This window comes from Chiloscyllium punctatum, chromosome 28, assembly GCF_047496795.1.
Source record: "Chiloscyllium punctatum isolate Juve2018m chromosome 28, sChiPun1.3, whole genome shotgun sequence".
NCBI classification, from domain to species: domain Eukaryota; kingdom Metazoa; phylum Chordata; class Chondrichthyes; order Orectolobiformes; family Hemiscylliidae; genus Chiloscyllium; species Chiloscyllium punctatum.
Genome location: NC_092766.1, coordinates 44,924,149 through 44,996,237, shown reverse-complemented (window position 1 = coordinate 44,996,237; position 72,089 = coordinate 44,924,149). Strand labels below are relative to the sequence as shown.

Sequence of the window (72,089 nt, the reverse complement as noted above, 5' to 3'; positions counted from 1 at the left end):
TCCTGGAGCTCCGTGACCAGTGGATTTCTGCAGGGAGTGGTTACAGGGCCTCTGTTCTTTGTGATTTGATGAATAAGTTGGATGTGTGAGTTGAAGAGTGGGTTAGTAAGTTTGCCAATGACACGAAGGTTGGTGGAGTGGTTGACAGTGTGGAGGGCTGTTGTAGGTTGCAATGGGACATTGACAAGATGTTGAGAAGTAGCAGATGGAGTTCAATCTTGAAAAGTGTGAAGTCATTCATTTTGGAAGATTGATTTTGAATGCAGAATTCAGGGTTCAAGGCAGGATCTTTAGCAGTGTGGAGGAACAGAGAGATCTTGTGTTCCAAGTCCCTAGATCCCTCAAAGTAGCCACCCAAGCTGATCGGCTTGTTAAGAAGGAATATATTGTGTGGGATTTCATCAGTTTGGAGATTGAGTTTTAAGCTGTGAGGTAATGCGCCAGCTCTATAGAGCCCTGGTTAGACCCCACTTGGAATATTGTGTTCAGTTCGGGTCCGTTCATTGCAGGAAGGATGTGGAAACTTTAGAGACGGTAAAGAGGAGATTTACCAGGTTGCTGCCTTTAATGGAGAGCATGTCTTACGATGAAAGGTTGAGGGAGCGAAGGCTTTTCTCATTGGAGTGAAGAAGGGTGAGGGGTGACATGGCAGAGGTGAACAAGGTGATGACAGGCATAGATAGAGTGAATAGAGATTTTTTTACCCTGACACAGACAGCTATTTCAAGGTGTTATAATTTTCGGGTGATTAGCGGATGGTTCAGGGGAGATTTCAGAAGTAGGTTCGTTACATACAGAGTGGTAGCTGAGTGGAATGCACTGCCAAGCGTGGGGGTAATATTAGATGTATTAGGGACATTTAGTAAACTTCTGGATAGGCACATGGATGATAATAAATTGAAGGGTATAGAGGTTAAAGACATAGAGATGTACAACATGGAAACATACACTTCTTTCCAACCCGTTCATGCCGACAAGATATTCAACCCAATCTAGCACCCAGTCCATATACCTCCAAACCCTTCCTATTCATATACCCATCCAAATACCTCTTAAATGTTGCAATTTTCCCAGCCTCCACCACTTCCGCTGGCAGCTCATTCCATACACGTACCACCCTCTGTGTGAACAAGTTGACCCTTAGGTCTCTTTTATATCTTTTACCCCTCTCATCCTAAACATATACCCTCTAGTCCCTGACTTCCCAACCCCATGGAAAAGACTTTGTCTATTTACCCTCTTCATGCCCCTCATAATTTTGTAAACTTCTATAAAGTCACCCCTCAACCTCCGATTTTCCGAGGAAAACAGCCCCAGCCTGTTCAGCCTCTCCCCATAGCTCAAATCCTCCAGCACTGGCAACATCCTTGTAAATCTTTTCTGAACCCTTTCAAGTTTCCCAACCTCCTTCCGATAGTAAGGAGAACAAAATTGCCTGCAATATTCCAACAGTAGCCGAACCAATGTGCTATACAGCCGCAACATGACCTCCCAACTCATGTACTCAATACTCTGACCAATAAACAAAAGCAAACCAAACGCCGCCTTCACTATCCTATCTACCTGCGACTCCACTTTCAAGGTGCTATGAACCTGCACCCCAAGGTCTCTTGGTTCAGCAACACTCTCTAGAACCTTACCATTAAGTGTGTAAGCCCTGCTAAGATTTGCTTTCCCAAAATGCAGCACCTCGCATTTATATGAATTAAACTCTAATTGCCACTTTTTTTTATTTTAGCGGTTGGATAAAAGATTGGCATATTATCACAGCCGTGTTTGTCATTTGGATAAATTGTTTGGATGGGAATATTGTTATATATGTTAAGTATTTTGAATAACATTGAAATTGGTGGTAAACTGGACAGTGATGAAGGTTATCTGTGATGCAACAGGATGAACAGTAATGCTGGGATAGTGGGCTGAAGAATAGGGGATGGAGTTTCATGAGATAAATGTGAAATGTTCCATTTTGGTGAAACAAACCAGGGTGGGACTTGTACAGTTAATGTTTGGGCCCTGGGGAGTGTTGTAAGTCAGTGATCCAGTGACCCGGGTACACCGTTCTTTGAAAGTGGTGTCACAGGTAGACAGGCTGGTGAAGCAGGCGTTTGGGATGGTTACCTTCATTGGGGAGAGCATTGAGAGTAGGAGTTGGGACGTCATGTTGTATCTGTACAAGAGATTGGTCAGGTCACCATAAAAGCATTGTTGATTTGTGGGAAGAAATCATCTGGTTCACTGACCTCCTTTTGTGTAGACCATCTGACACTCTAACCTGGCCTGGCTAACATGTGACTCCAGAGCCATTGCAATATGGCTAACTCTGAGCTGTCCTCTGGGTAATGAGCAGTGACACCCACATCCCATGAATGATTAAATAAAAGTGCATATGTCCCTCCCTACCTCTGCAAACCCCTCCAGCTGTAGCAATTCATACTGGCTTTGTAACATCGTTCATGCCCTGACCACACTCTGGAACACTCTTACCACCTCCAGCACCTTCACCCCTCCCTGTTCCTATTGTGACATTAAACCCTGACACTGATTCCCCTTCCCACTTCCCAACTCCTGCTAGCAGACCCTTTGAAATCCCTTTGACACTCACTCCTAAAACGCTCTCTCACTTCAGGATTTTAAGTACTTTTTGGTGATCTTCTAAGCCTCATAATCTAATATGATACATTTTGTCCTGAGTGAGGGACAGGTGGGAGTTTTTTGTTGAGGTTTTTTCTGTTTCAATGGAATGTTCTTTTGTTGTGTGATTTACACTGTTCCTTCAAATGTTTTCCACTGTTCATTTACAAACACATATTTAAGTCTGTTTCGGCTCTTTACCTTGGTCAGTTCTCATTCAAACCCATGTAATTGGCTGTTTTGTTTCTAGTTGTAGCATGTCTTTTCTGTGATTCACTTTAAAACTTTATATTTCTTTAAACTGCACTTTATCACAATTTCCCAGAGGACCTCTCCAGGTGACATTACTCAGTTACTAAGTTTCATCACACAACGGTCGCTCTGAGCTAGTTATGTCCCTAGCCAGTTGCACAATTTGTTATTTAAAGAAATCTGTAACAAACCGATTCCCTGATGTACAATAATACTTAAACTCTGTCCCATCCTGTTCCTTTCGGCTTGTCTTCAGTCACATTCCCACGCTGCTCCCATACTTCACCTTTTCTCTTTGCATTTGGAAAGCTCGTTTCACCTGAACCATGTCCCTGCATCCTCTCTTGTCAGTTTAAAGCCCTGTCCCTGTCCATGATTGGCCAGGACACTGGTTCCAGCACGGTTCCAGTGGGACCATCCTAATAGGTTATTTTTAAAATCGGGTATGGGATGTGGATGTCTCTGGCTGACCAGCCTTTTCTGCACTGGTGCACAAGCCATGCCATAGATACAGTGTTGCAGAGTAGTAAGTCTTATTAGAGTGTTGGAGGAGAGCACAGAACAGAAAGACCCCAGGCAGCATTCCCAACATCTTGTTAGAGGCCTGCTCTCCCCTCTGTTGTCCTGATGCTCACTAAGACAGCACAGGCCTGGATTGATAACTATGAATTCCCCATGCTGTCTCAGTGCAAATGTAAATTAAAGTAGAGGTGGTGATTGAGCCTGGGGTGTGTCTGTACTGTACTATGCTCCCCCTCCAGCACTGTATCTATGCCATGTCTTGTTAGCGATGTTTGGAGCCCTCTCATTGCTCTCTGCTCGATGCACTGTGAGTGATCTAACCTCACTGCAGGATTTATTGAAGGCTCCAGATCTCCCTGCCCTTTGTCTCTCTGGCTGACCAATCATCTTCAATGGGGTGTTGGACGAGACCCCCAGCAATTGGGAAGTCTATTGAGTCAGCACCTCCCCGAGTACCTACAGGAGACAGAAATAGACAGAATGGGAAATTAGACTGATGCAGAGAGGGTTACACATGGAGAATGGAAATGAGCACCTCAGAGATCTGTAAAATCCCACTCCATCCCTGGCCTGTGCTGTTCAATCTCTCTGGAGTGGAGAATTCTGTTGGCTCAGGATCTGGAGTAACTGCAAGAGTGAGAGACACTGACAGAGGCAGCAATTAGACCTACACAGTGAGGGATACCACATGGAGAGAGAATTAGTGATATCACTAGAGTGCTGGAAGACCTCAGGATCACACAGTCATGTTGGAAGAATGGGTTTATCTTCATGATGCCCTGGTATCAGTGCTCAGGGATGAGCAACCAGTGAGCAGGCGGAATTATGGCCTAGTGGTATTACTGCTAGAGCATGTATCCAAGACCTCAGCGAATGTTCAGCGGAAGAGGGTTTGAATCCCACCTTCAGAAATGGTGGAATTTGAAATCAATAATTTTAAAAATAGTAATTAGCAATCCATAAATAAATATGACACCCTTGCAGATGTACATAAAACCCAAACACTTGTCCTTTAGATAAGGACATCTGCTCATCCTCATGTGGTCTGCACGACATCCCCACAGCAAAGTGTTTGCCTTTCAATTGCCCTCTGAAATGGCCAAGCAAATTACTTAGCTCGAGGGCAGCTCGGGCTGGGCAGGAAAGGCTGGTCCGCCAGAGAAATCCACATCCCATACCCGATTTTAAAAATAACCCATTAGGATGGTCCCACTGGAACTGTACTGGAACCAGTGTCCTGGCCAATCATGTCGGTAGGTTTATGGACAGGGCTTTAAATTGACAAGAGAGGATACAGGGACAGGGTTCAGGTGAAACGAGCTTTCCAAATGTAAAGAGAAAAGGTGAAGTATGGGAGCAGCGTGGGAATGTGACTGAAGACAAGCCGAAAGGAACAGGATGGGACAGAGTTTAAGTATTATTGTACATCAGGGAATCGGTTTGTTACAGAAAATTGTGGGGACGAGTAAATTATGTTTTTTTTTTGGAATGGATAATGTCTCTTCAATAAGGTAGATTGATTTTGACACAGAGATAAAATGAATTTAGACACCAGAGAGACCTGGTTACAGGGCCAACAAAACGTGGACATAAATATTCAATGGATCACAACTTTGCGGAAACTCAGGCAAAATGGGCAACGCGAACAATAATGGATAACAAAAGTCATTACAGAGAAAGCATTTGACCTCAGATCATGAGGTAGAGTCAGTCTGAATGTAAATTCTGGCTACTACTTGCCAAGTACACAAGCAGCAGAAAAGTTTAAGCCACCGAACAGCATTCCATTGCTCATCACTGTATTACACAGAAACTCATTGGAATTTTTTAACAAACACTTTGTGATAATTTTGGTAAATTCCAAGATTCACATAATCTGGGACAGTCACACTGACAACAGTGATATCGGAAGAGGAGTTCAGAGATTTTTTTTCAGGGATTCATTGAATAACAAATTGTGCAACTGGCTAGGGACATAACTATCTCAGCACGAACGTTATGTGATGAAACTTAGTGACTGAATAATATCACCTGGAGAGATCCTCTGGGAAAATGTGATAAAGTGCAGTTTAAAGAAATATAAAGTTTCAAAGTGAATCACAGAAAGGACACGCTACAACTAGAAACAAAAAACATTGAAACATCGATTCTCCTGTTCCTTGGATGCTGCCTGACCTGCTGCGCTTTTCCAGCAACACATTTTCAGCTCTGATCCAAAGCATCTGCAGTCCTCACTTTCTCTTAGAAAAAAAAACAGCCAATTACATGGGTTTGAATGAGAACGGACCAAGGTAAAGAGCCGAAACAGACTTAAATGTGTGTCTGTAAATGAACAGTGGAAAACATTTGAAGGAACAGTGTGAATCACACAACAAAAGAACATTCCATTGAAACAGACAAAACCTCAACAAAAAACTCCCACCTGTCCCTCACTCAGGTCAAAATGTATCATATGAGATTATGGGGCTTAGAAGATCACCAAAACATACTTAAAATCCTGAAGTGAAAGAGTGTTTTAGGAGTAAGTGTCAAAGGGATTTCAAAGGGTCTGCTAGCAGGAGTTGGGCAGTGGGAAGGGGAATCATTGTCAGGGTTTAATGTCACAAAAGGAACAGGGAGAGGAGAAGGTGCTGGAGGTGGTAAGAGTGTTACAGAGAGTGGTCAGGTCCTGAACGGTGTTACAAAGCCAGTCTAAATTGCTGCAGCTGGATGGGGTTTGCAGAGGTAGGGAGGGACATATGTATTTTTATTTAATCATTCATGGGATGTGGGTGTCACTGCTAATTACCCAGAGGACAGCTCAGAGTTAGCCATATTGCAATGGCTCTGGAGTCACATGTTAGCCAGGCCAGGTTAGAGTGTCAGATGTTCTACACAAAAGGAGGTCAGTGAACCAGATGAGTTCTTCCCACAAATCAACAATGCTTTTATGGTGACCTGACCAATCTCTTGTACAGATACAACATGACGTCCCAACTCCTACTCTCAATGCTCTCCCCAATGAAGGTAACCACCCCAAACGCCTGCTTCACCAGCCTGTCTACTGTGACCCCACTTTCAACTGTGGTGTCGGTGTACCTGTGCAACTGTGTACCTGGGTCACTGGGTCACTGACTGACAACACTCCCCAGGGCCCAAACATTAATTGTACAAGTCCCACCCTGGTTTGTTTCACCAAAATGGAACATTTCACATTTATCTCATGAAACTCCATCCCCTATTCTTCAGCCCACTATTCCAGCATTACTGTTCATCCTGTTGCATCACAGATAACCTTCATCACGGTTCAGTTTACCACCAATTTCAGTGTCACCCAAAAAACTTACTTAACTTACATAACAATATTCCTATCCAAACCATTTATCCAAATGACAAACACGGACGTGATAATATGCCAACCATTTATCCAACTGCTAAGATAAAAAAAAAGTGGCAACTAGAGTTTAATTCATATAAATGCGAGGTGCTGCATTTTGGGAAAGCAAATCTTAGCAGGACTCATACACTTAATGGTAAGGTTCCAGGGAGTGTTGCTGAACCAAGAGACCTTGGGGTGCAGGTTCATAGCACCTTGAAAGTGGAGTCGCAGGTAAATAGGATAGTGAAAGCGGCGTTTGGTTTGCTTTTGCTTATTGGTCAGAGTATTGAGTACATGAGTTGGGAGGTCATGTTGCGGCTGTATAGCACATTGGTTAGGCTACTGTTGGAATATTGCGTGCAATTTTGTTCGGAAGGAGGTTGGGAAACTTGAAAGGGTTCAGAAAAGATTTACAAGGATGTTGCCAGTGCTGGAGGATTTGAGCTATAGGGAGAGGCTGAACAGGCTGGGGCTGTTTTCCTCGGAAAATCGGAAGTTGAGGGGTGACTTTATAGAAGTTTACAAAATTATGAGGGGCATGAAGAGGGTAAATAGATAAAGTCTTTTCCATGGTTTTGGGAAGTCAGGGACTAGAGGGTATATGTTTAGGATGAGAGGGGAAATGATATAAAAGAGACCTAAGGGACAACTTGTTAACACAGAGGGTGGTACGTGTATGGAATGAGCTGCCAGTGGAAGTGGTGGAGGCTGGTATAATTGCAACATTTAAGAGGTATTTGGATGGGTATATGAATAGGAAGGGTTTGGAGGTATATGGACTGGGTGCTAGATTGGGTTGGAATATCTGGTCGGCATGAACGGGTTGGAAAGAAGTGTATGTTTCCATGTTGTACATCTCTATGTCTTTAACCTCTATACCCTTCGATTTATTATCATCCATGTGCCTATCCAGAAGTTTACTAAATGTCCCTAATACATCTAATATTACCCCCACGCTTGGCAGTGCATTCCACTCAGCTACCACTCTGTATGTAACGAACCTACTTCTGAAATCTCCCCTGAACCATCCGCTAATCACCCGAAAATTATAACACCTTGAAATAGCTGTGTATGTCAGGGTAAAAAAATCTCTCTTCACTCTATCTATGCCTGTCATCACCTTGTTCACCTCTGCCATGTCACCCCTCACCCTTCTTCACTCCAATGAGAAAAGCCTTCGCTCCATCAACCTAAGACATGTTCTCCAGTACAGATACCATGCTGGTAAATCTCCTCTTTACCCTCTCTAAAACCTCCACCTCCTTCCTGTAATGAATGGACCAGTATTGAACACAATATTCCAAGTCGGGTTTAACCAGGGCTCTATAGAGCTGGCGCATAACCTCACAGCTTTAAAACTCAATCTCCAAACTGATGAAATCCCACACAATATATTCCTTCTTAACAAGCCGATCAGCTTGGGTGGCTACTTTGAGGGATCTAGGGATTTGGAACCAAAGATCCCTCTGTTCCTCCACACTGCAAACGATCCTGCCTTTCACCCTGAAATCTGCATTCAAAATCAATCTTCCAAAATGAATGACTTCACACTTTTCAAGATTGAACTCCATCTGCTACTTCTCAGCATCCTGTCAATGTCCCATTGCAAACTACAGCAGCCCTCCACACTGTCAACCACTCCACCAACCTTTGTGTCATTGGCAAACTTACTAACCCACTCTTCAACTCACACATCCAAATTATTCATCAAATCACAAAGAACAGAGGCCCTGTAACCACTCCCTGCAGAAAACCACTGGTCACGGAGCTCCAGGATGAATGATTTCTATCATCACCCTCTGTGTTCTGTGGGCCAGTAATCCCATATCCAGACAGACAGGTTTCCCTGTATCCCATGCCTCCGGACTTTCTGAATGAGCCATAAAAGATGTTTCGCCACATTCTCAAAAGATTCAATAAGATTTGTAAGGCATGATCTGCCCCTTACAAAACCATGTTGACTCTGTAATCAAACTATGGTTTTCCATGAATAATAAATCCTGTCTCCCAGAGTCGTCTCCAATAACCTGCACACCACAGACATGAGACTGACAGATGTGCAATTCCCAGGATTATCCCCATTCCCTTTCCTGAACAAGAGAATAATATTTTTCTGCCTCCAATCATCTGGTCCAACTCCAGTGGACAGTGAGGGGGCAAACGTCATTACCAGGTGTGCAACAATCCATTCCCTCGCTTCGTGTAGTAACTTTGGACGCATCCAGTCTGGTTCAGTGACTTATCTATCCTTATCTTTTACAGACTTCTCAGCACATCTTCCTTCTTAACACCCACCTGTTCACATGCATCAGCCTGTTTCATGCTGTCCTCACAAACGACAAGGTCCCTCTCAGCAGTGAATACTGAGACATAGCATTCATTAAGAACCTCCCTTACCTCCTGTGACTCCAGGCTCAATTTCCTTCCTCTATCCCAGATTGGCCTTATCCTCACTCTGGCCATGCTCTTCTTCCTCGCGTAAGTGGCGAATGCCTTACGGTTTTCCCTAATTTTCCCAACAATGATTTTTCATGCCCCCTTCTAGTTGCCCTAAGCCAGTTCCTCAGTTCCTTCCTGGTACCTTCAGAGAATCCCTACAATGTGGAAACAGGCCATTTGACCCAACACCTCCATTTAAACCCTCCAAACAGTATCCAACCCAGCCCCATTCCCCCACCCTATTACTCTCCATTTGCCCTGACTAATGCGCCAAACCGACCCATCCGTGAACACTATGGGTAATTTAGCATGGCTGAGTCAACTAAGATGCACATCTTTGGGCCGTGGGAGGTAACCGGAGCACCTGGAGGAAACCCACGTAGACACAGAGAGAATGTATAAGCTCCACACAGACTGTTGCCTGAGGCTGGAATCGAAATGGAGTCCGTGGTGCTATGAGGTCGCAGTGCTAACCACTGAGACACCGTGCCATCCAATGTAACTCTCTGGAGCCCTGTCTGATCCCTGCTTCCTCAACCTTAAGTTAGCTTCCTTCTTCCACTTGACTAGATGCTAAAGTCCATGTGGACAACGTCGACTGCTCTGCCTTCACGTATCTTGGGCCACCTCCTCAAAGAGTCAATCCGGTTTGTGAAACATGGTTTCCCACTCAAAAAGCCATGCTGACTATCTTGGATCAGCCCTCGTCTTTGTGAATATAAGGAGCTCCTTTCTCTCAGAATCTCCACCAACAACTTCCCCATCACTGGGCTCACTGGGCTGTAATGCCTTGGCTTTTCCCTGCAGCCCTTGAGTGATGGAACAGTATTAGCCAACCTCTAACCTTCCAACATCTCACTGTGTCTGTTGATAATATAAATATCTCTGTTAGGGACACTGTAATCTCTTCCCTCGTTTCCATTAATATTTTAGGATTGACCTAATGAGCTACTGAGGATTGATCTACCTTTATTTGTTTTAAGATTCCAGCACTTTCTGTTCTCTGATGAGGATTCTTTCCAACACATCATTATGTATTTCCTCAAGTCCCCGAGTTTCCATCTCTTTCTCCACAGTAAACACTGACAAGATTATTTTGTCTAATACCTCACCCATCTCCTCTGGTTCCTCACATGGGTGACCTTATTGATCTTTAAGGGGCCCTATTCTCTACCAGGTTACTCTTTAGCCCTATATGAAACTTGCATAAATGCATCCGATAAGTCAAATACACCATATCCCCGATACCACTCCACCCCCTCTACACCCTTACAATTCTGCCATTTATATTCACACCAACAAATTAAATCCAACAGACTCAAAAACAAATTCTCTTTTATCAAATGTGTTTCTGAGTGGCTAGTTACTTTATATTGACATACCCTTACTAACAATTTCAGTATGCTCCCGATGTACTGTCAGGCTAACACTGTTTGGTTTCAGACCGACACCAGAAAGGGTTGAGGGAGTTCTTGTTTCTCAGTCTGAAAAGGGTAGCTTACAGAGTCAGCAGGTAATAGAGAAGGCCAATCCAATGCTGGAAGTGCTTATTCTCAGCTCCACCCAATGTCTCATTAATGCATTATCCTCATCCTTTCTTCACAACTTGTTGATTTTATTTCCCGAAATGTCGATTCTCCTGCTCCTTGGATGCTGCCTGACCTGCTGCGCTTTTCCAGCAACACATTTTCAGCTCTGATCTCCAGCATCTGCAGTCCTCACTTTCTCCTCGAAGATTTTTTTTCCCTAGTCTGCCTCTTGTGACTAGATTGGATGGGCATATCTGGTCAGCATGGATGGGTTGGACAGAAGGATCTGTTTCCATCCTGTACATCTCATTGACTCTATGACTGTATCCCAACAGCCCTTCAGTATTCACTTCCCAGCGATGGTCATTCTGCAGTTACATCTCCGGAATGACAGTCCCATCATATCTGTTCATTGTCATTCCATCTGCCTTATGGCGAATACAGGGAGTCATTCCTCAGTAGTGGGGGGTTGAACGGATGGGTAGAGGTTACAGAGATAGGGAGGCTTACAGGGGCTCGAGGATGTTCGAGTAAAACAGAGTTACATCTGGTAAAGAATGTCAGTGGGACAAAGGGGTTTGGGGATTGGAGGAATTTACAGAGACAGGGAGCTGGATTAGATTCTGGAGATCGGGAAAGGGATGAATGTAGGGAGAGGCAGACAGAGTGAGAGGCAGTGACAGGGGGTGTTTCAGGTAGGAGAGAATTGTATATACTGACAGAGGTATGGAAGGTTGTCGTGACGGAAGACATCTACAGATGTAAGGCAGTTTCTAGGTTCTGGAGACTACATTGTTAGGAAGGCAATGGAGAATGCCAGGTCGCTGGGTTGGAGACAGTTACACAGATGGGGAGGGTTGCACAATCTGAAAGAAATTCCTGTGGTCGGGAGGGGTGTGGGAGGCGGGAACGAGTGTGAAATTTGAAACAATTCAGGTAAAAGAATTGGAGAAGGGTAAGGAGATTACAAATGTTTCACAGCTCAGGAAGGGCTGTAGGAGTTGGAGAAGATTACCTAGATGGGGACCGGTGGAAAGGTTAAAGATAAATACATTGACATGGGGAGGGGGTGGTATTGGTAGGAGGAGCTTATAGGGATGACGGCACTGTCAGGGTTTACAGGAATGAAGTAATTTAGTATCCACTGGAGAAGTTTAGGGATGAGGGTGTTAGGGGTTAGAGAACCTGACAGAGACAGAGAGCATTGTGTGGACTAGAGGAGATTCCAAACAGAGGAAGGATTATCGGAACTGGAGGATAGTACAGAGATCACTAACACTGCATGGGCCAGGATTGATGCTTGGGACCTCCTGTACTGTCTCAGGGAGGACCAATAGAGCAGAGGTGAGAGCAGGACCCTCACAGATGGTGGGAATGAAGCCTAGGATGTTGCTGTTCCTTGCCCAGCACTATATCTGCATCCTGTCTTCCAGGTCTGAATACAGAAGGCTACTAGCCCCACCCTATGCTGTTTACTGTGAGTGATCTTACTGGCTGCAGGATATACTGAAGGCTCCAGATCTCCCTCTCCCTCTCTCTCTGGCTGACCAAGTGTCTTCAATGAGCTGATGGATGAGACAGGATTTCGGAATATCCTGATTTCCTCCATGAGACAGAGAAGTAGACAGAACGGGAAATTAGACTGATGCAGTGAGGATAACTCATGCAGAGTGGCACAGAGTCCAGCAGAGATCACAAAAATCTCAGTCTCCAACTCTGACCTGTGCTGATGCATCTCTCTGGAGTGGACAATTCTGTTGACTTAGGATCTCAGACCAGCAGTAAAATAAGAAACGCTGACAGAGGTAGCAAATAGACCCACGCAGCGACGGATACCACATGGAGATATACTGAGTGATATCACCAGAGTGCAGGAAGGTGTCTGAAGACGTGGTTCTGATGCAGTGGGGACTGCTACCAGTAATCAGGGAGGAGTCAGCCATTATACTGGAATGGGCTCCACTGGTACGGTGCTGGGGCCAATGTCCTTGTCAATCATATGACCAGGATTATGCAGAGTGCTTTAAACTGACACAGATGAGGAGGAACTGAGCTTAGGTGAAAAGAAATTCCCAAGTCCAAAGAGAAAGGTTGAAATATTGGAACACCATGGAGATGTGGCTAAAGACAAACAGAAAGAAACAAGAAGGGACTGAGTTTAACTGAAATTGTACATCAGCAAATAGTTTTGTGACAGGAAATTGTGATAAAAAAGTAAATTACTGTTTCTTATTTTGAACGCATGAAGTATTTGCAATATGGAATATGCACGTGTGACTGGTGATTTCTATCTAATCACCATCAGGGAGACGTGGTCACCGGGTAAACAAAAAGGTGAGTCATTAATATTAGAGGTCACACAACACTGTGGAAAGCCAGGCAGAATGGGAAGCAGGATGGGAAACTCCCATAGTTAGGGAAAACAATGGGATTACCAAGCAATAGGAAACCATTTCTGGATAATAAGGGTCAGAGCACAGAAGTGGAAGGGCAGTGTTAAGGCCACTTTACAACATTACATTATTAGACACTTCATTAACAGGGAATTATTTCAATTTGTAACGAAGGCACTGGGATAATTGTGAGGGAATTTAATCTTCCTCTCATCGTCTTGTTGGCGGTGGGTCACAGACAAGGCTGACTCTTTCCCACTCTCAGGGGGAGCTGAAACTGTGTTGCTGGAAAAGCGTAGTAGGTCAGGCAGCATCCAAGGAGCAGGAGAATTGACATTTCAGGCATGAGCCCTTCTTCAGGAATGCCCGAAATGTCGATTTTCCTGCTCCTTGGATGCTGCCTGTCCTGCTGCGCTTTTCCAGCAACACATTTTCAGCTCTGATCTCCAGCATCTGCAGTCCTCACTTTTTCACACTCAGGGGGAGTCTGTACAGACCGATGTGTCCTTGCACAGACTTTGTTACACTTGGGACAGAAGGTGGCCATGGGAAGGGTGTGGGTGGGGCGTCGGTGTGACAGCGAGCTCCTTGTGCTGTTTTCTCCTGGTTTACCATTTTCCCCACAGCAAGTCGCGAGGTGCTCGACACCTTCCCAGTGCTCCTCCCCAACTTTGGAAGGTCTTGGCCCAGTAACTCCCAGGAGTTACCAGATTTGATTCAGAGATGAAAAAAAAAACGATCAATTCTGAAGAAGCCAAAGTTTAGAAATGTGGACACATTTGTTAAAGAGATCGCTAGGGAGTCTCCGAGCAGGAGTGCAGTAGGAATAGGAAACGTTGCCAGCGTTTAATCAGATGATAGGAACAGGGAGAGGTGAAGGTACTGGAGTGGTGAGAGTGTTACAGAGAGGGGCAAAGGCCTGAACAATGTTCAAAAGCCAGTACGAATTGCTGCAGCTAGAGCTGTTGCAAAGGTAGGGATGGACATCTGTATTCTCATTGATTCATTCATGGCCTGAGGACGTCACTGGATGGACCAACATACATTGCCCTCCTGCTAATTGCCTTGAGTCAGCTCAGAGTCAGTCTCATTGCTGTGGGACTGGAGTCACATGTGAGCCAGACCAGGTAAGAATGTCGGATGTCCATCCCTAAAGGACATACGTGAACAAGTTGAGTTTATCCAGATAATCAACAATGCTTATATGGTGACCTCACTAATGTCCTTTACAGATACAATCTGACATCCCAACTTCTACTCTCAATGCTGTGACCAATGAAGGTAAGTATCCCAAACGCCTGCTCCACCAGCCTGTCTACCTGCAATGCTACTTTCAAAGAACTGTGTACCTGCATCCCTGGGTCACTGATTGGCAACACTACCCAGGGTCCTAACATTAACTGTCCAAGTCCAGCCAGGTCTGCTTTACCAGAATGCAACATATTGCCTTTCTCCACCTGCTATTCCTCAACTCATTGCCCCAGCATTACTGTTGATCCCATTGTACTCTTGGATAACCCTCTTCACTGTCCACATTATCACCAATTTCATTGTCACTCACAAACTTGCTAACCATGACTCCTGTATTATCATCCAAACCATTTAAATAAATGATTCACAGCAGTGACCCACCACCGAACCCCATGACACACTATTGGTCACAGGTTTACAGTTGAACTGCAACCCTCTATGAACACACTCTGTCTCCTACCGTCAATCCAATTTTGTATCCAATTGGTGAGTGCACCCTGGTTATGTGTGATCTAAACTTATGAACCAGTCTGCCATGCAGAACTTTGTGAAGGGCCTTGCTAAAGTTAATGTGGACATCATGTACTGCTCTGCTTTGATCTCTCACTTGTCTATCTCTACACTCAGGTTTGAGGCATGATTTCCCGTGCACAAAGCCATGCTGACTATCGTTAATATGTCCTTGCCTTTCCAAATGCACAACGAGCCTTTTTATCAGAATCAACTCCAAAAACTTACCGACCGCTGCCATCAGTCTCACTTGTTCTGTAGTGGCTGTCGATGACACAAACATCTCTGCGAGGGACTCGGTAGTTTTTTCGCTAGCTTCCCACTAGGCACTGGGATACATCTGATCATTTCCCAAGGTTTTATCTGACATTTTTTGCATTTTAAGCCATCCAGCACCTCCTGTTCTCCAATGTGAACTCTGTTCAAGACATCACTATGTATTTTCCCAAGTTCCCGAACTTCCATGTCTTTATCCCAAGTAAATACTAACGCAAAATATTTGTTCCGTATCTCACCCATCAGCAGTGATTCCACACAGACAGCCTCATTGACCTTTCAGGGGCCCTATTCTCTCACGAGTTAATTTTTAGACCTGGTTGAATATTGTCAAAATGTTTCTGAAATTTCAAATATCCCTCTCCCGCAACTCGCCTCCTCCAGCATTAACTATTCTGCCATTTATGGTCACACCAAAGTACAGAATCCATCAGATTTAAAAATATTCCCCTTTTATAAAATCATGCGTCTCCCCTTGTTTCTAAGCATCCAGTAATCATTTATTGTCATATCCTTTATAATACACTCCAACACGTTCCCAACTTACTGTCAGGTTAACACCATTTGGTTTCAGACTGACTGCACAAAGGGTTTAGGGAATCCTTGTGGATCAATCTGTAAAAGGTAGTTTACAGGGTCAGCAGGTAATACAGAAGGTAAATCAAATGTTGACATTTATTACAAAGGGAATGGAGTCTAACAATTGGGAGGTCTTGCTAAAAACATGTAAGGTACAAGTCAGGCCACACCTAGATTATAATGAACAGTATGCTTGCCCTAAGGAAAGACATTCTTGTGTTGGAGGCAGGCCAGGGAAAGTTCTTTCGGCTGATCCTGGAGTTGGCGGGATTTTCCAATGAGAAGAGGTGGAGTAGGTTGACCTTGAACCTATTGGGGTTTTTGAAGAATGGAAGAGAAATTGAATGAAACATCCAGGATTCGGAGGGGCTTTCACAGGGTAGATGCCATTAAGTTAGAAAATGGAACAGTACAGCACAGTAATAGGCCCTTCGGCCCACCATGGCTGTGCTGACCATTGTGCTATTCTAAACTAATCCCATCTGACTGCACATGGGCGATATCTCTCTATTCTCTGCCTGTTCATGTTTCTGTCGAAATGCCCTTCAAATGTTTGCTCTTGTTGCCACCTCTCCCAACTCCTGAGCAGCTTCTACCCTCTCGGTAAAGACAACTGGCCTCATTTATCTCACTTAAAACTTCTCACTCTCACCTTAAACCGGGGCACCCTAGTATTTGATATCTCTACATTGGAAAAAGGATTCCAACTATCCACACTATTCACGCCTTTCCTAATGCTATATACCTGTACCCAGTCACTTCTCAGTCTCTGATATTCTCACAAAACAATCCAACTGCGTTCAACCTCCTTACAGTAAACACATTTTCATTCAGGCAACATTCTGCCAACCCTCTGTTACACCCTCCCCAAAACCTTCACATCCTTCCTGTGGTGTGTCGATGTGAACGACACGCAACATTCCAGACATGGCCGAATGAAGTTTCATTCAGTCACGACATGACATGCAAAGGTCTGTACTCAATACTGTGACCAATAAAGGTAAGCATACCATACGTCTCCTTTACCACCACATTCTGCTGTGTTGTTATTTTCAGGGAGCTACGGATTTGCAAACAAGGTCATGTTTATCAATGTTTCCAACTAGTCAATTAGTGTACTTCTCTCTTCCATTTGACTTCATAAATGCATCACTTCACACTTGTCCCGATGAAATTCAATTTGCGGTTTCTCTGCCCAGCGTTCCAGCTGATCTACATAGTGCTGCAACCTTGAACACTCTTCGCCACTATCCACAATTCCCCAAACTATCCCTAATCATTACATGCCTTTCCAAATGTCGTCTGCAAAATTACTACTCAAACTGCTGACCTTTTCATCTGAATCATAGATATAAATTACACACAGGCATCGCAGCACTGATCCTTGTGAAACACCATTGGCCACAGACGTCCAATCAGAAATTGACCACTCCACATACCTCTGTCTGCTATCACCAACAAAATATTGTATCCAACTTACCAATGAGCATGGATTGTGATTTGATCTTCCAGATCCCTCTTGCTATTTGGAAGCTGTCCATTCAAAATGACTCTATATTTTGATTCCCAGATTAAATTGGCTGTCTCACTAATGCACTGACTGCGTCCTTTCTTCACAACAAAACGGGACCTTATTTGGTTTTTTGCTGATCCTGCCTAAATCCCTACAACCCCTCAATAATCACATTGCTGTCATGATCATTCTGCAGCCACACCTCCACAATAACAGTTTGATCATATCTGTTCCCTTCAGTTAATGCTGTCATTCCATCTGCCTTGTTGCAAATGCATGGCGGGTGTCACCAAGAGAGGGCCTTTGAGGGATGGTTAGAGGTCACAGAGTGGGAGAGATGTTTGGGGGCGCGACAATGTTGCAGGGTTGAACATAGTTACAGTTGCTACAGAATGTTCGCAGGACAAAACATTTTATTGTTTGGAGGAAATTAGAGAGATAACGTGTCTTTGATTAGACTTCAGCAATAGGGATGTGCATAGGGTTGTGGATCGTTACATGGACTATGTTGATCAGGGTGTAGAAACATTCACAGGATTCCAGGATGTCGTACATTTAACAACAGTTGTGGGATCTGGAGAATATCACAGTGATAGAGAGGATGGTATGGACTGGAGAATATTACAGGGAAAGGGAGGGTGGTATGGACTGGAGAATATTACAGGGAAAGGGTGGGTGGTATGGACTGGAGAATATTACAGGGAAAGGGTGGGTGGTATGGACTGGAGAATGTTGCAAGCACATGGAAGATGATATAAGCTGGAGAATGCTGCAGCAATAGAGAGGAGTATATGGACTGGAGGATGTTGCAGGGACAGGGATGAAGTTGTAGACTGGATAAAGTTAGAAGGAGAGATGAATTTATACATTGGAAGGTATGTCAGAGAGAGTGAGTAGTGTGCATGCTGCAAGATACGACAGGGATAGGGAAGCTTGTAGAGACTGGAGGAGAGAGTCATAAAGAGGGTTGTGAGAGACCAGATTCACTTATGAGCATAGGATGTGCTACAGTGAGCAGAGTCTTTTGCAGATAGAAACGAGGATACAATGGCCACAAAGCAGTCACACCTATACATAGGTATATTGGAACTGAAGGAATTGAAGAGACTACACAGACTGGGAGGGTAGTATGCAGTGGAGTAGATAGGGATGGTTTTAGAGACTCAACAACATGAGGAAATAATGGGGGTTGCAATGCAGAGAGGGGATTTCAGCAAGGTGGAGGATATGGACCTGAAGGAGCTTTCACAGATAGCGATGACTTTCGGGTCTGGTGGGGGCTGCACAGTACAGGGAATCGTAGTGGCCTGGGGCATTTACACAGATAGGGAGAGTATTAGTCATCGGCAGAATTCACAAAAACGGGTCTGCAGGACACGACAGAAATCAGAAGGGTTGTATCAACTTGATGGTGTACACAGGCAGGAAAGCTTGTGGGGTTTGGAGCTGCTCACCATGACAGAGAGATGTATGGAGGCTGGAGATGTTGCAGAAAGATTACTATGTTTAATTGGATAGAACTCCACATAAGTCTGTCCTGGTTCTTTATGGAGCTGAACCACTGTCGATAAGCTTCTGGGACTAATCCAAAAGCACTGAAAATAGTCTGTTCGACATGTGTGTAATCTCTTGGCCACTCAGGAGACAGCGCTGCAAATACCTCACTGGCTCTACCTAACAGCTTAGACCGAACTAACTTCACCCACAAGACCTCAGGCCACTGCATCAGTCTATCCAATTTTTCAAATGAACTACAGAGGTCCTTGAAAGTAGAGTCACAGGTAGATAGGATAGCAAATAAGGCACTTGGTATGCATTCCTTTATTGTTCAGATTATTGAGTACAAGAGTTGGGAGGTCATGTTGCGGCTGTACAGGACATTGGTTCGGCCACTTTTGGAATACCGTGTGCAATTCTGGTCTCCTTCCTATCGGAAGGATGTCGTGAAACTTGAAGGGTTCAGAAATGATTTACAAGTATGTTGCCAAGGTTGGAGGATTTGAGCTATAGGGAGAGGCTGCACTGGCTGGGGCGTCGGAGGCTGAGGGGAGACGTTATAGAGGTTTACAAAATTATGAGGGGCATGGATAGGATAAATAGACAAAGTCTTTTCCCTGAGGTTGGTGAGTCCAGAACTATAGTGCATAGGTTTAGGGTGAGAGGGGAAATATATGAAAGAGAGCTAAGGGACAAATATTTCACACAGAGGGTGGCACACGTTTGGAATGAGCTTCCAGAGGAATTGGAGGAGGCTGGGACAATTGCAACAGTTGAAAGGCATCTGGATGGGTATATGAATAGGAGGGGTTGAGAGGGAGATGGGCCAGGTGCTGATTGGTGCGACTGGATTGGCATGGACAAGTTGGACCGAAGGGTCTGTTTCCATGCTTTACATCCCTATGATTCTCTGACTCGAATTGCCGAAGTTTCAAATCACTGCAGGCAGTCAATGATCGAGATAGAATTGTAAGGTCTTTTGGGATTTACACCGTTCTGGAGGATTGTAGGGACTTGATGATGTTATATATGGAAGTAGGGTTGTCGGTACCGATGGTGGGAACAGAAATAGAGAGAACTGCATGGGATTGCAGAGATCTGGAGGCTCGTGATCTCTGGTGGAAGTTCCATGTAGAGGGATGTGTTGTGGAACTGCAGGACCTTGGAGAGATAGGCAAATGTGAAGGGGCTGGAGGGGTTTACAGATGCATGGAGAAACTTAGTGACTGGAGCATACAGAGGTGGTGAGGGTTGTAGGAGATGCAATAGTTTGGAAGGACTGTAGAAGCTGGAGGGGTTCACATGACAAGGAGGATTGTAGGAGTGTGAAGAGTTTACAGAGGTTGGTGCATTCTCAGTAATTGGTGGTTTGGAACACTGTCCAGGCTGGGGAAGGTTTCAGAATGAGGGAGGGGTCCAGCAGAAGGAAGCAGTTACAGAAAATCGAGGAACATAAACATGTCACTTCGGTGCACTGCCACTGACGGTCATCAGGAGGACAGTTGTCCTCATTAAGATGTACAGATCCTCATGGGAATGGACAGGGTGGATGCTGAAAGGATGGTTCCTTACACTTATGGGATAGAGACAAAAAAGCACACTTTGCTTGACAAAGGTGGAGAAGGGGGAGTTGTCTTTTTCTTCCAATGGCCCAAACCTACTTCAGGTTTGTTCCCACACAGCTCAAAGGAAAGCAATGCGATAATATTGGTCATTTAGGATTGCAGGAGATACAAAACCAAGGCCAGGTTGGAAGGGCTGGTGGGAGTGAGAGAGAAGGGAGATGTTCAACAGCTGGAAAGGTTTACAGGGAGTGGACACTGTCAGGACTAGAGAACATGACATGCTCACTCATGAGAAGGAGATAACGATATGGCACTCGGTCAAACACAGCCGGAGGAACCCAAGCTCCATACCTGTCATTTGCTCAGGGAGCTGCTCTCACCCAGTCTGTGCCAAGCACCACATACAAACAGAGTCTAGATTAGAGTGGTGCTGGAAGAGCACAGCAGGTCAGGCAGCATCCGAGGAGCGGGAACATCGACATCAGGCAAAACGTCGATTTTCCCGCTCCTCGGATGCTGCCTGACCTGCTGTGCTTTTCCAACACCACTCTAATCGCGACTCTGATCTCCAGTATCAACAATTCTCACTTTTGCCACAGACAATCGGCATGAGGTTTCCCAGCTGCTTGTGCTCAGGGCCCAGTGCACTCACCCCTGAACCTGTCGGTGAGGTATTTACATAGTTATACATTCTCCAGAAACACTGTGTCTGAGCCGAAATAAACTGGTAAATTCAAACTCTACCAAGCAAAGACCATCTGCACTCAGATTCCCCGGTGAGACAACCTTCTGAGTGACAGTCTGCAGAGAACAACAGAATCCACAAATCCCCATTGCATGGGTCAGGGTCAATGACAAAAGTTTCATTCTTTTAAAAATGACAACTCCTCAATTCCTGCATCTCATAAAACTGACATTTAAAATAAAGAACATTCAAAATGAAGGCTTTGATGACGTTACCTCTGGTCAGTCCTGTAGATCTGTTTGGTACAAGATGCACGGAGAGTGCTTTTTACCAGAGCATCACCAGGTCAGTGTCAGGCACACAGAGAGAACGGGCAAATAGATTCACACCTGAATTCACATCTTCCAGCCTGGCAATCTTAAGCTGTGCTCACCATTCCGGTAAAGATCTCTAGAAACAGGACATCAGAGCCAGATGACTGGAGGTTGGCTATCGTGTTGCTACTATTTAACAAAGGCAGTAAGGAAAAGCCATGGAACTATAGACTGGTGAGCCTGACATCGGTGTGTACATTGTTGGAGGGAATCGTGAGGGACAGAATGTACATGCATTTGGAAAGGTAAGGACTGATTAGGGATAGTCAACATTTCTTTTTGAGTCAGAAATCCTGTCTCACAAACTTGATTGAGTTTTTTGAAGAAGTAACAGAGAAGATTGATGAGGTCAGAGCAGTGGATGTGATCTATATGGACTTCAGTAAGACGTTCAACAAGGTTCCCCATTGGAGGCTGGTTAGCAAGGTTAGATCTCACGGAATACAGGGAGAACTAGCCAATTGGTAAAGAACTGGATCACAGGTAGAAGACAAAGAGTGGTGGTGGAGGGTTGGTTTGCAAACTGGAGGTCTGTGACCAGTGGAGTGCCACAAGGATCGGTGCTGGGTCCAATATTTTGCATTGTTTCCATAAATGATCTGGATGTGAGCATAAGAGGTATAGTTAGTAAGTTTGCAGATGACAACAAAATTGGATAGTGAAGTGGCCAGCGAAAGAGGTTACTTCCAATTACAATGGAATCTTGATCAGATGGGCCAAGGCGCTGAGAAGTGACAGATGGATATTAATTCAGATAAATGCGAGGTGCTGTATTTTGTGAAAGCAAATCTTTGCTGGACTTATACACTTAATGGTAAGTTTTGACAGAGTGTTGCTGAACATAGAGATATTGGAGTGCAGGTTCATTACTCTTGAAAGCAGAGTCGCAGGTAGGTAGGATAGTGAAGAAAGCATTTGGTATGCTTTCTTTTATTGGTCAGAGTATTGAGTACAAGAGTTGTGAGGCCATGTTGTGGCTGTACAGGACATTGCTTAGGTCACTTTTGGAATACTGTGTGCAATTCTGGTCACCTTCCTATCAGAAGGATGTTGTGAAATTTGAAATGGTTCAGAAAAGATTTACAAGGATGTTGTCAGGATTGGAGGGTTTGTGTTATAGAGAGGTTGAATAGGCTGGGGCTGTTTTCCCTGGAGCATGGAAGGCTGAGGGGTGATCTTATACAGGTTTATAAAATCATTAGGGGCGACCATATAGAGCTTTATAAAACCATATAGAGCTTTATAAAAGAGGGGCATGGAGAGGCTAAAGAGACAAAGTCTTCACCCTCGGGAACGTGAGTCCAGAACTGGAGGACACAGGTTTACGGTTAGAGGAGAGAGATATAAAAGAGACTTAAGGGGCTTTTTTCACGCAGAGGGTAGTACGTATATGGAATGAGCTGCCAGAGTAAGTGGTGGAAGCTGATACAAAGATATCTGGATGAGTATATGAATAGGAAGTGTTTGCAAAAATATGGGCCAGATGCTGGTAGGTGGGACTGGATTGGGTTGGGATATATGTTCGACATAGACAGTTTAGACCGAAGGGTCTGCTGAACATCTCTTTGACTCTAAGATCGGCTGAATGGTCTAATCAAAGATGATCTGTGGTTCAAATCTTAACATCCTTCACGGTCCACGACCCATTCTTGGTCCCATCCTGCAGGCTCTATGAATTCCACACTGTCTAACCTCCTGCAGGATCCACGTTCCTTCCTACATTAGTACCTTCCTCCAGGTTCTGCAGCCCTTCCTACCTCCGTAACATGGCCCAGTCTCTACAAATCTTCCTTCATCTGCAATGTTCCCCAGAAAGGCACTGGAGGATGGTGGCATTTACAGAGTTAGGGAGGGATATCGGGATTGGAGGATTTTGCAGGCATTAGGAATATAGGGACTTGAGGAGGTTTCACAGTTTATGAGTGTTATATGGACTGTAGGGTTTACAAAGATAGGCATGGTTTCAGATTGGAAGATTCTGCAGAAAAGGTTTACATGGTTAAAGGCAGGAACCTTAGCAGTGTGCACGAACAGAGTGATCCTGTGTCCCTGAAGTTACCACCCAAGTTGAGAGGGTGTTAAGAATGCATATGGTGTGTTGGCTTTCATTAGCAGTTATGGCTAAGACCCTAAACATTTGTTTTCCCTCCAGAACTTACTGTGACAAAGACTGGAGAGAACAAGAGTAATACGTTAGACCACAATTGGAGTTCTCTGCAATTCCAACCTCCCTGCTACAGGAAGGATGTTGTGAAACTTGAAAGTGTTCATAAAAGATTAACAAGATGTTGCAAGGATTGTTGCTGAATAAGCTGGGGTTATTTTCCCTGGAAAATCAGAGACTGAGGGGTGACCTGACAGAGGTTTATATAAACATGAGGGGTATGGATTGGATAAACAGTCAAGTTCTTTTCCCGGGGTTCGAGAGTCCAAACCTAGAGAGCATAGGTTTAAGGTTGAAGGGGAAAGGTTTAAAAAAGGGACTGAAGGGACAACTTTTTCATGCACATGGTGATGTGTGTATGGAATAAGCTAAGAGAGAATGTAATGGAGACGGATACAATTACAACATTTAAAAGGTATCTGGATGGATATATGGATAGTCAGAGTTTAGCAGTACATGGGCCAAATGCTGGTAAATGGGATGAATTTATTTACATCTTCTAGTCAGCATGGATGAGTTGGACTGAAGGCTCTGTTTCCATGCTGTACACCTCTATTACTTGAAAAGAGTGTATGTTATAGAAGAGGTGGTGCTGGAGGTTTTAAAACACAAAGGAATGGAAAGCCCCAGGCCCTGATTAAGTGTATCACAGGACATTGTGGGATGCTAGGGAAGAAATTGTGGAGCTACTAGCAAGGGTATTTGTACCATTGACAGCCATGTGTTATCAGCTGGAAGGCTGGAGGGTGGCATAGTAAATTTCTAAGATTCCAAAGGGATCTTGATGAAATGGGTGAATGGGCTGAAAAACCGCAGATGGAATTCAATCTGAATAAATGCAAGGTAATGCATTTGGTAAAACAAACAAGGGTAGAGCTTATACAATTAATGTTCAGGCCTCGGTTAGTGTTTTAGAGCAGAGGGACTTCCGGGTTCAGGTACATAATTCTTGAAGCTTGCATGCACCGACAGTGCTTAGCATGCCTGACTATTGCTCAGTCCATTGAATATAGGATTTGGGACATCATGTTGAGATTGCACATACATTTGTGAGGCCTGTTCTGTAATACTCCATCCAGTTCTGGTTGCCCAGCTATAGGGAGGATATTATTAACCTGAAGGGTGTTCAGAAGAGATTTACCAAGACGTTGTTGGGTATGAAAGGCTTGAGTTCTGAAAAATGGCTGGATATGCAGAGTTTTTTTTCACTGGAGCCGGGAGGTTGAGAGGTGACCTTATAGAAGTTTAAGAAAAAAAGTTGGGATATAGATAGAGTCAGTGGTAGCTGCCTTTTCCTTCGGATGACGGAGTCTCAAGTGGAGGGGCCACATTTTTCAGGTTAGAGGAGAGATATGTTCAAAAAAAGGATATAAGGGGCAAAGTGTTACACAGAGGGTGGTTTGGGTGTGGAATGAACTTCCTGAGGTGGATGTCGGTACAATTACAACGTTTAGTTAAGGACATGAATAGGAAAGGGTTGGAGGGGTACAGGCCAGCAACAGGCAGCTGGGACGAGTTTAGTTTGAGATTATGGTTGGTATCAACTGAAGGGTCAGTTTCCATGCTGTACAGCTCTGACAACACTATGGTTTTGATCCATTATTTAAGAAAGGCTGCAAGAGAAAGCCAGGGAACTGAAAACCAATTAGCCCTACATCAGTGGTGGGTTAGTTGTGAAAGTGATTCTGCCAGACTGGAGTTACATTCATTTGTAAAGGCAAGGATTGATGAAAGATAGTCAGCAGGGCATTGTGCGTACAAAGTCAAGTCTCACTAACTTGACGGCCTTTGTTGAATTGGTGACCAGACATTGTCAACACCAATGTCAGCAGGGCCTTTGACGGGATTTAGCATGATGTAGGGTGTAGGTTTGCTCGCTGAGCTGTAGGTTTGATATCCAGATGTTTCGCTACCTGGCTAGGTAACATCATCAGTGGCGAACTCCAAGTCAAGCGAAGCTGTTGTCTCCTGCTTTCTATTTATATCTTTCTCCAGGATAGGGTTCCTGGGGTTTGTGGTGAACCCCAGGAACCCCATCCAGGAGAAAGATATAAATAGAAAGCAGGAGACAACAGCTTCGCTTCACTTGGAGGTTGCCACTGATGATGTTACCGTGCCCAGGCAATGAAATATCTGGATATCAAATCTCCATCCTAAACCTCAATCTGAGCAAGAAACCTTCATAAACCTTGCATTTAGCATGATATACTGGTTCGTAAGATTAGATCACATATGATCAGGGAGAGCTAGTCAACTGGACACAAAATTGGCTTGACAGTAGGAGACAGGGGGTGGTAGGAGAGGGTTGTTGTTCAGACTGGAGGTCTGTGACCAGTGGTGTGCTACAAGGATCAGGGCTGGGTCCACTGATGTGCATCATCTACATAAACAATTTGGTTGAGAATATCAGAGTCATTGTTAGTAATTTTGTGGATGATCAAATGAATGGTGTAGTGGGCAGTCAATACAGTTATCAAAGGGGATCTCGACCAACTGGGCCAGTGGACCAAGGCATGAAAAATGGATATTAATTCAGTTTTGGACTAACACAGTTAATGGTACACTCCTGGGTAGTGTTGTCGAACAGAGAGATACCAAGAGGTGCAGTTACATTGGTCTTTGGAAGTAGCATCACAGGTGGACAGGGTGGGGAAAGCGGCATTTGGCACACTTGCTGTCATTGACCAGCACTTTGATACATGAGTTGGAGATATTTATAACATTGTCTTCAATATTTCCCTTGGACAGAGGAGGCTTATATGGGGTGACGTTATAAAGGTTTATAAAACCATACGGAGAGTAAGAATGGTGAAGAGACAAGGGTAAGTGAGTCCAAAACTAGAGGGTATAAACATGAGGTGAGAGAACAAAGATTTAAAGAGGGAGCTGAGGGGCAACATCCACAGAGGATGGTGGATAGACAGAACGAACTGCCAGGGGCACATGGGAGAAACAAGAACAATTACAACATGGAAAAGACATTTAGGCAGGCACATGGAGAGGGGAAGGTTTGAAGGGATATGGGTCAAACACAGGCAAATGCGACTCGTTCAGGTTTGGGGAAAATAGTTAGCATTGATGACTTGGACTGAAGGTTCTGTTTTCATGCAGCATGACCCTGTACCCAGTTAAAGAGGAGGAGAATCCGGAGATAAGGCATGTTGGAGACACTGAAGCAAGGTATAGTGATAGGGATGGTAGTCTGCAATGCTGTACATTTCAAATATGCAGAGGGCCTATATGGAAAGAAGGAGGTTACAGAGATAGGAAATGTTATAGGAGTCAAAAATTATTGAAGACACTGATCCATAAGACATACCATAGGTACAGTGTTGGAGAAGGTACATAGAACAGAAAGATCTCAGGCAGCATTCCCACGCTCTCGTCGGAGGCCTGCTTTCCCCTTTGTTGTACTGATGCTCACTAAGACAGCACAGGCCTGGATTGATAACTGTGAACTCTCTATGTTGTCTCAGTACAACGTACGTTAAAGTAGACGTGGTGATTGACCCAGATTTGGTCTCTACTGTGCTTCCCCTCCAGCACTGTATCTATGTCATGTCCTGTTAGCTGATGTTTGGTCCCTCACATTGCTGTCTGCTCTGTGCATTGTGAGTGATCTTACCTCACTGCAGGATTTATTGAAGGCTCTAGATCTCCCTGCACTTTGTCTCTCTGGCTGACCAACCATCTTCAATGGGGTGATGGATGGAACACCCAGCAGCTGGGAAGTCTATTGAATCTCCCTGAGTACCTACAGGAGACAGACAAATAGACAGAATGGAAAATTACACTGATGTAGTGAAGGTTACACATGTAAAATGGCACTGAGTCCCACAGAGATCTGTAAAATCCCAGTCTCCACCCCTGGCCTGTGCTGTTGCATCTCTTTGGAGTGGGGAATTCTGTTGGCTCAGGATCTGGAGTAGCTGCAAGAGTGAGAGACACTGACAGAGGCAGCAATTAGACCCACACAGTGAGGGATACCACATGGAGAGATACTGAGTGATATCACCAGAGTTCAGGAAGGTGTCAGGATCAAACAATTGTGACAGAAGAAGATGTTTAGCTTCATGATGCACTGATTTCAGTGCTCAGGCATGAGCAACGTGCAAGCAGTTGAAGTGATGGCCGAGTGGTATTATTGCTAGAGCATGTATCCAAAACCTCAGCTAATGTTCAGGGGAGACAGGTTTGAATCCTACCATCTGAAGTGGTGGAATTTGAAATCAATAAGTTCAAATATTATAATTAACCATCCATAAATATGTATGAAACCATTGCTGATGTACAAAAACCCAAAGACTTGTCCTTTCAAGAATGACATCTGCCCATCCTCACATGGTCTGCACGACATACCCACAGCAAAGTGTTTTCCAAATCCAAATATCGGAACAACATGGGGATGTGGCTGAAGACAAGCAGAAAGGAACAGAATGGGCCAGAGTTTAACTAAAACCCTACATTAACGAACTGGTTTGTGATAGGAAATTGTGGAAAAGAGTACAGAAACTTTTTTTTCCGCATAGACAAAGTATCTTCAATAAGTTAGCGAGATTTGTGACACAGCTGAAAGAGATTTAGATACCAGAGAGATGTGGTTACAGGGTAAACAAAATGTGGAACATAAATATTCAATGGTTTACAACCTTGTGGAAACTCAGGCAAAATGGACAACGCTAACAATAATGGGTAACAAAGGCGTTAGATAGAAAGCGCGGGGGGTGGGGGTGGGGGTGTCCTTAAAAATCAACGGGCAAACAATGGTCACACAATATCCTTAGCAGATAATGTTAAGGATAAGCCACTAGATATTTAATAAGTACAGTTAGAGTAAGAGGATCCCCAACTATGCAGTGGGGCCTGTTAGAAACCAAAGGGACAATCTGTGCATGGAGCCAGAGGAAGCAGGTGAGGTCTTCAATGAATACTTCCCATCTGTATTCACACAGGAGAAAGATATTGTAGCCGAGGATTTCAGTTGGGATGGTGAGGTTCTGGAAAATCTTATGATCAATGAGAAGGAGGCATTAAATGTATTCACAGGCAAAAAGGTGGAGAAATTGCCAATAACAATAAAATATATCCCAGGCAGTTATGGGAAGTAAGGGAGGAGATTGCTGGGGCCCTGGCAGATTTTTTTAATACTTTGCTGGCCACAGGTGAAGTGCTGAATGACAGGAGGATCGCTGATGTGATTCCTTTGTTCAAGAATGGCAGCAGGGATAGGTCAGGTAATTACAGAGCAGATAGTCTGCCAGCAGGGGGAGGGAAATTATTGGAAACAATTCTGAGGGACACGATGAATCAGCATTCGAAAGGATAGGAATGCATTAGGGATTGTCTGTATGGATTTGGTAGAGGACTGTCCTCTGATATTGATGAGGGCAGTGCAGATGATGTGGTAACATGGTGTTTATTAATGTCTTTGACAAGGTCTCACGTGGAAGGCCGGTCCAAAAGGAAAGAGCCCATGGGATCCAAGGCAAGTTGGAAAATTGGATCCATAATTGGTGGAGCAGGTTTTTCACGACTGGAAAACTTTGCCCAGCGGATGTACTACAGGGTTCTGTACAGGAACCATTGCTGGTTATTATGGACATTAATATCTCGGATGTGAAAGCAGAAGGTATCATTGGTAGGTTTGCAGATGACATGAAAGGTGAGGGTGTTGTCCACAGTGAGGAGCATGGTCTCAGGCTGTAGTCTGATATCGATCAGATGATAAACTGAGCAGAGTAATGGAAGATGGAGTTCACTTCTGATCACTGTGAGGTAATGCACTGTGGGAAGTCTAATCAGCAAATGGTATACATCATGAATGGTAGGTCCTCTTGGAGTACTGAGGAATACAGGGACCTTGGTGGGTAAGTCCCTGGATGTCTGAAGGTGTCAGCACAGGTAGACAGGGTGGGGAACACACCTGAACTGGGAGCAGGAGGGGAACCCATATCATGGTGGGGAACGTTGCTGGAGCTGCTCGAGAGGATTTAAAATCGTCTGGCAGGGATGTGGGACCGCAAACAGTCGTACAGCCAGAAAGAAGTTTGAGGCTGGTATAGATGTTCAAGAGAGCAATTTAAATAGACAAGGCAGGCAAGAACATAGCAGGCAATGAGGGAAAATTGATTAATTAAACTGCATTATTTCAATGCAAGGGGCCGCACAGGTAAGGCAGATGAACCCAGAACATGGAAGGGAACATGGGACTGGGATACCATAGATATTACAGAAACACAGATAAGGGAGGGACAGGACTGGCAGCTCAATGTTCCACGGGACAGAGGCTACAGGAAGGATAGAACAGGAGGCAAAACAGGAGGAGAGCTGGTGGTTTTGATTGGAGGAAAACATCACAGCAGTACCTAGAGAGAATATTCATTCAGGATCGCCCAGATAAATGATATTAGTGGAACCGAGAAATAAAAATTGGTCATTAGTTTGCTACGATGGTACTACAGCGATAGGCAATGGGAGATGAAGGAACAAATATGTCAGGAGATCTCAGATACCTGTTAGAATGATAGTTTCGTAATGGTAGGGGATTTTAACCTTTCCAAACCTGGACTGGGATTGCTACTGTGTTAAGCAGTTGGATGGAAGGAATTTGTTAAGTGTTCCAGAAACTTCCATCATTATGTAAATGACCCAACTGGAAAATGGGGCTAAACCTGACCTCCAATTGGGAAACAAGGTCGGGAACGGGACTGAGGTGTTAGCGGGGACGCACTTTGGAAAGTCACCAGAATTGTATTAGTTTGAAAATAGCGATGGAAAAGGACAGGCCTGGTCCACAAGTTAAAGTTATACAATGGAGCAAGGTAGTCATGAATTTTTAAAGCAGATCTGGGGAGGCTATTTGCAGATAAATGGAAGTCTGCCAAGTAGGAATATTTTAAAACCGAGATAAAAGGAGCGTTCAGCGCCAGTGTGTTCCTGTTAGTGTGCAGCTCAATGCTGACTGAATTAGGAAACACTGGCTGAGTTTCGAAGCTGTGGTCAAGAAAAAAAGGGGTCACATGTCAGATATAACTGGCTGACTCAAGGGAATCCCTTCAGGAGCATCAGGGCTGTAGAAATACACCTAGGATGGAAATCAGGAATGTACAAAGGGGACACGAGATCGCTTTGGCAGAGAAAGTAAAGGAGAATCCAAAGAGACTCTACAAGTGTATTAAGAGCAAAAGAAGAGCTAGGGACAAACCCGGTCTCCTTAATGATCAATGAAGGCAACGATGTGTGAAACTACAAGATCCAAAACAAATATTTCACTTTGGAACTTCCTGTGGATAAAGACTGGGGCGCTCAGGGAACTAAACAGTGTTTGGCCTGACCACTATTGGAATACTGTGTGCAATTCTGGTCTCAATGCTGTGGATGTTGTGGAACATGAAAGGGTTCAGATGACCAAGGATTTGCCAGAGTTGTAGGGTTTGCGCTGCAAGGAAAAGCTGAATAAGCTGGGGCTGAATTCACTTGAACATGGGAGGCTGAGGAGTTACCTGATAAAGGTGTTTAAAATCATGATGGTCATCGATAGGGTGAATAGACAAGGTCTTTTCCCCAGGTTGGGGGATTACAAACCGATAGGCCATAGCTTTAAAGTTCGAGGGGAAATTTTCAAAGGGACCTAAAGGACAATTGGTTCCTGCAGGTTGTATGGAATAAGCTACCAGAGGAAATAGTGGAGGCTGATAGAAATACAGTTAAAAGGCATGTGGATGGGTGTATGAATAGGAAGGGTTTAGAGGGATATTGGCAAAATTCTTGCAAATGGGACTAGAAACGTCATGCAGGAGTTGGTCTGAAGGATCTGCTTCTGTGCTGTACATCTCTGTGACTCAATGTCCTGAAATGAGTCCACATTATAGGAAAGGAGGTGCTGGAGGTTTTAATACATAAAGTTAGATAAATCTCCAGGACCTGATCAAATGTATATTAGGACATTGTGGGAAGCTGGTGAAGAAATTGTAGGGGCCCTAGCAGAGATGTTTGTACCATAGAGAGCGATGTGTGATAGGCTGTTAGACTGGATGGTGGCATTCTGGATAGTGAAGAAGGTTTTCTGAGATTACAAAGGGATCCTGATGAAATGTGTGAATGGCTGAAAAACTGTAGATGGAGTTCAATCTGAATAAATGTGAGGTAAGGCATTTGGTGCAACAAACATGGGCAGGACTTATACAATTAACGATAGAACCTTCGGTAGTGTGTTGTTGAACTCGGGGTTCAGGTAAATAATTCTTTGACGCTTGCAACATGGAGAGACAGGATGGTCAAAAAAAGGTGCTTGCCTCACTTCCTTTCATTGCTCAGTCCTTTGGATAGAGGAATTGGGAAGTCACATTGAGATTATACAGGCCATTGCTGAGACCTCTTCTGGAATACTGTATCCAGTTCTGGTCGCCCAGGCTATCGGAAGGATATTATTAAGCTGGAGAGGGTTCAGAGGAGATTTACTGGGACGTGGATGGGTATGAAAGTTTACAGTTATAAAGAAAGGCTGGAGAGATTGGTATTTTATCATTGAGGAGAAAGTGAGGACTGCAGATGCTGGAAATCAGAGCTGAAAAATGTGTTGCTGGAAAAGTGCAGCAGGTCAGGCAGCATCCAAGGAACAGGAGAATCGACGTTTCGGGCATCAGCCCTTCTTCAGGCTGATGGCCGAAACGTCGATTCTCCTGTTCCTTGGATGCTGCCTGACCTGATGCGCTTTTCCAGCAACACATTTTTTCACTGAAACCTGAATGTTGACAGATGACCTCATAGAAGTTTATAAAATCATGAGGGGGATAGATAGAGTTAATGGGAGATGTCTTTTCCCATGGACAGGGGAGTTTCAAGACAAGGCACTACATTTTTAGAGGAGAGACATATAAAAAAAAGACATGAGAGGTACATTGTTACACAGAGGGTGGGTTGTGTGTGGAATGAACCTCCCAAGGAAGGGGCGAACATGGGGACAATTACAATGTTTAAAAGACATTTGGATTAGTCCAGGAATAGGAAAGGTTTGAAAGGATATGATCCAGGAACAGGCAGGTGGGACGAGATCATTTTTCGAGTATGGTTAGTGCTAACCAACAGTGCAGTATGACTGTCTGACTGTGATTATAATATTGTATCATTAATTAAGGAAGGATGCAAGAGAAAGCCAGGGGTGTACAGACTGGTGAGCCAGATATCAGGGTGGGTCAGTTGTTGAAGGTCATTCTGAGAGAGGTATGACTTACTTGCAATGGGAAAGATAAGGACTGATTACAGCCAGCCAGCATGGCTTTGCGCGTGAGAAAACATGTCTCACAAACTTGATTGGAGTTTGTTCAAGATGTGATCAAGAAGACGAAGGCAGAGCAACAGACGTCAAGGTGTAGCATGATCCATTGGTAAGTAAGGGTAGATCACAAGGGATCAGGGAGAGCTCACCAACTGGATACACAATGGGATGACAGTGGGAGAGAGAGGGAGGTGGGAGAGGGTTGTTGTTCAGACTGGAGGCCTCTGACCAGCAGTCTGCTTCCAGGATTGGTGCACCATTTACAAAAACAATCTGAGTGAAAATATAGCAGTCTCTGTTAGTATGTTTGCGGATACCAAGACTAGTGGAAGAGTGAGCAGGGAATATAGTTATCGAAGGGGATGTTAATCAACTGGGCTCGTGGGCCAAGGAATGAAAGATGGAATTTAATTCAGGTACTGGATTTAATTAAGTCAAACCAGGGAGGACTAATACAGTTAATGGTCGGGCTCTGGACTGTGTTGTCAAACAGGGAGAGACCAAGGGGTGCAGTAACATGGTTCGTTGGAAGTGCCATCACAGGTGGACAGAGTGGTGGGGAAAGCAGCATTTGGCAAACTTGTCTTCATTGGTCAGAGCACTGCGTACATGAGTTGGAGATATTGGTAACATTGTTGTCAATATTTCTCCTGGGCAGAGGAGGCCACGGGGTGACTTTATAAAGGTTTATGAAACCATGTAGGGCCTATGTAAGGTGAATAGCCAAGGGTAGGTCAGTCCAAAGCTAGAGGCATAAACGTGAGGTGACAGAGCAAGTATTTAAAGAGGGAGCTGAGGGGCAACATTTTCCACAGAGAATGGTGCATAGATGGAATGAACTGCCAGAGGAAATGGTAAAAACAAATACAATTACAACATGGAAAAGACACTTGGGAAGCGACATGGAGAGGAGAAGATTTGAAGGGCTATGGGCCAAACATAGGCAAATGCAACTCATTCCATTTAGGAAACCTCAGCCGAAGAGTCATGCAGCACAGAAACAGACCCTGTGTCTCCAGTTGTTGGAGAAGGAGACTATCGAGACAAGGCATGTTGGAGAGATTGAAGCAAGTTACAGCGATATGGATGGTCATCTGGACTGGAGGTTTGAAATATGTGAAATAATTGGTGAGAGGGGAGGAGATGACAGAGATAGGAACTGTTATAGGAGTTAGAATGATTGAAGACACTGGTCCTCAATACAAGCCAGAGATACAGTGTTGGAGAGGGAATAGGGAACAGGAAGATCCCAGGAAGCATTTACACCATCTCGTGGGAGGCCTGCTTTCCCCTCTGTTGTTCTGATGCTCGCAAAGATAGCACATACCTGGATTGAAAACTGGGAACTCTTGATGCTGTCTCAGTACAAAACCAAACTTAAAGTAAAGGTGGTGATTGAGCCTCGTGTGGGTCTGGACTGTACTCACCCTCCAGTACTATATTTATGTCATGTCTTGTTAGCTAATGTTTGGAGCCCTCTAATTGCTCTCTGCTCTGTGCAACGGAATGATCTTACCTGGCGGCAGGATTTATTGAAGACTCCCGACCTCCCTGACCTTTGTCTCTCTGGCTAACCAACCATCGTCCCAACCAGCAGTTAGCAAGTCTATTGAGTCATGAACTCCCTGAGTACCTGTAGAAGAGACAGAAATAGGCAGAAAGGGAAAATTGACTGATGCTGTGAGGGTTACACATGTAGAATGGCATTGAGCCCCACAGAGATCTGGAAAATCCCAGTCTCCAATCCTGGCCTGTGCTGCCTCATCTCTCTGGAGTGAAGAATTCTGTTGGCTCAAGATCTGGAGTAGCCTCAAGAGTGAGAGGCGCTGACAGAAGCAGCAATAGACCCACAAAGTGAAGGATACCACATGGAGAGATACTGAGTCATATCACCAGAGTGCAGGATCAAACAATTGTGCAGGAAGAAAGGGTTTTGATTCATATTGCAGTGGAATGCGCAACCTGTGAGCAGGCGAAGTGATGGCCTAATGGCATTATTGTGAGATAATTAATCCAGAAACTCAGCAAATGTTCTCTGGACACAGGTTCAAATCCCACCATTGCAAATGTTTGGATGTGAATTAAATGTTTCAAAAAAGATTAGATTAAAAACCCATAAGTGAGTATTAAATAATTGCTGATGTTAAGAAGTATCCATAGAGTGCATTCCTGTCTTTAGTGAAGTAATCTAAGATGGGTCTGGGATATCACAGGTATTACAGAACAACAGCTGAGGGAGGGACAGGACAGGCAGCTCAATGTTCCAGGGGACAGATGCTGCAGGAAGGACAGAAGGGGAGCTGAGAGAGGAGGAGAGCTGCTGGTTCTGATGGGGTGAAACATCACAGCAGGACAGAGAGAGGATATTCCTGGGGGATCGCCCAGTGAAGCTGTGTTCGTGGAATTAATTGTTCGAAAAGCGCAGCAGGTCAGGTAGCATCCAAGGAACAGGAGAATCGACGTTTCGGGCATAAGCCCTTCTTCAGGAATCCTGAACCTTGGATGCTGCCTGACCTGCTGCACTTTTCAAGCAACACATTTTCGGCTCTGATCTCCAGCATCGGCAGTCCTTACATTCTCTTCGTGGAATGAATCAATAACAATGGGTCTTCCGTTTCCTCTGATTGTTCCACAGACCCCAAATCCCCACCCTCCTGCAACTTGACCTTCTCAAGATGGCGACCCTCAGGCCCGCGCTCCCTCTTCCCTCAAACAAATGGCGGCCGTGATCCTGGGCCGTTTCCCTGATCAGAGACCGCCACATCCTGACCCAGGCCTGAAGGGTCTTTTTCGGGGTTTTTAACCTTTATCCGGGAGTTGTGAATTCTCTCCGCTCCTTTCTCCCAGCAAGGCTCCCACACACCGGCTCTGAACGCCACTCTTTGAAGCCGATCGCAGCCGCTGCTGGAGAAAGCAGCTCCATGTTTCTCTGTCCTGGTCAGTGACACTGCGCATGCTCCACATAGAAAGCAAACGACGCGTGCGTCTGAAGTCATCAATGAGTTTACAGAGAATATTCATACCTGCACAGAATCATGGGGGAAATACTAGTCATTAATAATTGCTCTGTCGAGTTATAGTCATGGCGCTATCTAGCATGTAAATAGACTGGTCGCCTCAATTTAACCATACCGGCCAGGTATGTAAATTAACAATTGTTCTGGGATTTGAAAAGAGGTTTCTTACTCGAAATGTGCAAATATGTAGGACTATTTGTTAAAATTTCACATAGATTTTTGAGAGAGGTTTAATGCTCCACTATGTTAATGAGAATTATCAATCCTGCAAAACAGTTTGCTTTCTGACCAATTTTCAAGCGTTTACTCTGCGAGAATGCTTTGGCCCCGATCCTCACTCACTTTTGGTTGGAGGACCGGCCGCTGCTCGGTCATCAGTTCCGCCCCTTCCTCCCAATTGCAGACTTGATTCAGGCGTGACTCAGCAGGCTCAGCACAAGAAACAATTAGGGACAAGGGAAGTTAGAGTCGATGTCTTGTGATGCAGTGAAAATATCCCGAATCTTGGATCGAGAGGCTTGAGTTCAATTCACAGCTAGTGCAGGTGTGTGTAATAACTACTTTGAACAGGTTCATTAGGAAAAACAAGGGAAGTCAGGAACAGAGGAAAAAAATATAGAAAATAAATACAATGTGGTGGGGCTCTCAATGCTCAGAAGATTTCAGTCTTTACCAAGTGTTTCAGGGCCCCATTGGGTCCCAATACATACTGTTGCACTCCTCCTTGTGCACAGTCAGATACCACGATTGTGGGGCAAAGTGTTGTGGTGGGATATGGAGGTGCTTTTGTAGAATTTCCTCAGTTTTGGAGGTGAAAATAGGTGAGAAGGTGTAGGGTTTTGTATGGAGTTACCTATTCCGCTCCTATGCAGCATCATATTATTGAACTGACTATACCTCGTACATTGTTGGCAGAGATCGCTGACATTTTGTAAGGCCACAATACAAGATCCATCACTCTGTTTAAGACAGCAGAAATCTCTTGTAGCACGATAGTCATAGAACAATACAGGGCAGAACAGGCCCTTCGGTCCTTGATGTTGCGCCGACCTATGAATCATTCTCAGCTCGTCCCCCTACACTATCCCAAAATCACCCATGTGCTTAAGTAAAGGATTGTTTAAATTTCCCTCATGTGGCTGAGTTAGCCACATTAGCAGGTAGTGCATTCCATACCCTAACCACTCTCTGAGTAAAGACCCTGCCTCTGACGTGTTTAAATCTATCACCCCTCAATTTGTAGTTGTACATACATGCTAGCGTCATCATCCTAGGAAAAAGACTTTCACTGTATACCCTATCTAATCCTCTGATCATCTTGTATGTCTCTATCAAATCCCCTCTTAGTCACTTCTTGCCAATGAGAACAGGTTCAAGTCGCTCAACCTTTCCTCATAAGACCTTCCATCCAGACCAGGCAACATCCTGGTAAATCTCCTCTGCACTTTTTCAAATGCTTTCACATCCTTCCCGTATTATGGGCACTAGAACTGCACACAATATTCCAAGTATGGCCACACCAGCATTTTGTTTAGTTGCAGCATGATATTGCAGCTCCGGAACTCAATCCCTCTATGAATGAAACCTAACACACCGTATACTGCCTTAACAGTACTATCCACCTGGGTGGCAACTTTCAGGCATCTATGTTCATGGACTCCACCATCCCTCTGCACATCCACCCTACCAAGAATCTTTCCATTAACCCAGTACTCTGCCTTCCTGTTATTCTTCTCAACGGTATCACCTCACATTTAGCTGCATTTAACTCCATTTGTCACCTCTCAGCATAATTCTGCAGTTTATCCAAGTCCCCCTGCAATCTGTAACATTCTTCCATACTGTCCACTCCACGGAATTTAGTGTCGTTTGCAAGTTTACTGATCCAGCCACCCATGCCTGCATCTACGTCATTTATAAAAATAACAAACAGCAGTGGTACCAAAACAGATCCTTGTGGCACACCACTACTAACCTGAGTCCAGGCTGAATATTTTCCATCAGCCACCACTCGCTGCCTTCTTTCAGAAAGCCAGTTTCGAATCCAAACTGCTAAATTACTCTCCATTTCATGTCTCTGCATTTTCTCCAACAGCCTACCATGTGGAACCCTATCAAAGGCTTTACTGAAGACCATGTATATCATGTCAACTGCTCTACCCTCATCTACATGCTTGGTCACCTTCTCAAAAAACTCAGAGGTTTGTGAGACATGACCTGCCCTTGACGAAACCATGTTGACTATCTGAAATCAAATTGTTGTTTGCTCGTTGATTATAAATCTTTTCTCTTATAATCCTTTCCAAAACCTTTCCTACAACAGAAGTAAGGCTCACTGGTCTATAATTACCTGGATCATCTCCATTGCCCTTGGAATCAAGGGAACAACATTTGCAATCCTTCAGTCCTCTAGTACCAAACCTGTAGAGAATGACGACTCAAATATCAAAGCCAAAGTCTCTGTTATCTCCTCCCTCGCTTCCCAGAGAATCCTCAGATAAATCCCATCTAGCCCAGGGGACTTGTCTACTTTCTGGAATTGATAACACCTGATCGTAACCAACCTCGATCCTTTCTAGTCAAATATGTTGTACCTCTTCTCCTCTACAATATTCTCCTTTTCCTGAGTGAAAACTGATGAGAAATGTTCATTTAGCACCTCACCGGTCTCCACAGGGTCCACACTGAACTTCTCACTTCTGTCTTTGACTGGCCATATTCCTACCCTACGCTTTTGTTTCTCACATACCTATAGAAAGCTTTAGGGTTCTCCTTTATTCTATTCACTAAAGACTGCTTGTGTCCTCTCTTTGCTCTTAACTCTCTCTTTAAATCCTTCCTATCTGATATGTAACTCTCCATTGCCTCATCTGTTCCATCTTGCCTCATCAACACATAAGCCTCCTTCTTTTTCTGAACAAGAGATGCAATTTCCACAGTAAACCATGGTTCCCTTACCTTATCACTTCATTCCTGCCTGACAGGGACATACCTGTCAAGGACATGTAATATCTGTTCATTAAACCAGCTCCAGATTTCAATAGTCTGCATCCCCTGCATTTTGCGACCCCATTCTATGCATCCTAATTCTTGCTGAATCGCATTATATTTGCCCCGTCCCATCGATAAGGAGGAGGTTAATTAGGTTGTTTCCGGAGTTGAGGGGTTTGGCTTAACAGTAGATTGGTAATATATTCATTGGAATTCAGAAGAATGGAAAAATATAAAATAATGAATGGAATGGATAAAATAGAAGTAGAGAGGATGTTGCCACTGGCAGGTGAAGCTAGCACAAGAGGGATCATCTCAAGATTAGAGGCAGCAAATTTAAGACTGAATTGAGAAGGAACTTCTTGACCTCTACAGAATTCATTGCCCAGGGAAGTAGTTGATGCTAGTTCAGTAAACATTTATAAAGCTAAGTTAGGTTTTTTAAAAAAGAAATAATTAATTAAGGGATACGGTGAGAATGTGAGTAAATGGTTCTGCATCCACGAAATGATCAGCCATGGTCACATTGAATGGCAGAGCAGGCTCAAAGGGCAGGACGGCCTTCTCCTGTTCCTAGTTCTTATGTTACGTTATGCATTCCTCCCTCACTCGACTTGGAAGTGCTGGTTCTGGATTAGTGGTGCTGGAAGAGCACAGTATTTCAGGCAGCATCTGAGGAGCAGTAAAATCGACGTTTCGGGCAAAAGCCCTCCATCAGGAATAAAGGCAGAGAGCCTGAAGTGTGGAGAGATAAGCGAGAAGAGGGTGGGGAGCAAGTAGCATAGAGTACAATAGGTGAGTGGGGAAGGGTATGAAGGTGATAGTTCAGGGAGGAGGGTGGAGTGGATAGGAGGAAAAGAAGATAGGCAGGTAGGACAAGTCAAGGGGACAGTGCTGAGCCGGAATTTTGGAACTAGGGTGAGGTGTGGGAAGGGGAAATGAGGAAACTGTTGAAGTCCACATTGTTGCCCTGGGGTTGAAATGTGGACTTCAACAGTTTCCTCATTTCCCCTTCCCACACCTCACCCTATTTACAAACTTCCAGCTCAGCAGTGTCCCCTTGACTTGTCCTACTTGCCTATCTTCTTTTCCACCTATCCACTCCACCCTCCCCCCGACCCATCACCTTCATCCCCTGCCCTACTCTACTATTGTACTCTATGCTTCTTTCTCCCCACCCCCACCCTCCTCGAGCTTATCTCTCCACGCTTCAGGTTCTCTGCCTTTATTCCAAATGAAGGGCTTTTGCCTGAAACGTCGATTTTACTGCTCCTCGGATGCTGCCTGAACTGCTGTGCTCTTACATCACCACTAATCCAGAATCTAGTTTCCAGCATCTGCAGTCATTGTTTTTACCTTAGAGGTGCTGGTGTTGGATTAGGATGGACAAAATTCAAATTCACAGAACACCATGTTATAGTCTAATGGGTTCATTTGAAAGTACGAGCTTTGCTGCTTCTTCATCAGGTGGTTGTGTGATTTTTAACTTTGTCCCTCACTCTTGTAACTGATAAACAGCAACAAAAGTCATGAAGCAGTGCGAATGCTCTAGCCAACAATCGGGCCCGGGTTGAGCAATTCATCAACTTCACCAACACATTCCACCCTGACCTTAAATTTACCTGGACCACCTCTGACACCTCCCTCCCCTTCCTGGACTTCTCCATCTCCATTAATGACTACCGACTTGACACTGACATTTTTTACAGACCCACCAACTCCCACAGCTACCTGGATTATACTTCTTCCCACCCTACCTCTTGCAAAAATGCCATCCCATATTCCTAATTCCTCCGCCTCCACCATATCTGATCCCAGGAGGACCGGTTCCGCCACAGAACACACCAGATGGCCTCCTTCTTTAGAGACCGTAATTTCCCTTCCCACGTGATTAAAGATGCCCTCCAATGCATCTCATCCACATCCCGCACCTCCGCCCTCAGACCCCACCCCTCCAACCATAACAATGACAGAATGCCCCTGGTGCTCACCTTCCATCCTACCAACCTTTGCATAAACCAAATCATCCACCGACATTTCCGCCACCTCCAAACACACCCCACCACCAGGGATATACTTCCCTCCCCACCTCTTTCCGCCTTCTGCAAAGACCGTTCCCTCCGTGACTACCTGGTCAGGTCCATGCCCCCCCTACAACCCACCCTCCCATCCTGACACTTTCCCCTGCCACCGCAGGAACTGTAAAACCTGCACCCACACCACCTCCCCTACCTCTATCCAAGGCCCTAAAGGAGCCTTCAACATCCAAAGTTTTACTTGCACATCCACCAATATCATTTATTGTATCCGTTGCTCCCGATGTGGTCTCATCTACATTGGAGAGACTGGGCACCTCCTAGCAGAGCACTTTAGGGAATATCTCCGAGACACCCGCACCAATCAACCACACCGCGCCGTGGCCCAACATTTCAACTCCCCCTACCACTCTGCTGAGGACATGGAGGTCCTGGGCCTCCTTCAACCCCGCTCCCTCACCATCAGACGCCTGGAGGAAGAACGCCTCATCTTCCGCCTCGGAACGCTTCAACCCCAGGGCATCAATGTGGACTTCAACAGTTTCCTCATTTCCCCTTCCCCCACCTCACCCTCGTTCCAAACTTCCAGCTCAGCAGTGTCCCCATGACTTGTCCTACCTGCCTATATCCTGTTCCACCTATCCACTCCACCCTCTCCTCCCTGACCGATCACCTTCATCCCCTCCTCTACTCACCCATTGTGCTCTATGCTACTTTCTCCCCACCCTCCTCTAGCTTATCTCTCCACGCTTCAGGCTCACTGCCTTTATTCGGGCTTTTGCCCGAAACGTCGATTTTGAAGCACCTTGGATGCTGCCTGAACTGCTGTGCTCTTCCAGCACCACTAATCCAGAATCTGATTTCCAGCATCTGCAGTCATCGTTTATACCCCGGGTTAATGATGTCAGTGGTGGACCAATGGAAAGGCAGGGGTAGAGCTGGAGGACCTGGTGGGGCAGATGGTCCTCCGGTCAATCAGTGAATGGGGGGCGGGACTTGACTATACCACGTGATCATCCTCGCGGTCGGCGCGGATGTTGGGGATGGATGTGCGGAGAGCTGTCGGTAAGGAAAGAAATAAACAGCCGTTAGTGGGAGGAAAATGGTGTTGGTATGGTCTGAGAGGTTTTACAATCATTTGGTACACATCGGAAAATACAAATTTGAAACTTTCAGTCTCATGTTTGAAGTAAACGGGAAAATGCCTCGTTGAGTAATCGGCCCGAGTGAGCGCCGCCATCTTTATTCGGGGCAATGATTCACTGGACACGTGCGCGGCCGCCAGCTTTGTAGGGGGCAAAGATCAGAGGGATGTATGTGCAGCCTTCCCTGGTAAAAAGAGTCATAGGGCAGGATTTACACAGCGCACATTCAAACCCAGAGAAATTGACTTTTTTCTGGATTTGTTTCGTAATTCATTTAAATGATTTGGATATGAATAGAGGCCGTTTCGTTAGTAAGTTTGCAGGTGACACCAAAATTGGAGGTATTGTGGACAATGAAGAAGGTTATCTCAGAGTACAGTGGGATATTGATCAGATGAGGAGTGGCAAAAATGATTTAATGAAGGTAGATTAGATTAGGATATCTGGTTGGCATAGGTTGGACCGAAGAAGTCTGTTTCTGTGCTAGACATCTTTGACTGTGGGATCATAAAAGTGAACTCTGCCCTGGTTCATCTCTTGGTTCTCTGATGTCCACTTGTTCATTATCTAGCTTCCTCAATCTCTCATGGGTATATTTTTGCTCTGTATAGTATTTTACAATTACTTTCACAGCTGTTTTGAAAATGAATTGAAAAATGTAGAGTTGGAAAAACACAGCAGGCCAGGCAGCATCCGAGGAGCAGGAGTATCAATGTTTCGGGCATAAGCCCTTCTTCAGGAATGTAAATGAATTGTCCACTGCTGCCTGGCTCCTGACCGTATGATGTTCCATTATCAGGTTACTTTTTTCCACAATATCTTTGACAGTCAAGAATTCTTTTTTCCAATAAGCGAGTGCATTTTCCTTCAATTTCTGACAGTCAAATTCTGCACCATTTTCATTCCCTGTAATTCATATTGCACTCCATGAAACATCAACGGTGTATTTCTCCTTCCACAGAAACCAGCGATCAATGCCAAAGCCTTGTTGCCTGTGGAGAGGGTGATGTTTGACTTCCTTGTACTGCTGCAGTTTGTATGGTGAAGGTGCTCCCACAACGTGGTTGGGTAAGAGACGTTACAGATTATTCACTCAGCGATATTGAAGAGTAGAAGATATCTGTACAAATCATCATGGTTTTAATTTCACAAAAATATTATTGAGAAGTTTTGACATAAGGTTACAGATGGAGAATATTGTGTCCAGTGACCAAAACCATTGCCAAATAAGCAGTTTTTCAAGAATGCCTTGAAGTAAGAAAGTAGATCTTAGAGAGTTAGAGTGGGGATTCCAGACCATGTTCCCTTGGAGTCTATAGAAATATTCACACAGGAGAACTCAAAAATAAACACATCATTGAGAGTCTGGACTAAAATGAGTTATTGAGATATGAAAAGGTGTGTGGTGCAGGGAGATAGGAATGATTACAGCCAGGAATTAATTCAAAGGAGCGAAAATAACTTGTTGTTGCTTATAAATGGGAGTCTTTTGATTGATCAGCAAGTTTTGGTACAAGTGAGCACTTCGGCTGTAGAGTTTTCAATATTCTTGAGATTATCGGGAGGGTGAATGTGATGCTGGCCAGGAGTGGGTTTAGATAATGAAATCTAGAGTCAACAAAAGGAATGAATGAGAGTTTCAGCAAATGAGCTGAGACTGTGGTGAGGTCAGGTGATATGACTGAAGTCGAAATAGTGTTCTTGGAGGGGGGCTGACCTGTCATCCTCACCTCATTCAGCTGTTTGTCAGTTTGTGAATCAAGTCTGTAACAAGCTCAGGAACTGAGTGGCCCTGGCAGAACCCAAACTGGGCATCGCTGAGCAGGTTATTGCTGAGCAGCTGCGTGACAGCACTGTTGATGACACCTTCCATCATTTCACTGCTGAGCGAGTGTGGACTGATGGAGGGCAATTGGCTGAGTTGGATCTGCCCTGTGTTTTTGTGTTGGAACATCCCAGAGCAATGTTCCACAAAGTCGGTAGGTGCCAGTACTGGAACAGTACTTGCCTTGGTGGGCAGCAGGTTCTGGAGCACAGCCAACAGTATTATTGCCAGAATATTGGCAGGGCCCATACCTTTACACTGCTTATCCATTTCTTGATCTGATTGGAAATGAGTTTTCAACCAAGTCGATTCATATCTGTGATGGCAGGGACCAATGGAGAAGGCTCATCCACTTGGCACTGCTGGCTGAAAATCGCTGCTAATGCTGTCCTCTTATCTGTTGCATGAATGTGTGAGACCCCTCCATCAGTAAGAGTGGATATATCTGTGATGGTTCCTCCAGTGAGTTGTTTAATTGTCCATCACTATTCTTGACTTGGTGTGGCAAAACTGCAGAACTCCAATCTAATCTGTTGGTTATGGGATCACTTAGTTCTATTTGGTGTTGCTTGTGCTGTTTGGCTTGCAGGTTTGGTAGCTGCACCAGGTTGGCACCTAATTTTTAGGTATGCCTTGTACTGTTCCTGACATGCCCTCCTGCATTCACCATTGAACCAGGGTTGATTCCCCTGGCTTGATGTAAATGGTTAAGTGGGGGATATCAGGCCATGAGATTTCAGATTGGGCTGGAGTACAGTTCTGCTGCTGTTGTTGGCCCACAGTGAGGCGTAGGTTGCAGGGTCAAGAGGGCTGATTGTGTGGTTGTATTTTCCAGTGCATTGGTAGATGTAATGTGGTCCATCCAGTTTCATTCCTTTGTTGAGACTGTGCAGTGATTAATACAATGAGTGACTTGATGGGCCACTGTCGGGTTTCTTTCCCTCAAGGACATTGTCGATAGCAGAAAAACATCCCCAATGGTTCCATGGCAAACAGTAGATTCTTCATTCCAGTTATTTTTTTCTTGAATTCAGAGCTACCCTCTACCGATTTGGGATTCAAACCTGAACTTCAGTTGCATATTTTAATATTCTTGATAAATGATAAATACGACAGTTTGTTCACTTATTTTCATAATCACTATCACAGGTTTTGTTTATTGTTTTGGACATAAAAACACTGTCCATTATCCTGTCTCCTCCATCCTCCCCTCCAACAACAAGAGTGAGGAGCACATGGGGTTTCTCTGTCAATAACATTGAGACAATCCGATCAGCTGCCTCTGCTTCTTTCCTCCCTCTCCACTAGCCCACCGAGCCAAACTGCCTCACAAGAGTGCTCCTCATTTTAGTCCTAAACTTGCATTTCCTCGAGTCCCTTGTCAAGCCTTATTAGAGGTCCTCTTGACCATTTACCCTCGTGTAGCTAAATCATGGACATTCCAAATCTGTCTCATCCTCCTGCTTGTCACCGCCCTCCCTCCCTCCACCACGGTCACCCCCCCCCCCCCCCCCCCAACTTGCAATTCACAGATATTGTTCCATGATCTGTCTGTCTGTTTTTTCTGGTTATGTCCTTCTCTCCCATTCTGCTAAAACCTAATATTTGACCTCACCATCGTTGGAAAATCCTGCTCCGTCTCCACTCTCTGTTTCCTTTCTGAATTCCTTGTATTTGGTGTCCCTCCAGGGTCTATCCTTGGTCCCTCCTGTTTCTCACCTCCACACTGCCAGGAGGTAACATCGCCCAAAAGCACCGTGTTAGGTTTCACATGTACACTGACGATGCCCAGCTCTCCCTCCCCATCATCCCTCTCCATTACTCCACGATTACTCAGTTATCAAACTGCTTACCTCGCTTTGATTAGCTGCAATTCACTCCAATGACACACTGTCATTGTTAAACCCATTGCCTTCAGTTGCTATTCCAAATTCATTTCCCTTACTGCTGTGTCCCTCCCTCTCACTGGGAAGTGTCTGAGGCAGAACTACATTCTTCACAATATTCCTCTCATATCTGACCCCAAGGTGACCTTCTGATCAGACATCTACACAATCACAAACACCAGGAATTCCAATCTCTAAAACGTTGCTTATCTCCTTCTCACTCCAGCTCCATTGCTACTGAAACCCTAACCTGTGTCGGTGTTGCCTTTAACTTGAGAAATCTGAAACAGAGCCCTTGATTCCGCGACTGATCCAGAATCTGGTTCAAGACTCACCGTAATGGGACACATCCTCTCCATATTTACCCTGTCAAACCTTGACAGAATCCTGTATGTTTCAAAGAGATCACCTCTCATTCTTCCAAAGTCCAGTGAGTAGATTCCCAACTTATTCACCCTTTGCTTACAGGATAATCCCTTCAAAACAGGGATCATCCCAATGGATCTTCTCTGAAATGCCTCCAATAAACTGCTCTATTTCATGAACTAAAGTGACCAAATCTGTTCACGTTACTCCAGATGTGGTCTCACTTGTCATTTGTTTAGTTGCCCTAAGGTATATACTCCAAACTCTTATATTGCAAACTCTTTGCAATAAGGGACAGTATTCCATTCCCTTTCCTGATTCCCTGTTGTAACTGTGTGCTCGCTTTCTGTTTCCTGCTCATTTTCCCCCAGTCCCTTTGTGATGCAGCTTTCTACAGTTTATCCCAAGTTATACTCTATTTGCCAACTTGTTGCCCAAGTTTCCTCTGAATATCTCTCTGTAAACTGTTTATAATCCTTTTGGAACTTTCCTGTTATGCCTTTTCTAGGAGATTTCCCCCCTCATTATTCGAAACATGTACTGTGAGCACTGGGCAGTGGGAAGCATGCGCAGTTGCTATCTTTCAGGGATACTCTATTTCATGACTGGGAGGAGCTTGTTGCCCATTGGTCAGAATGGAGATAACTTGCCCATCAAGGTGCATGAGCCTTTCACACCCCATGTCTTATTGAGGAGGCTCAGCAGCAGAATGGAAGGAAAGAAACGGAAGCAAATTCTGCTCTCCACATCTCACTGAATCTTGGAACATTCTGTCCCATATTCAGTCACATGAAGTTCCAAGGTGGACATTCATAGGAACCCACATAGATTTTCCCTTGAAGAGCCTGCTGACCTCCACTAGGGGTAATGTGTACAGTCATCCAGGGCCAGGAGGAGGGGATTGTATGAGTTTCAAACTTGAACTGACAGTGACGGATTTTATAAACTTGTATTACAGGCAGATATTCAGATGGTAATCTCAGTCATTGTAACGCCAAACTCTGACAGAATTATTCCATTCATCAGGACCTGGATATTCGTATTGTGTGAGAGTATTGTGTTCCAGATCAATACCATTTGCTGAATAAAAGTTCTCCTTTGAATAAAAGTTCTCCTTTGAATCAAACCATCCTTTCAATAGATCTTCCCAAATCTTCAACATGTGTCCTGGAATCCTTGTATAATGAGCTGAAGGATCTAAGGTTTATTATAATAATGCGTAACTTTTGTAAACCACTTTGTCACAGCTCCCCAAATTTCTTTTGCTACAAGGAGAACACCTCAGTTTCCCCAAACTCCTGATTCCCCAATGTCTGTTTGCTCTCTATAAGGTACACATCAGGGTTGTGTTGGAACATTCTCCACTTGCCTGCATCAGTGCACCCCCCCCCCCCAACAATATTAAAGAAAGTGAACATCCTCCAGGATAAAGTACTGTACCCGAGTGATTTCCCATCCACCACCTTCAGCATTCCCTCTCCCCACCCTAGAGGCACAGTGGCATCACTGTGTAAAAGATCAAGTCAGCATTGTCCTACCCGACCACAGGACTGCTCTCTCATTAGAGAGAGATGTCTGGTAGTGGTTAACCTGAATATTACCACAGCGCAGGCAAGGGGAGAGGTTGAAAAGGAGAGTCCATTAATTGCGGATGGTTATTCTTGATGTATATTAGCAACACACATGTCACGTGAACAATTAATGTTAAAAAAGGCCCACAAATTCTGCAACTAAAATCCCCCATTCCTTGAACCATCCTGGTAAATCTCCAGTGCCCCCTGTCAGGGACCCTGCCATCCTTCCCAATGGGCGATCTCTGGTTCGCACTAACCGTGCTGCTCTGAACCCTGTGGGTGATAGCATCGAGCAACAGTTGCATTAAACCTCACTGTCTGGAAGAGAGTGAGAGACAGAAATCCTGAAGGCATTTAAAATCTATTTAGGAACACACTTGCAAGGCCAAGGCTGACAGGTCTATGGGCTCTGTGCTGGAAAATGGGATTAAAATCGTTAGCTGGGAGATTTCTTTACAGCATAAATCCAATGGACCACAAAACCGTTTTCTGTCATGTAGACCACAAACGCGCAATATAGGAATATGACAAGCCACAATAGAAACCAGGTCAGAGAAGGCGATATTAGAATAGATGATACGTGATTAAATAATGTTTTTTGGAGGAAAATGTGACAGAGGTTAAGCGGGACATTGTGGATCTCTGGGTGCATGAATCTGAAATAAAAATGGGTTATCTTGAAGCCTGGAATTAAAGAAAGGCACATCACTGAGATTTGAGAGGGTGGACAAGATTAAAGATAGAGAGTGTGTTGAGACTGGAGGAGATTAGAGATTGGAGGATGTTGCAGAGATTGAGATGTCTTTGATGCAGAGATAGTGGTAGTTCTGAGGCTAGAGAGGAATTACAGAGATAAGGATGAGTTGTTCGCTTTCCCAACACTACCTCTTTACTGATAATGATTGTTTCTCTGTCATCATCTGCCACATCCTCCATAGGCCTGCAACAATGAGAGTACACAGACAGTATGTTCCTGTTAAGGCCAAGGCTGGGAGGCATCGAGAATGCTGCATAACCTGAGAAACTGAGGCTCTGGTCAAGAAAATGAAGGAAGGATATGGCAGGTACAGACCGCACTGTGTTTGTGTGAATCCCGAGAGGACTATAAGGGCAGTAGGAGTATACTCGCGGGAAACCAGGAGGCGAAAAAGGGGACATGAGATAGCTTTGGGAAAAAGGTTTAAGGAGAATCCAAAGAGATTCTACAAATACACTAAAGACAAAAGAATAACTAGGCAGCGAATAGCGACCCTCAAAGATCACAAGACTGTCTATGGAACAGCAGGAGGTGGGAGAGATTCTGTAATTATTTCATGTCAGTTTTTACTGAAAGGGGATATGGAAGTTAGAGAAGTTGGAGAAATAAATATTGATAACTTGGCGAGTGTGCATATTGCAGAGGAGGTGGTACTGGATGTCTTAAAATGCATAAAAGTTGATAAATCCCTGGAATTTAATCAGGTATATCCCAGAACTTTGTGGGTAATTAGAGAAGCTTTTGCTGGGCCCCTCGCTATGATATTTGTATCATTGATCGCCACATGTGAGGTGCTGGAGGATTTGTCCCATTATTTGAGAAAGGTGGTAAGGAAAAGCCAGGGAACTATAGACCGGTGAGCCTGAAGTCAGTGGCAAAGAAGTTGTTGGAAGGGATTCTTAGGGACAGGATTTACATGTCATTGGAAAAGCAAGAAAATATTAGGGAGAGTCAGCATAGCTTTGTGCATTGAAATGAGTACCTTGGACTTGAGAAAGACACAAGGTTTCACATAACACACTGGTTAGCAGGTTCAATACCATAGAATTCGGTCAGAACTAGCTGTTTGGATACGGAATTGGCTGGAAGGTCAAACAGTCATAGATGGACAGCACAGAAACAGAGACCCGTCGGTCCAACCAGGACATGCTGATCAGATATCCCAATGTAATCTAGTCCCCCCTGTCAGCACCCGGCCCATATCCTTCCTATTCATATACACATGAAGATGCCTTTTAACTGTTGCAATTGTAATGGCCTCCACCACTTCCTCTGACAGCTCATTCCATGCACGTCCCACCCTCTGTGTGAAAACGTTGTCTCTCAAGTCTCTTTAAAGTCTTTCCCCTCATACCATAAACCTATGCCCTCTTGTGCTGGGAACCCCCACGCCAGGGAAAAGTCTATTTATCATATCAATCCATCTCAGGTTTTTATGTACATAGATAAGATCACCTCTCAGCCTCCGACGCTGCAGGGAAAACAGCCCCAATCTATTCAACCTCTATTCAACCCCCCAGCCTAACTCAAATCCTCCAACCCTGGCAAAGGTCTTGTAAATCTTTTCTGAACCCTTTCAAGTTTCACAACATCCTTCCCATAGGAGGGAGACCAGATTTGTACACAACGTTCCAAAATTGGCCTAACCAATGTCCTGTACAGCCACAACATGACCTCACAACTCCTGTACTCAATACTTTGTCCGATAAAGGAAAGCATACCAAATGCCGCCTTCACTATCCTATCTACCTGCACTCCAAGGATTCTTTGTTCAGTAACACTCACCAGGACCTTACCATTAAGTGTATAAGACCTGCTAAGATGTGAGTTTCCAAAATGCCAATCCTCAGCCCATTCACCCATCTGATCAAGATCCCATTGTACTCTGAGGTACTGTTTATCACTGTCCACTACACCTCCAGATTTGGTGTCATCTCACTAACTATACCTCCGATGTTCACATCCAAGTCATTGATATAAATGATGAAAGGTAGTGGATCCAGGAGTGATCCTTGTAACAGTCCACTAGTCACAGGCCTCCAGTGTAAAGAGCCAGTTCTGTATCCAAATGGTTAGTTCTCCCTGTATGCCATGAGCACTAACCTTGCTGAGAAGTCAGTGTCAGAGTGGAGGAAACTTTTTGGACTGGAAGCCTGTGATGACCAATATGCTGTCAGGCTGTGTACTGGGTCCACTGCTTTTTGCCATTTATATAAATGATTTCTATGTGAATATAGGAGGTATGGTTAGTAGGTTTACAATAGACACCAAAATTGGAGGTGCAGTAGACAGCAAAGTTACCCGAGAGTACAATGAGACTCCAATCAAATGTGCTGAGGAGTGGCAAATGAAGTTTAATTTAGATAAACATGAGGTTCTGCATTTTGGAAAAGTAAATCAGGACAGGATTTCTACACTTAATGGGAAGGTCCTGGTGATTGTTGCTGAACAAAGAGATCTTGGAGTGCAGGTTCATAGTTCCTTGAAAGTGGAATCATAGATAGGCAGGGTAGTGAAGAAAGTGTTTGGTGTACTTGCCTTTATTGGTCAGTGCATTGAGTACAGGAGTTGTGACGTCATTTTGCGGCTGTACAGGACATTCATTCAGCCACTTCTGGAATTCTGCTTTCAGTCCTGCTCTCCCTGCTATCGAAATGATATTGTTAAACTTGAAAGGATTCAGAAATAATGCATAGATATTGCCAGGGTTGAGGGATTGAGCTATAGGGAGAGGCTGAATAGACTGAGGCTGTTTCACTGGAGAATCGGATGCTGAGAGGTGACCGTAGAGTTTGATAAAATCGTGAGGGACATGGATAGGGTAAACAGCCAGGGTCGTATTCCTGTTTAGGTGAGTCCAAAACTAGAAAGCACAGGCATGAGGGAAAAGATTGAAAAGGGATATTAGGGGCAAAGTTTCAAGCTGAACGTAGTATGTGTATGGAATGAGCTGCCAGAGAAAGTGTGGAGGCTGGTACAGTTACAATATTTAAAAGGCATCTCATTGGATATGTGATTGGGAAAGGTTTCGAAGGATATGGGCCAACTGTTGGCATATGGGCCGAGATTAATTTAGGATATCTGGTTGGACTGAAGGGTCTGTTTCTGTGCTGTACATCTCTATGGCACTAATAAATTAAAATTAAGATAGGTTTCTCTTTTATGGAGAGTTAGCAGAAGGTCTGACAATTCTCCTTGGAGCTGAGAAGGTTAAGCAGTGATTTCGACCAGGAGTTGATTTGTTTCCAGGGTATTTCATTTACAGAGAGACAGAGTGAGAAATTTTTAACGTCACAATTTTTAGTAACTATTTTCAGGTAACTGGCAAATAATGCAAAGAAAAATGTGAAGATTATTTTACTCACTAAGTTCTGAGCATCTGGAACAGTTTGACCAACAGCTGGATGCAGATTCAGTAATTATTGTCAAAACAAATTTGAAATTTAACATTTTTAAGGAAGGATTTGGAGGGCTCTGTCCAAATGGGAGGTGAGTTGGGACTGACTGGTACCATCTCCAGAGGGAGAGAGTACAGCCCCAATGGGCTGAATAGCCCTCAGCCCCTGTCCTCTGTGATACTGACCCATTCACTGTGAATGATGAAGCTCATCACAGGGCAGAGCCGTAGAGATGTACAGCATGAAAACAAAACCCTTTGGTTAAACTGAACCATTCTGACCATATATCCCAATCTAATCTTGTCCCTTTTGCAAACACTTGGCACGTATCACTCTACACCCTTCCTATACATATACCCATCCAGATGCCAAATGGTATAATTGTACCAACATCCTCCACTTCCTGACAGAAGACTCCATACATGCACCAACCTCAGTGGGGGAAAAAAAATGCCCCTCAGATCCATTTTAAATTCTTCCCCTCTCACCTTAAACCTACACCCTCTCATTCTCGACTCGCCGACCCCAGGGAAATGACCTTGTCTATTTATCCTACCCATGCCCCTCATGATTTTATAAACCTCTCTGAGGTCACCCCTCAGCCTCTGATACACCTGGAAGGATCCCAACACTCATGTCACAATGGGGCCTGGCTGATTGACACAGCTTCAGACCAATAGGAGAGTTGGCGTGATCCTCCAGCCAATGGGAGTGAATGAGGGGTGGGTCCAGCAGGCCAACACATGACCATCAGCTTTGCAGGCGCAGTGTCACTGTGAGGGGGGACTGAATGTGAAGGAGTGGGAGAGACAGCAGATACTGGTAGAGAGATGGAGTTAGTGTGGACTGGGAAGGTTGATAAACGCTGTTTCATTCTGCTGGACCTGAATTATATACTCCGGGTAAATTAGAACCAGAAGAACTGCAGATGCTGTAAATCACACACAACAACCAGAAGGTACTGGAAATGCTCAGCAGATCAGGCAGCATTTGTGAAAAGAAATCAGTTCGCATTTTCGATCCAGTGACGCTTCCTCAGGAACTGACGTTACTGAGAAAAAAGTCTGTTTTTATGCAGAAGGTAGGGGTTAAGGAGTAAATGATAGGTGGGGATAGAGTCCAAAGAGGGAGAGAGGAGCAGTTGGACAAAGGAGTGAATAACGATCGGATGGGGTGGTGGGGGGAGGGGAGTTGAATAGCTGTTTATGGGGACTGTTAGTGGCTAACCATAGGTAATGTGTAATGGTAGGCTACGTAATAACAAGGCCTGGTATGTGGGGTAGGGGGCAAAGATGAGGTGTTCTTCCTCCAGATGTTGGGTGGCTCGGATTTGGGGATGGAGGAATTGCATGTCCTTGGCAGCATGGTGGCGGAGGGAGTGGGGGGTAGCCGAAATGGTCGGCCACAGGGCGGTGGGGTTGGTTGGTGCATGTGTCCCATAAATGTTCCCTGAAATATTCCACAATTTGGCGTCCCGAGAGCAAGGGACACACTAGGTGAGGTGTTTGGGTGGGCAGGGAAATGTCTGCTGGATGTGGGAGGATCCAGTGGTGCCTTGGATGGAGTTAAAGGGAGGGTTTGGGCAAAGATTTTCCATCTCTTGCAGTGGCAAGCAAAGGTGCCTGGAGTGAAGAGTGGGTTGGTGGGGAGTGTGGATCTAAAGTGGAAGTCACAGAAGGTATGGTCTCTGTGGAATGCTGAAAGGAGTGTGGAGGGAAATATATATCGGGAGGTTGGATCTGATGGTGGAAACAGCAGAGGATGATGCGTTGTATCTGGGTGGAAGGTGAGGATGGGGGATTCCATCTTAGTTGAATTTGACGGGGTGGAGTTCAAGGGCAGTGGTGTGGGAAGTGGAGGAGATACACTGGAGGGAATTGTTGACCACATGTGAGGGGAAATTCCAGTCTTTTATATAGGAAGCCATTTGGTATGTTCTGAAGTGTTCTTCCGGCTTGCATCAAGCTTCACTGGAACACTGCAGTAAGCATGAGACAGAGATGTTGGACAGGGAACACTCTTGTGTGTTAAAGAACAGGCAACTGGAAGCTCAAGGTATTTTTTGCAGGCGCAATGTGGCTACCATTTCCACCACTGCCACTGAAATGCTAGAAGGTTCCTGTCTCCTCCATTAACAACTTTCCAACTTCCCACTCCCTTATCTTTCCAAATGTTCCTGTGTCTCTTTGGGCTCTGTCCCCACCTATTATTTACTCTTTAACCCTTATCTTCTGTAGTCCAAAGATCTGTAGGTTCGGTGAATTGGCCCAGCTAAGGTTCCTGTAGTGTTCAGGGATGTGCATTAGGTCGGGGGAAATGGAGAGTAATAGACTAGGGGAATGGGTCTGGGTGGGATAAACTTCGGAGGGTGGGTGTGGAATTGTTGGGCCAAAGGGCCTGTTTCCTGAAGGGATTCTAATTTTCCCAGCTGTCATCGGTTCGGAGGAAGGGTCATTGGACCCGCGGTAACCCATGGTGTGTGCAGGAGGCGGAAAGGGGAGAGTGGCAGCAGAAACCGGATGAAATGTATCAGTGTAGACCGGGAGGGTTTAGTTACACTCTGGGCAGGTCGTTAGTCTGAATTAGAAACTCTTGGTCCCACATTTGCAGCAAAGGGGAAGATGGCAGTGAGAGGTCCTGGGTTATGGCCACCATCTTTATTTGGGGCAAAGTACAGTAAGGAGCATGTACTTGTCCTCTTCCTGGGTGGAGGCGGGGTGATTTGAAGAGGAGCATTTACACATCAAACACATACCAAGAGAAGTGTTTACCTTCACTTTTCATCTTGCACTGACTGTGAGCTTTGTTTTGTGAATTCATTTTATAGAATATTAATTGAGAATAATTGAGAATAATTGAGACTGGGATCTCAAAAAACATGTTTCTACAGTCAGTGGAGTCATCAGGATCTGAATATCATTGGCATTTAACTGTGGAACGAGAAAGGTTTGTCTGTTCTGTCTGTGGGAACATATCTTCAATATTTTTGTCAAGCCAAAAGCAGAAAGATGTTCAAGTTCATGATTGGATCCCCCTTGGGGTATGTGTTCAATTCTTGGCCCTGCAGCTGTGGAAGGAGGTATTGACCTGAGAGAGAGCACAGATTTATCCAAATTACACCTCGTCTTTTTGCAGGAACTGTCAGATTTAGTCTCAATCATCCACTTTATAATGTTAAACTGTAAACTCCCTACTTTCAATTCTCTGCAAATTTCTCATTGAAATTCCTTGTGGACTCAAATTCCAGCACCATTTCAGGTGGAATGTTCCAGATTCTGACAACTGTCTGTTCATTCAGAAACTGCTGAAGTCCATTTTGACTGGGGTTACAAAGGGCTGAATTGAAAGATGATTTGCTGTTCCTGAGCTCCCATTGAGATGCATTGGAACAGTACAGGAGGCTGAGGGAAGTGTAGGTGTGAGCAGACAATGAAAATGCCCGGGCTACACTGTGAGTGCTGCTTGGCTCAATGAGAATGTTTTGGAGTTGTGTGTAAATTGTGAGGTGAGACAGGGAGAAGGTGAAACTGAAACTCCGTTTTAATTCAGGCCTTTCAGAAATTCACAGTCCAAATGGGAATAGCCAATTTTTCAGTGATACCTGTGGAGTATTTAAGTTTTTAAAGTATGACATATCAGCTTAAGTAAAGATATTTTTTGTTATTATAATGGACATGTTTGAAGTGAAGGAAGGTTACTCACTCATTTAAATTCTCTTAATGGGAGTAACTAGATGAATGTAACGAGACCTTGTGACAGGAGCCCTCAGACCCGTGGTGTGCTCCTCTTGCACAATGTGGGAAATAAGGGCCGCTTCCAGTGTCCCTGACGGCTATTTGTGCAGCAAGGGTTCCCATCTGCAGCTACTGGGAAACTGCTTTTCAAAGCTGGAGCTGAGAGTGGACTCACTGTGGAGCATCTGCAATACTGAGAATGTTATGGACAGCACGTTTAGTGAGTTAGTCACACTGCATGTGAGGGTTACACAGGCAGAAAGGGAATGGGTGAACATCAGATCTAGTAAAAGGCTCAGGAAGTGAGTACAGGAGTCCCCCGTTGTTATCCCCTTCTCATACAGATACTGTATACCACTTGGGATTCTGTAAGGGCGGGAATGGGTGGGGTGGCTTCTCGGGAAATCAGCATCAGCCAGGTTCATGACACCACAGAGAGCTCTGCTGATCAGAACAAGAGGAATGAGAGTGGCAGGGCTATAGTGACAGGGGATTCAATAATCAGGGGTACAGCCAGGCACTGCTGTGCCCACAGACATGAATACAGGATGGTGTGTAATCTCCCTGGTGCCAAGATCCATGATATCATGGAGTGGCTGCAGGACATTCTGGAGCTGGAGGGTAAACAGGCCGTGGTGGTGCAACACACAGATACCAACGACATCGCTAAACAGAGGGATGACGGCCTGAAAGCTGGATATAGGGAGAGCAGAGATACATTGAAATGTAGCTCCTGAAATGTAATAATGTCAGACTTACTCCCAGTGCCATGTGCTAATGAGAGCAGGAATGAGAAGGTAGATCAGCTGGATGTGTGGCTGGGGTAATGGTGTACCACAGAAGGGTTTTGATTCTTCAGGCACTGGGACTGTTTCAGGGTGGGAACCTGTACCAGCCTGATCGGTTACCCAGGGCAGAGCTGAGACAAATCTGGTGGGGGCTTTTGCCAGTTCTGTTGGTGAGTTTGTAACTAGTCTGGCAGGGGGATGGGAACGAAAGTGTAGGCTTAGATGGGTCAGATTCAGGACAGGGAATGGGAGGTAGAATATTAGTGATGTAGTTAGTGGTTCAGAAAGCCAAAGGAAAGGAGGATTAAACGAAGATTGAGTCCCTCTTCAGCCATCAGTCCTGACATCCAAGGAAGGTGAGTCAACAAAATATGGAGCTGTTTACATGTCTATGAATCTGTGCTTCAGCAAAATGGGGGAAATCTGCAATACAAACAAAAAGCGCTGGAGATCCTCGGCAGGTCGGGCAGCACTGGAAATGGTGACAGATGCAGGAAACATTGCAGCCTTGTAGAAGTGTTTAGATGATCATACCAAGCAGTACAATATCGGTTACACACTGAGTGCCAGAACGTTGGACTAGCATAAATAGGTGCTTGATGACCAGCATGAATACGATGGGCTGGAAAGTTGACGTTTTGGGTCAGGGTTATTTATCAAGACTGACAAAGGGTCCCGACTCAAAACATCAAACTTCCTGATCCTCTGATGCTGCCTGACCTGCTGCACCTCCCCAGGTCCACATTGTACAGACTCTGACTTCCAGCATCTGCAGTCCTGAACTATCTTCACATCCCAGGACTCATCTGGTGATCCTCCTTTACACTCTCTCAATAACCAGGAGAGCCTTCCTTGGAAAAGGGGAACAAAGGTGGATACAGTACTCCAGGTGTGGTCTCACCAAGGCCCTTCCAGAAAGAGTTCCCTGCCCCCATCTTATCCATAATGGTCATCAAGCACACGTGCCTGGTGTGATCATCTCAACACTTCTTCAAGGCTGCAATGTGTCCTGCATCTGTCACCATTTCAGATGCTGCCAGACCTGCTGAGGATCTCCAGCACTTTGTTTTCTCTGCTGTCGAGTGTTGAAAGGGGGGATTTGCAGTTGAGAAATTCAAATTGAACTTCATGTTACATGATCCGTGCCGATCTGAATATCATTGGCCTTTTCATCTGGAAGGAAATGTTTGCATTCTGTTCATGGGATAATATTTCAAATGTCCGTGTGACGAAAAAAGTACTGAGACAGTGAAGTCCATGTTAGCGTGGGGACTTGGTTTTTGAATGTCTAAAAAAATCATGGCACATTTCCCTGGAACAGTCAAGCCACAGATTGGTTTTGTATGAGGAGAATTAGCCATGAAACCAGAAAGACCAAAGGATTCCTGCATCATGGAAAAAGCTATGAAAATGGGATTGTTGTAATGGAGTGAATTATCGATCATTGATTGTAATCCATTGGTGTTGTCACATCGGTTCCATCGCCGTAGGGAAACACAGGAAATGTGATGAATGCAGTGTCAGTTTAAGTTATTCAACTGGAAAGGTGAAGAAGAAATTTACAAGGATGATGCCAGGTCTCAGGGGTCTGAGTTACAGGGAGAGGTTGGACAGGCGAGGACTTTTTTGTTTAGAGCATAGGTAACTGTGGGGGAATATTTTATAGTAGTGTATAAGACCATGAGAGGCATGGGTAAGGTGAATGCCTCGGTCTTTTTCGCAGGGTCTCAAGGATTGGAGGGCATCCGGTTAAAGTTAGAGGAGAAAGAATACATGGGAAACTGAGGGGCAAGTGTTCTACACAAAGGTGGTATGTATATGGAATGAGCTGCCAGTGGAAGTGGTTGATGTGGGTATATTAACAACAAGTGAAAGACATTTGGAAAAATACAAGGATAGGAAAGTTTCAGATGCAGATGGGCCAAGTGCAGGGATATGGGGTTAGCGTGGATGGACATTCTGATTGGTATGGGCCAGTTTGGGCCTGTCTCTGCTGTAGGATTCTATAACTCTAAGTGCATTTGCTATTTCTCCCACTAACTCTGTTGGTATCCTGGGATGTATTCCATCAGGGCAATGAGACTTGTTTACCTTTAGCTCCATTAGCTTGCCCAGCTCTAACTCTTTTGTGATAATGATTGTTTCTAGATTCTCACCTTCCTCAGTCTCCTTATCAATTACTGGCATGTTCTTCGTATCCTCCACTGTGAAGACTGACTGCTGTGTCCTCATATTCCTGAACCCTGTTGGATAGGAATAACCAGGCACAGAACTCAGAGAGATCTTCTTTGAGTCTTTATTGATGAGACACGGCAGTTACCTGGATAGTGTACATGCAAAACACCTCCAGGCAGCATCAGGTAACTCCCCGCCTGTCCGATGTGCCACTCCCATTCTTAAACCTTTGTGGTTTGGGATCCTTGAATAGAGACTGTCTCTCAGTATTATCTCCATGGCAACGGCAGTTAGAAAGTCTAGTTCAGTTCAGCACTTTGTGGCTAAAACACACACCCTTCCCCACACCCCTGTGGCTCCCTCAAGTATCTGACAGGCACTTCAGTTTCAGTGGGGGATCTATCAGGATTCTGATGTGGAGGAGCCGGTGGTGGGGTGGACAAAGTTTAAAAACCACACATCACCAGGTTATAGTCCAACAGGATTATTTGGAAGTACAAGCTTTTGGAGTGTGCTGTGATTTTTAACTTGATCAGGATTATCTCTCTGGTAACTGTTAAATGCTTCAACAATTACAGAGGCCATATGTTCACCAAACAATAAGTTTCCCTCTAGCAGTGTAAACTGCTATTCTGGCCCTGGGGATAGCTACTCATCACTTTTTATCCCCAATTTCATCATGCTTTCTGTAGATCTTTGAAGTTTTTCCAATCTCCGAATTTATCCTTGGTCTTTGACAGTTTGTATGCCTTCTACTTCAATTTGACAGTCTCCCTTATTTCCTTAGACATGGCAGATTACTCCTTTTCCTACAGTCCTTCCTTTTCACTGATATATACTTTTGCTGAGAAATTTGAAAAATTACTTTGATATTCCTCCACTGTCTGTCAACTGTCCCACAGTAAAGTCTTTGCTTCCATTCTGCATTCGCCAACTCCTGCCTCATCATATTGTAGTCTCCTTTGTTTAAGCACAGTATCTTGGGATTGGATTTAATCTTCCCGCTTTCCATCTGTGTTCTAAATTCTATCAGATTAATGACAAGTCTTTTATCAGATTACGAGGGGAGGCAATGTTTCCTGGGTGTTTTGGTTTCATTGTCAGTGACCTTGGCTTTGTAATAAAGTACAGGACAGATATTCACAACAGAGTATTCTGGACGCTGTGAATGTACTACACAGTCTAAAACCATAAATAACTGTCACCCCTCAGTTTAAAATTGCAAAATCATTATCTCCTAGACGCTTCCTCACTACCTAAATTTGGAACACTAATCCACCTGACGATCCTGCTGTTTCTGAAAATCTCCTTTGGTGAAGATGGTGAGTTTTGGATTCATCTTTCTGGTTAGTACCATAAGAAGATAAGCCCTGGGCACAGGAGAGGCAATGCAGCCCTTTGAACCAGCTCTACCATTTAATATGGTGATGATTGAGCTCACCTCGGTCACAGCTGGATTTTCCCGCCTGCTCTCTCTCTCTCTTCGACTCATTGCAAATTAAAAATCTGTATCTCTTCATTAAATTTGCTCATTGTCTTGGCATCCACCGCATTTTGAATAGGAAATTCCACAGATTCACAACACATTGAGATAGGTACATTCTTCTTCATGAGAATAGAATAGAGTCCCTATAGTGCAGAAACAGGGTATTCATCCATCGATTCCACACCAACCCTATGATGAGCATCCCATTCAGACCCACCCATTCCCTGTAACCCTGCATTTCCCGTGGCTAATTGCCTAACCAGCACATGCATGGACCCTGTTAGCAGTTTGGCATGACCAATCCACCTAACCTGCACGTCTTTGGACTGTGGGAGGAAACTGGAGCACCGAACAAAACCATACAGACGTGGGGAGAATGTGTAAACTCCACACAGTTGCCTAACGCTGGAATCAAACCCGGGTCGCTGACGCTATGAGGCAGCAGTGTTAGCCACTGAGCCACCTCTGCTTAAAATCTGCTGCCCATTACTAACCTCCCCACCCCGCAATTGGCTGAATGTATTTTCCTTACGTCAGAAGTCCGGGTGTCTAAGCGGATGTCTCAGTAAATCCCAGTGGCAGCCCACATGTCCTGTGTGTCTGAATGGATATCCTATACACAACACCCTCCAGCCCACACTTTCTCTCACTTTCCAGGGACAGGTCTCCAGAGGCTTCATGGGGACTACAACTCCCACAGTCCCTGAGGCAGGGACCACACGTGTGTGAGGAAACCCACCACTGTACATGTACAGAATGTGGGCGGGTTTTGGAGCATGTTCTTTGGGGTAACTCGCGGAAAGCATTTCACACTGTCATTGGCAGGAGAAGGGACGCATCTGCCTATAGTATTGATCAGTTTTGGGGGGATCAAAGTGTCACTACGCCTAGATGGGACCAAGTTCCATTCGCAACTTGTCATAACACTGGGAATTGACCAATGGGAAACAAGGAAGAATCTGACCCATTCTCCCAGTCTGAAGGTTCCTCTTCTGTCCAGGATCTGCCACCTCCCTTTCTGTTTCCTTTTGTTTCAGTCTGCTGTTACATTATTGACTTGCAGCAACTGAAGGGAAAAGAAGTGAACCCAGAAAGGGTGCAGTGTCTAACCAGGGACGAAAAGTGGTGGCATGGATCTGTTTATCAGTAACACCATGAGAATGTAGAGGGTGTACATTAGGGGGTAGCAGAGTCAGAATGATCGGAGAGAGTAAGAGGGCTGGAGGGTTACAGCTTTAGGGGAAGAAAGGGGAGAAAGATATTCCAGAGAAACTAGAATTGTCTGTTCTGAATTTCTTATCTGTACATATTCCTTTTATACAGGGTGCGAGATAGTGAAGATTTGCAGACTGAAATCTCAAAATCACGTGCAGATCGTGATTAAGTTACACAACATTTGATGAACCAAAGATGGAGAATCACTGGGCCAAAATCCTGCAACACTCTCTCTCCCAGCGTTGTCGGTCTCTCTGCGCCAAATGGACTGTGAATGGTACAAGACAGCAGCTCACTACCATCTTCTGAAGGGTAACGAGAGATGGGGAATAAATGCTGGCTGAGCCAGTGATGCCCATATCCTCGAAACCGTTTCTATCACTAGTTCCAGAAACCCAGTTGATGTTACTGCAGGATGATGAGGGACGCTGAGTGCATCCTCCAGGAGGCAGCACCATCACATTTCCCCTGCCTACACCTACACAGTAACGCAACAACGTCACTGGAACAAAAGGCAGTGAAGCTGAAGGAGGACTTAGATATAGTTCTTCAAGGTAAAGTCATGAAAGGGGATTGGAACACAGCAGGAACAGGAGACTGAGCTGGATGGTCAGCTGTTTCCCATTGAATGGTGGAGCAGGATTGAAAGGCTGAATGGTCTCCTCCTGCTGCTATCTCCCAGGTATGTATATAGTCATGGAGCCCGGGTAGGAAGAAGGGGGCAGGGATTTTTCAGGAGATTGCATTTCCACAACAGTTTTCAGTGAGGGATGGTTTGATGGATTTTATTTAACATTTATCTTTAACACAAGGTTTGTAAATGTTGGTTTTAAAATGTTGTAAGAACTTTTTGCACCGCAAGTAAAATTAAAGAAAATAAATTGAACTGTTTGAATATAACAGTTTTAAAGCTTTCAACCTCTGTAAAGCAAATTCCTGTCCCAGACACCATCACTTTCCAGCTACTCAAACTCCAGGGAAATATTCCCTCCCTGTCTGAACCTTTGGTTTGATTTAACTGCTTTTCAGTTTTCGTTCTGTGAGCTGTGAAGTGTTCTTTTTCCCCTTTTCTCCGACCCAGAAATATTATCTCAGCAACCTTCCCACCATCAAAATCATCATTATGCCATTTTGCTTTTGGTTAACATATACTCACCAGCAGTGCAAAAGTGAGGACTGCAGATGCTGGAAACCAGAGCCTAGATTAGAGGCGTGCTGGAAAAGGGCTTTTGCCAAAACATTCATTTTCCAGCTCCACGGATCCTGCTTAACCTGCTGTGCTTTTCCAGCACCACTCTAATCTACTCATATCATCACCAGCAGTAAACCATTCGTGTGACTAATAGAATATTTCCAAACAAAGCCCGTTACGGGCCAAGCAAACCATTACAAGTGACAGAGTGAGAAGGGACCAAATCTAAGTAGAGTTGTGCGGAGAGGGCAGCGGTGGAGATAAAGCACTATATCGCCTGCGGTGCCCACCTCTATCTAAAGGCATAGACAGCATTGATGCACACCACATGCTCCTTCTCTCAGGCACCCTGCTCTGTTGCATTTATCCTCAGTCAGTGAATAAAATCCCTACAGTATGGGAGGAGAGCATTGGCCCATCAAACGCCACCAACCATCCGAAGAACATCACGCCCAGAGCACTCTATCACTGTAACACTGCATTTCCCATGGCTGATCCACCTAGTCTGCACAATCCTGGATCCTGTGGACATTTTAGCATGACTGATCCACCTGACCTGCACATCTTTGGACTATGGGAGGAAACCAGAGCACCTGGAGGAGACTCACACTATCATGGAGAGAATGTGGGAACTCCACACAGGCCGTTGGACAAGGCTGGACTCCAACCTTTTACCTGATGCTGTGAAGCAGCCGTGCTACAGTCACAATTTAAATCAAAACTGATGATCCCTGCTCATTGTCACAGTGCTGTTTGTGGAGACTTACTGCCCAGAGAGACATCCTGAGGTTTAGAAAGTGGCAACGTAAGTTCAGTCACGTCCAGCCCAGTTAATGTGGTTAACAACAACATCAATACTCCAGCAGTGTCATCAAGTACAAGGTCCACTCCTGACTCTGATGGACAGTAACATCAGAATCAGAGTCCTGCAGTCCACATGGAGCAGGGGGGATGACCACTTCCCTGTGAGCACTCACTGGGCTCTCAATAGTGTTGAAGACGCAGCAAATCCCTTGTCACACAGAGGGGTGAACAGCTCCTACCCAGAGTGAACCCACTGGGGTCTCGGGGGATGGGATGAATCACTGAATCCCTTCTCCCACACTGACCATCGGAATGGCATCTCCCCCTGTGTGGGCTCACTGGGGACTCCACAGGTGCTGCATTTGAGTGTATCTCCCCCCACATTGGGAACAAGTGAATGACCTTTCCCCAGAGTGAGCTCGCTGGTGTTTAAGCAGATCAGAGGACTGAGTGAATGCTTTCCCACACACTGAGCAGGTGAATGGCCTCTCCCCGGTGGGAATGCACCAATGTCTCCTCAGGTGAGAGGTTTTAATTGTTAGCACTGCTGCCTCACAGCGCCAGAGAACCGGGTTCAATTCCCGCCTCAGGCGACTGACTGTGTGGAGTTTGCACGTTCTCCCCGTGTCTGCGTGGGTTTCCTCCGGGTGCTCCGGTTTCCTCCCACACTCCAAAGATGTGCAGGCCAGGTGAATTGGCCATGCTAAATTGCCCTTGGTGTTAGGTAAGGGGTAGATGTAGATGTAGGGGTATGGGTGGGTTACGCTTCGGCGGGGCGGTGTGGACTTGTTGGGCCGAAGGGCCTGTTTCCACACTGTAAGTAATCTAATCTAATCTAATCTAATCTTTCTCACAGATGGAGCAGGTGAAGGATCTAAACCAACTGTGCCATCTCTGGTGCCTCAGCAGATTGTAAGATCGAGTAAATCCCTTCCCATACGTGGGGCAAGTGAACGGCCTCTCCGCAGTGTGACTGTGTTGGTGAGTGTCCCACTGGAAGGGTTAAGTGAATTCCTTATTCTGATTGAGCCCGTCCTCCTGTTTCTCTCAGTTATTATTGACAATCTCACACCAGAACCTGTTCCAGAGAGTGTTCCAGAACAGGCAGAATGGTCAGCTGCAGCTGGTCACCTGACCGGTCACTGGTCCTGAAAGGTTCACTCTCCACAGATGCTGCCAGAACTGCTGAATGTTTCCAGCGATTTCTATTTTTTTTTCTGATTTCCCAGCATTTGCAGATGTTTAGTTTTCCAATACTCTTCTTGTCTGTTACAGAGGAGTTTATTGATGAAATTAGAGGGTTTTGAAAATTGTCCGTTAGGTCACACATCAGCTCTGATCATCATGAACGGCAGAGCAAAGTCAAGGGGCTGAATGGCCTCCTCCTGTTCCAATGAAAGTTTTATTGTCAGCTTGTGGCAACATTTCCCCTCACTGCTCACTTCCCCTCCATGTCTAACACACTGTTACTGACTGAACAAACCTCCTGTGTTTGAACTAAACCTGCTAATGTTCAGTGACTCCCTCTCCTGCCACCCGGGTTTAACTCTCATCATGGAATGCTGTCTCGTATTACTGCAGGAATGCCCACAAGGACTAATCCTGGAGTCTGTATCCCCTGGGATCCACAATCACCGTTTATTTCCTTCTTCCTATTTCATTCGGGTTATTGAACTCTCGGTTTCAATCCAGTCTCCTGTCATGCTCTTCAACGTGTCCATGTGGGTGGACGAGAGGCAGCTGGGATATAATGAAGGGAAGTGGGGATTAGGCGGAAGTACGAGGAGCGGTGACAGCAAAGACAGTTCTCATTGTAACAGCAGAGGTTCTCCATGACCCAGTGAGTGGTGAGGCACCTGAGTTTGTGAGCGGAGACAGATTCAATCAGGGATTTGGTAAGACACTCAGACATTGACCTGCCCATCTGATTGTTAACTCAGACAGATAGAAAGAAATATGCACATTTAGACAGCACCTTTGATGATCTGGGGCAATGAGACACGCTTCCAAACCAATGATTTCAACCACAAATCTCTGAAAACACAGACACAAAGCTTTCTACTTGTAACAGCTTGTCTCTGAGCCTCCTCTTTCCTTGAGAAAAGCGCTTTGAGCTGGTCAGCCTTTCCTGGTGAGTATAACCGCTATGGTCCTGTAAGATCCGTGACAGAACCTTTATTTTCCTCTTCCTTGTGAGTGATGAAAGTAGCAGAAACAGTTCCTGACCTGTGAGGGGTTTTGGTTGGAGTATTTGTATTTACAAATCCATTCCCACCCTCTCATACAGTGTGAAATTGATGTAAAACTGAAGGAAATGAGTGAGTGAGCACCCACAGAATCATAAAGGAAGCATATGTATCTGAGTTGAATGAACCTGGCATGAGGAAAACATGACAACAATCACAACTAGTTAGAATCACAGAATCCCGTGGGTGCAGAAAGACTCTATTCGTCCCATCGAGTCTGCAATGACCTGCTTACCCACGCTACCACAATAACCACACATTAACCATGGCTAGCCCAACCCACCTAAATTGCACACTGCGACCATGTTAGCATGCCCAATCCAGTAACGTTACACATCTGTGGGAGGGTCACAAATTACATCCAAATGCTAGGAATTGTGGATGAAGGCTCACAAATACTTGACTCTGACACAAATGCTCTGTTTTTCAAAATAAAATCTGGGGGACACTGCAACCGGAAAAAATTCTGATTATCTCAGGAGGAAGAGAATTCAAAACTCACGCCATTCACCCAGGGGGTGCAATGAAAGTTACAGAGGTCTGGGAACCATCAGAAATGTAACAGGTTGTGAGCAAGGTGGGGTGAGACAAGGATATAAAGACAGTCTGTCACATGGGGGAAGGCAGGAGAGATTAAATGGCAGAAATGGTCGTCCCTCAAGGCCACGGGGAATGGAGTTCGAGCTGGGAAAGAAACAAGGAAACAAGGTGTCCAGCTGCCAGAGTAACATGTTAAAAACAGATTATAAAAGCATAGAGGGCACAGTTCAGTCTGAAATCGTTGCTCTCAATGGTGAGTACAAAAAGCTGTAAAGCCTGGGGAGTTCTATTACAGCCAACATATACCCAGGATTGGCCAAGTGTGCTGTAAATATCTGATATTTCTTTTTTCTGACATTTGTAGTTCAAGTCTGATGGCGCTAGTAACTTTTCAATTTGTACTGGAGTTTAATATTCTGGAGAAATGTCAAATAAATCACATTGATCATATTCTGCAGATCTTAGTCCATTACCCTGCATGTTCCAGCATTTCAGTTACATCCATGTCCTGCCGGTGGGACAGGACACACAGGGATGGTGACGATGGTGTCTAGGGCATTGTGAGCTATGATTCTGTGCCAGCTATGACTATGTCAGCTTGTTACTTGACTAGACTGCATTCCAAATCACCCAATAAGATGTTAGCAGGTTGAGACACTACAGTTGGAGCTCCTCTGCTCGCCAGTTCCTTTCCTTTCTGCTTTTTCAGAATTTCTTACTCTCTCACTCTCCCCTTTGCAGACTCTGACACCAGTGTCTCAACCTTGAATCATGACATTTTTTAAAAAAATGTATCTACAAGAAAACCAATGGAGGAAAATATATTATTCTTGCATCAACTGCATTTTTAAACAAAAACAATCCTGCTCAATAGACACTGTCTCATTTTTTTTCTTCAATTCACTCAATCAATATTTTGTCCCTCAGTTTACCGATCTTCATAAAAATCCAATCAATTTCAGAGGAACATGCTGATAAAGTATTGAACCAATTTATCTGTTTAGGTTTTAGCATTAGTTATCAAGTCATTACCATTACAATAATTGCGTAATAATTGGCCTGGGTAACAAGTGTACGGAGGTTCACGACTTAATTTATTGACTTTTTGAAAAATGGTGCAATATATCCTTTTTTCAGGATTCTAACAGTAACTGTTAATGCATTTGAATGACAATAATTATAGTATGCTTTAGTTTAGTCTTGCTAACAACTACAGTGAAGTTTATATTTGAATTTAATCCAATCTTCCCTAGTACCTATACAGTAATATAAAAATCCATTTTATTTCCAATCAACACACCTACAAAAGAATCCATTATTTCTGATGCAATGCGCACTGTCAAAAATATTACTTTTGCTCATTTGAATGATCTGTGTAATTCCAGCTTTATAAATTTAGAAAATCCTAATTACTTTTCCCTGCAATAATTCCGTTCATTTCTGCAGATAGCACAGTCAAATAACAAGATGAAATTTATCATTATTCTTAAGTATGGTAATAGAATTTTGAAAATCTATGTATTGTTAATATAAAATAATTGTTAATTTCAATCCATAGAATATAGAACAGTACAGCACAGTACAGGCCCTTTGGCCACGATGTTGTTCCGACATTTTATCCAACTCTAAGATCAAACTAACCAACATGCCCTTCATTTACTATCATCCATGTGCCTATCCAAGAGTCGTTTAGATGTCCCTGATGGAACTGAATCTTCTCCCACCACTGGCAGTGCATTCCACACACTCACCACTATCTATAAAGAAACTATCTCTGACATCTCCGCACAACTTCCCCCATTCATCTTAAAATTATGCCACTTTGTAGGGAAAAGTCTTTCATTATCCACTCTATCTATGCCTCTCATCAACTTACCCAAAGCTATCAAGTAAACTATCATCCTCATTCATTGCAATGACCAAAGCCCCAGCTCTGTCAACCTTTAGTCATAAGACATGCCTTCCAGTCCAGACAACATTTTGATAAATCTCATCTGCACTTTTTCTAAAGCTTCCACATCCTATGTCTTATGAGGTGATCAGAACAGAACACAATATTCCAAGTATAGTCTCATCAGGGATCCATAGACTTGCAGCATAACCTCGTGGCTCTTAAACTCAACCTCCACATTAATGAAAGCCAACACGCTATGCACTGACTTAATAGCCCTATCACCTTAGATGTCAGCTATGAGGGATGTATGGACATGCACCCCACGATCCCTCTGTTTCTTCACATTGTCAAGAATCCTGTATTTAATCTGAAAAATGTGCATTCAAATTTGAAATTCCAAAATGAATAATTTCACATTTTCCGAGGTTGAACTCCACCTGCCACTTCTCAGCCCACCTCTGCATCCTGTCAATGTCCTCGAGCAACCTACAAAAGCCCTCTACACTATCCACAACTCCACCAACCCTCGTGTCATTGGCAAACTTCCTAACCCACCCTTCCACTTCCTCATCCAAGTCATTTGTAAAAATCACAAAAAGCAGAGGTCCCACAACTGATCCCTTCAGAACACCATTGGTCACCGTGCTCCAAGCTGAAAACGAACCATTTAATCTCACCCTGTCCTCTATGGGTCAACCAATTTATTATCTAACCAGGCAGGTTTCCCTATATCCCATGTCTCATTACTTTCTGAATGAGCCTACAATGGAGAACCTTATCAAACATCTTGCTAAAATCCTTATACACCACATCCACTATTCTGTCCTCACCAATGTGTTTGCCACAACCTCAAATAACTCAATGAGGCTTGTGAGGCATCATCTGCCGCTCACAAAGCCATGTTGACCATCTCTAAGTAATCTATGCTTTTCCAAATAATCATAAATCCTGTCTCTCAGAATTCTCTCCAAGAATTTGCCCACAACTGATGTAAGACTGACTCATCGATGATTCCCAGGATCATCTCAATTGCCTTTCTTCAATAAGGGAATAACTTTTGCCAACCTTCAATCATCTGGTATGACTCCAGTGGACAGTGAGGATGCAAAGATCATTGCCAAAACACAGTAATCAATTGCCTCCCTTCCCATAACAACATAGGTTATTTCAATTCTGGCCCAGGGCACTTATCTATCCCCATGATTTTTAAATATTTTCAGCACATTCTCTGTCTGAACATCGACCTGTTCCACCATATCAACCTGTTTCACGTTGTCCTAACAAGGAACAAGGTCCCACTCACTTGTGAATACTGAAGCAAAGTACTCAGTAAAGACCTCCCCTACCTGCTCAGACTCCTGGCACAAGTGTGCTTCACTATAAGGGGTATAAATGTGGAATTATGTCTCAGCACTGAATTAATGTAAAGATATTGCAGTGTACAATCACTCGACTACTTTGAATATTGAACGGTATTTTAACTGAGAAAACACAGTTAAATTGATTTGATTATGTTTCACTTCATGCTAACATTTATTGTATTTAGAACCACAATAAGAGTTTCCTTTTTACATATATGAAACTTACTTAAAATTCATCGCACGTTTATGTGAAGAAAATAGAATTAGCATCTGTTTGTTCCTTCCTTTATCAATGACTGTTCATTTTGAAATTGTGGAAGTTGTACGTTGTTGACAGGAAGGGAACTTGTCTTCGGCTGAATTTTCATTTTGAATGACTGATGCATTTTTAAAATTAAAGTACAATGATCATGCAGTTTTGTCAATTTGTCTTTCAAAGAATTGTCACGAGATTCTCTTTATTTAAGACTATCATTCATTTATTCTATTGTTAGTGTAAAATATTGTTTAATTTCCTGTCCATTGCACACAGAAACTACCTAATTAATTCCCATTCAAATTACTAGAATAAACAGCTGATTAGTTTTCATTTTGAGTAACCATATTAAACATAATATTGTAGTCCTGCCGTCCTGAGTGGGAACATTACGAAAGGAGCCTGTGGAGCTGTGGCAGTGTCTCTATTACTAAACCCGAGGGAAGGTTTCAAATCAAACCTTCACCACAAAAATATCAAGAGCTGCTCTGAATGTTGATTGGAGAGTACCTGAGCACAGACTGAACTGCTTTTCAATCCAACATTAGATCTGCTTTTATCTATTATATCAATAATCACAAAATCGGATACTTATTTGTGTCAGGTTACCAAGAAATATGTGTTGGAAAATTCGCTTTAGCCACTTTGCTTTTACAAAAGACTTACATCTGTCCCTGTTTTCTCTGACTGGAAGAAATCTGAAGAGGATTTCCACTTTTACGAAGAAAAGGGGAGGTGTTTCCCATATAAATTAATGCTTCTTCGACGAACGCCTTTTCAGTTTATGTAAGGTTTCATAATAACGCTTTACTTTCGGATAGTGGGGAGACCTGTATCTAATTCTGTCGCTTATAAATTCCTGGAGACTATTTGAAAATGTTGCAGAATTAAAGATTACCATGTCTAAGTAATGAGATTGATCTTTTATTGCTGCAAAGGGGCAAGTCCAAAAAAATTGAAACACATTAAACATTATTCTGTCGTTGTATAAATTGAAAATAAAGTTGATATCTTCTTCAGTAAACTAACAAATGCTACCACGTATTACTTGTCAGTCAGCTGATTACCTACTTTGTTACTAAATGTTGTGATTCATCTAAATATTACTCTGTCCTTTGATCAAAGTGAATTTGTAATTGTTGTTCAGTTTATGAATTGTCAGAAATTTGTTTTTATTTTTCCATTCACCTGTTCATTTTGACCGTAAGATTGAAATTCTTTGGAAATATTTGAGTTTGTTCATTTAAAAATAAGGTTTGCACATCTCTTTTCTTGTATTATGATTCAAGTATGTTTTCTGGTGGAATTCTAGGAAATATCAAACATTTGTTGGCTTCAAATAAGGTCTTTAACACCCAGTTATCAATCTGTTGTTAATGTTTCAGCTGTTACATTGACATTGATTAGGTACTCATTCAGAGAGATCAACTGACAATTATAAACTTGCAGGATTATTGAATTGAGAAAAAGATACAGACGTGGAAACATTTTTTAGAAGGAATTGCTTTTTCATTCAAATGTGTAGGCTGTTCAAGAATTCTATATCGCCTTCCATTGGTTTTCTTGTCGAGAACGTAAATTTATAATTCATGTGAATTTTAATGTGTTCTGTATTTTGAAATTTGTATCAGATTTAAGAAGAAAAAGAGGAGCAATTAACATCAAACGTTCCGTGAATAGAAAGCACAGTCAATTAAATTGACAGAGGTAACTTTTAGTATTGTCTCTGAATATTTAGTCAAATATTTCTAATGGCAAGAGCGTTGTACCGGTAAAGCACAGCGGGTCAGGCAGCATTCAAGGAGAAGCAGAATCGATGTTTTGGGCATAAGCCCTTCATCAGGAATCTTTTCGATACTCCTGCTCTTTGAATGTGCCTGCACTTTTGCAACACCACAGCTTTCCTCACTTTCTCCAAATGTGCTTAATGAACATGAACTGAAAATGTTAGCATCAGCAGCTGAACAATACCAAATAAACACATTTTTTGCAATATTTATAGTGAAAACTTGTTTGAGAACATGCATCAGATCGAACAACATCTCTTGCCGTAAGAACACTTGGCCCTTCATAATAAAGAATAACCATGCTTTGAACAACCAGTATGGTGTATAACGACTGAACTGAAATACCAGAGGACAACGATTGCATTTATTGAAGGGAATAATAACCTGATCCTTACTGTGATAGTGGGGATTGATCTCAGAAACAGTAAAATTTTACTGTGATTATTCCACTGAACAGTAATTAGATGGTCATGAAGATCTTTGTGCAGCTTTATGTACAGTGTTTTGTTTGAACATTGATTTCAGTAACATTGAGATATTTTACATATTGACAATTGACAGCTAAAGGTAAGTTTTTAATGCAACAGTTAAAAAAAAGGTCAGTTTTGTTTCGCGAAACACAATTCTAAGTTTATACAATCCCTACTGTGTGGAAACACGCCATTTGGCCCAACAAGTCGACACTGACGTTCCAAAGAATAATCCACTCAGCACCATTCTGCTCTCAGATTACTGGACACTTACCCCTGACTAATACATATAACCTACACATCCCTGAACAGAACGTGCAGCTCAGCA

At 44.2% G+C, this 72,089-nt stretch overlaps 2 long non-coding RNA genes across 3 annotated transcripts; both read left to right on the top strand.

The window, feature by feature from the left end:
- Window positions 1-36,286: 36,286 nt before the first annotated feature.
- LOC140454068 (uncharacterized) lies at window positions 36,287-48,708 on the top strand. 2 transcript variants are annotated; one of them, XR_011952593.1, is made up of 3 exons: window positions 36,287-36,379; window positions 42,969-43,075; window positions 48,597-48,708. It is a non-coding gene; the product is annotated as an uncharacterized lncRNA (long non-coding RNA). The 2 variants fall into 2 exon arrangements; XR_011952594.1 differs by lacking the exon at window positions 36,287-36,379 and adding an exon at window positions 41,881-41,927.
- A 12,614-nt stretch (window positions 48,709-61,322) lies between these two features.
- Window positions 61,323-69,661, top strand: LOC140454067 (uncharacterized). The gene is made up of 2 exons (XR_011952592.1): window positions 61,323-61,893; window positions 64,064-69,661. It is a non-coding gene; the product is annotated as an uncharacterized lncRNA (long non-coding RNA).
- Window positions 69,662-72,089: the final 2,428 nt, after the last annotated feature.